Source organism: Lithobates pipiens, unplaced genomic scaffold (assembly GCF_037356315.1).
Source record: "Lithobates pipiens isolate NorthernLeopardFrog02 unplaced genomic scaffold, aLitPip1_a1.2 Scaffold_18, whole genome shotgun sequence".
Classification (NCBI taxonomy): Eukaryota; Metazoa; Chordata; class Amphibia; order Anura; family Ranidae; genus Lithobates; species Lithobates pipiens.
Genome location: NW_027507758.1, coordinates 607,573,678 through 607,645,766, shown reverse-complemented (window position 1 = coordinate 607,645,766; position 72,089 = coordinate 607,573,678). Strand labels below are relative to the sequence as shown.

The 72,089-nt window shown below is 46.6% G+C and overlaps 3 protein-coding genes across 4 annotated transcripts; all 3 read left to right on the top strand.

The window, feature by feature from the left end:
- Nucleotides 1–24,074: 24,074 nt before the first annotated feature.
- LOC143989232 (E3 ubiquitin/ISG15 ligase TRIM25-like) lies at nt 24,075–69,087 on the top strand. 2 transcript variants are annotated; one of them, XM_077489291.1, is made up of 2 exons: nt 24,075–24,492; nt 66,631–69,087. In XM_077489291.1, exons 1-2 carry the CDS (start codon nt 24,229–24,231, stop codon nt 68,290–68,292), a joined length of 1,926 nt encoding a protein of 641 aa, XP_077345417.1. In that variant the 5' UTR covers nt 24,075–24,228; the 3' UTR covers nt 68,293–69,087. The 2 variants fall into 2 exon arrangements, with proteins under 2 accessions (XP_077345417.1, XP_077345418.1); XM_077489292.1 differs by lacking the exon at nt 24,075–24,492 and adding an exon at nt 49,770–49,882 and having other exon boundaries at nt 66,631–69,073.
- LOC143989968 (tripartite motif-containing protein 29-like) lies at nt 35,972–36,589 on the top strand (the record flags this gene model as incomplete). The annotated part of the gene is made up of 1 exon (XM_077490215.1): nt 35,972–36,589. A coding segment is annotated over one exon (618 nt), but the record flags the coding sequence as incomplete, so codon positions are not given.
- On the top strand, nt 44,651–45,313 carry LOC143989967 (E3 ubiquitin-protein ligase TRIM39-like; the record flags this gene model as incomplete). Its single annotated transcript, XM_077490214.1, has 1 exon — nt 44,651–45,313. A coding segment is annotated over one exon (663 nt), but the record flags the coding sequence as incomplete, so codon positions are not given.
- Nucleotides 69,088–72,089: the final 3,002 nt, after the last annotated feature.

Below are 72,089 nucleotides of genomic sequence, written 5' to 3'. Positions count from 1 at the left end.
TGATCATGGGTGTACAGTAAGTAGAAGCCCGTTATTGGAATTCCTTTCCTGATGCTGACGGCGTGAGAAAGGGAGAAGAGAGGTGATAACTGGCTTCTCTAAAAGGGACATATACACTAATTATATGTACAGTCCCAACAGTGCCCACCAGTGCTACCAATCTGTGCCCACCAGTGCTGCCAATAAGTGCCCACCAGTGCTACCAATCTGTGCCCACCACTGCTGCCAATAACACCAGTGCTGCCAATCTGTGAACAAAAGCAGAGAAGCAGAGAAGACCCATCCCCTTTCACAGTTATGCCGCGTACACACGATCAAACAATCTGGTGGAAAAGTCCGGCGGACTCGAGTCAATCCCCCCGTGTGTGGGCCCCGGCTGACTTTTTTTTTACCCAAAAGTCCCCCTCTTCGGGGGTCTTGTCCCCCTCTTCGGTTCTTCTTTCCGGGCCTCTGCACCTTCTTCTAGCTCTTTTACAAGCGATGGCCTTCTGTTCTTCTGTTCTTCTCTTCTGTTTTTCTCTTCTTCTCTTCATGAGCTGTTGCCCCATTGCTGTCTCTGGACACAATGACAGGCACGCGGCGTGCGGCTACATATATAGTGACATCGCCAGATGATGCCCCCGCCCATTATGATGTCACAGTCCCAGCATCCAGAACCGAAGAGGGGGACAAGACCCCCGAAGAGGGGGACAAGACCCCTGAAGTTGGAAGAAGAGGGCGGCGGCGAAGAAGAAAGCCGGGCTCCTTCGCTAGCAAAAGAGCTAGCAAAAGAGCAGAAGATATCGTAGGAGTCCGGCGAGAAGACTCCCGGAGCTGTGCAATAAACTATTTTAACCCTTGTGTGTTGTGTTTTTTTATTTTTTTATTTCACAGGTGAATGGGTAGGGGTAAATTGTACCCCATGCTCATTCACATAGGGTGGGGGGCCGGTATCCGGGGGCCCCCTTATTCCGCCCGCAGACCCCGACAACCAACGGCCAGGGTTGTAGGGAAGAGGCCCTTGTCCTCATCAACATGGGGACAAGGTGCTTTGGGGTGGGGAGGCCACGCGCCCCCCCTTCCCCAAAGCCCCCCCATGTTGAGGGCATGCGGCCTGGTACGGCTCAGGAGGGGGGGGGGGGGCGCTCGCTCGCCCCCATCCCTTTTCCTGACCGGCCGGGTAGCGTGCTCGGATAAGGGTCTAATATGGGCCTAGAGGGGGATCCCCACGCCATTTTTTCGGCGTAGGGCTTCCCCTTTAACTCCATACCAGGTGACAGGGCCAGCGACGCTTCCTTCGCTAGTCCCGGCTACCTGGAGCCATGTTTAAAATGAACGGACTTTCCTCCGTGTGTATGGGCGAGTCCGTTCATTTCAAAAGTACGGCAGATAGTCCGGGCGGACTAAGTCCGCCAGACCTAGTCCACCGCAAAAGTACCATGTGTGGGCAGGTAGCTCGTTCGGAAAGTCCAGTGGACAGTCCGGCGGTTTGTCCGCCAGACTAAGTCCGCCGGATAGTCTGATACATGTGTGCGCGGCATTAGAGATGTCTGGAAGCTGGGCTACTATTATAATCATGGGGGACTTTAACTATCTTAATATTGATTGGGCAAAGGGAAGGGCTCACTCATGTAAGGCTCATTGTTTTTTGAATGCCATGCAGGACAAATACATCAACTAGAGATTTGCTCTACTGGACCTACTAATTACAGACAACACAGAGCTGATTATATATGTGAAAGGGATGGATGTTTTAGGCAAGAAAAATCACAGAGTAATTATATTTGTTGTAAATTATAGTAAAGGGAGACACAAGGGAAGGATAAGTACACTTAATTTCCATGTTATATACTACTAATTGGGATCAAATTCTTGATACTAAGAACACTGAAGAAAAGTAGGTTTTCAGGACATATTAACCAAGGACATTTGTTGGTAAATTTTACTGGGCAAAAAATATAAAAGAACAAAAGTCAAACCCGGGTGACTAAATAATAAGGTAAAAAGGCACTTTAACAAGGAAAACTGTCCTTTAAAAATATATGACTGACGGGTCACCAACGGCATTCCAAAACAACAAAGAATGGAATAGGAAATGCAAGAGTGTTATCAGGGCAGCTAAATAGATTATAAGAGGCCTAAAGGCGATTCAGTTCACATTGTGCGCTATACAAGTATTTCATTCATTCATTCATTCATAAGAGACACATTGTTAAGGAGAGTAAAAAAACAACAACAAAAAACAATTTAAAAAAATATATTAATAGTAAGAAATCTAGGTCAGAACATAATGGCCCTATAAAAGAGGATATGGGGAAGTGGGTGACAACAGACAGGGAGAAGGCAACTGTATTGAATACTGTGATCAAGGCTTGTAAGCTGGAACGAGTGAGTCCCTGTATGTTTTTACTACCTTTTTTTATGCACCAATAAATAACCAACAAGGACGTTTGGAGTTGCCATCTCTATTCTTTGTATTTATGTATTGAATTCATTCTTCTACTTAGTTTATACGAATGAAAAAGAGGGGTATGATGAACAAGACAACAATGGTAATAACAATATATTAAATGTAACTTTGTGGCTGACAGAAACCAGTCTAGTAAAATGTATTGTGAAAATATTACCAGGACCAGGTGGCTTACACCCAAGAGTTCCCAAAAAACGTAGTCCTATTAAAATCAGACCATTATTTCAAATTTTTAAGGACAATTTTCTGACTGGACTTGTACCAGGTGATTGGAGGCACTGATAGGCGGCACTGATATGCATTACTGATGGGAACTGATAGGCAGCACTGATGGACACTGATAGGCAGCACTGATGGGCACTGATAGGTGGCACTGATATTCATCACTGATGGGCGCTGATAGGCGGCACTGATGGGCACTAATAGGTGGAACTAATAGACAGCATTGATGAGGAGGCACTGACATTTATTACTGATGGGCACTGATTGGCATCTGTGATGGGCACTGACAGGTGTTACTGATGGGCCTATGTCATAGGCTCTTTAGCACGATTGGAGATGCAGTGTGTCAGAGCGACACACAACACCACCGATCACCGCTCTGCGCACCCCCAGGGGAGCGTACAAGTGGCTTATACTGCTGGACATCATATGACTTCCAGTTAGGATAACGGAGCCACATTGCGGATGTCAGGTGGTTAAAGGATTTTTTTCATTTTTATTGTTGAACTTCAAGCATAATTAAAATCGCTGCTCCTGAAAAGGCGACTTTAATTTAATTGTTGGGAGCTGCAGCACAGAGGATTATTCCACCTGCTCCCAAAAATGAGTAAATGGTCCCCTCTCTGTCCTTGCTGCTAAACTGATGCGGACCACGGGACTTTTATTTAATTGCTGGGAGCCAGGGCTGGCAGGATTACTGTGCATGTGCCCAAAGGTATTTAAAGAGTCTGCCCTCAGCCCCTCGCTGAACTGGTGGGGTCTGGCCCTGAACAGAAGGGCCGGCTCTACCCCATCGGTGGGTTCAAATAAACATTTAATATTGATTGTAGTGATGAGAAAATTTGAAGGATGGAAATTTTTTTTCTCTTTGCCCTTGTACACACGGTCGGACATTCTGACAACCAAATTAGTCCGACGGATTTTGTCCGAAACTGTTGCATACACACAGTCGGACAAAGTTGTCAGAAAATCCGATCGTACTTAACGGGATGACGTTATTTCGTTAGGACGGGACTGCGTTCAGGCTAGTAGCCAATATCTTTGGTCTAGGAATTTGATCTGAGCATGCGTGGCACTTTGTCCGATCGGAATTCTCTACACATGATCAGACAAAGTCCAATCGGATCATGTTGTCGGAAAATTTTATAGCCCAGCTGGAAAACTTGGTCCGTCAGATACTCCGACGGAAACAGTCCGATGGAGCCCACACACTGTCCGATTATCCGACAACACGGTCCTATCGGACATTGTCCATCGGAATGTCTGACCGTGTGTACAAGGGCTAAGAGAATGAATGTGGTTTTTATTTGGGAAAGGACATTCATACCAAATTCAAATGTTGAATCAAACAAAATTTGGAAGTACATTTGAACTATCTTGGCCAATTCTGTTGATGTTTTCGAATGTACTGATGAATTTTCTTTGTATGAACATTTGTTCAATGATCTACCAGTGTAAGGCAAGCTTTAAGTGGAGACTTTCTCACCCAACTGTAACTCCTCCATGGCTAGTAGAAAAGTTGTAGAAAGCTCTTGGAGTGTCCATGTCCAAGAGGAGAGGCATGGCAATGGAAGGCTTTGATCTAGGTGGGCTTACCTTACCTTCAACCTTAACTGATGGAGCAATGTTAACAGTGACCATACTGTGCAAAAAGATCGGGTCTAATGAGGTGCATAAAACCTACATACAAGATATAAAAAATACATGCACGTGGGGCAGAACAAGTATTTAATATTTGATTGAATAAATACATTCGGGTCCTTTGTTGTGGCACTCTTACGCATCTACTTCTCCGGTCCTGTATGTGGATCTATTGTTGGGGTGTCATCCTCATCCTCATCAGGTGTACTCTTCCTGCTTTAACAATGTGAAGAAGAAATAACATTATTTTCACTATCTTCCATGTCTGGGAACTTCTCTGCCATGTGAGAGAAAAGTTTTATATTCATAGAATATAATTATAGTGGCGTCCCTTCATTATTAATGTCATAAGAGGTAAAGGGTATATTAAAAATCAAAATATCCTACTAGGCTATAATTTATATGATGAAACTCTGGATAAAATACTATCTTCTTCTCTAACATTCCGCCTCCTCCCTGATCTCCTCCCGTACTGAGTCCTATATAACATGCCGTGTATATCCCGAATCTCATAGACTCTATAGACTCCATCATGTCTCCTTACACCGGCGTCTTCCTCCTCCTCCTGAGCTGTGCAGCCATCTATGCTGACAACCAGCCCCATTATCCAGATCCTCCACCCCACAATCCACCTCTTCCACATATTCAACCACACCGTCCACCTCCTCTACCTCCTCCACATATTCAACCACACCATCCACCTCCTCCACCTCCTCCACATTTTCAACCCTACCATCCACCTCCACCACCTCCTCCACGTCCTAACAACATAGGTGAGTCAACCAACAAGATTGGCAGAACTTGGGGGGGGGCAACTTTACTTATTATTAGTTTGTTGTGCTATTTTATTTGGTTGTGTAATTTTAACTTTAAATTTGATCCCCAGCCTTCTCTTCAGTCTTGCACAGTTGCACAGGCTCCCCTCCTGTTCTGAATTGGCTTACTCCTATTTCACTGCACACTGTGAGCTTCTCAGAATGTGCATTAGAAGTTGCAGTAAGTCAGGTAGAGCCCGCCTCATTTCTTGGCTGGAGGATGTCCAGCATCATCTAGACTTTCCTCCTCAGCCAGACTGTTCCTGACTTGTCCTTTTTATTCATATGATATGCTCAGAATTGGGGATTGTGTAAGATAATTGATTACATTTAGAGCTGATTTACATTAGCAGTGGGAAGGAGCATAAAAATAGGAATTTGTATCCCTGTTTTACCTCCCCTGATCGCCCCACTGAAGCTGCAAAGTTTGCTGGATGGGGTTGTACACATACCGCAGCTTTGATGCTTTGCTTTCCAGGTGCGTCCAAAATTCTACCCCCTGTGACTGCCTGACATATACAACCCATTGAAATGAATAGGGCCGCACTGCAGCCACCCTGCTTCCCAGTGGTGCAGCTTTAAAGGGTTAAAGAAGGCATTGAGGAGGCAACATATCATTTCCCAGTCACCTACCAACCTTCTTTTGATATCGATCCACCATAGATCCAACTGTAGGGGGAGTTTGGGTTGCAACTCATGGCAGTCAAAGAGGAAAGGCTTCCCTACTGCGTTCTGATTGGGCAAAGGGCAAGGCTGACGGAAGATAAATAATCCCCATCCTATGATTACTCCAATTAAATATATTAATATTTGGCATGACACCCTCAGTTCATGACTTGTACGCCATTAAAACAATTTGAAATACATGAATAAAATGTATTAAAGACAAGATTCCACTTAACAGAAGCTTGGATATCTCTCACTTTCCAAGACAATTAAAAATGCTTTGGCCCTAGCGAAAATCTAATACTGCCTGACGTTTTACCCTCTTTGATGAAATAAGCAATATTACCACTTATAACAATATTAGTGGATTTGCCCCTTTCTGAGTACCATTACAGTTTGGTGTACCCAGCCCAGAATAGGGTGATGTTTAGATGTTCTAGTTTTTAGTTTAAAAAATGGGGACTGCGGTGTAGATAAAAGATTCAGGTGATTCAATCTGTCTTTATCTAAAAGTGAAATATCCAACTTGGGAAATGTATTAATTGGGGAAATTTTTTCACATCCAGTTCTTATGACTTAATCTCCTATGTTGCCTTGTGTTTTTTTATTCTTTGTTATATTCATTTATTATTGTTATTTATTATTAATAAAAAATGTATTATTATGTTTTGGTAAGATGCAATATAATTTTTTTTTTTCTTTAGATATGTTTTAAGTTAGACACAAGGTTTAAAAATATACATTCTCCTTATTATTATTATTTATTTACTTATTTACCTATTCATGTATTTATTTTGTAAAATGCAATTGTGTTTCTTTTTAATTCTTTGTTTTATTAATTTATTATTGTTATTTATTATTAATAAAAAATGTATTATTATTTTTTGTAAAATGCAATATTATAAATGTTTTATTTAGATATATGTTTTAAGTTAGTAACCAAGGTTTAAAAACATATGTTCTCCTTATTATTTATTATGATCATTATTATTTATTTACTCGTTTACCTATATCTGAAATTATTTCGTAAGATGCAATACTATATTTTTTGCTTTAGATACATTGTAAGTTAGTCACTCAGGTTTAACAACATACATATATTGTTTTATTATTATTATTATTATTAGTAGTAGTAGTAGTAGTAGTAGTAGTAGTAGTAGTAGTAGTAGTATTGTTCATGTATCTCCAAGAAAAAGGCCAAGAAGTACATAAAGATAAGAACAGGGGGTGAGCTCACAAGGGGCAACCTTAAAGATATGATCTATGGAGTTTTCATTCAGTAGAGCCAGATATGAGGCTCGGTGTCTACAAGAAAACGGTAAAGTATATAAAGATAAGAAGGGGTGACCTCACAAGGGGCAACCTTCTGGCAACAGTAAAGAAGTTTTTAAAAGCTAAGAAGAGGGGGTGACCTCAGATGAGGCAAACTCAAGTGTATGACTCATGGAATCTCCCTCCGGTAGAGCCAGGGACAAAATTCAAGTGTTTCCAATAAAAAGGTCAAGAAGTAGATAAAGATAAGAACAGGGGTGAGCTCACAGGAGGCAACCTCAGGGATATGCTCTATGGAGCTTTCAACCAGCAGAGCCAGATTTGATGTTCTGGTTTCTACCAGAAAACGATTAAGAAGTATATAGAGTTAAGAAGAGGGGGTAACCTCACATGGGGCAACCTCAAGGGTATGACCCATGAAGCTTCCCTCCAGTAGAACCGGGGATAAGGTTCACATGTCTTCAGGAAAATGGTCAAGAAGTATATAAAGATAAGAAGAGCAGTAAACTCACATTTGCAACCTTGAGTGTATGACTCATGAAGCTTTCCTTCAGTAGAGCCAGGGATGAGGTTCACATGTCTCCAGAAAAACAGTCAAGAAGTATATAAGGATAAGAAGAGCTGGTGACCTCACATGGGCCAACCTCGAGTCTGTGACCCATGGAGCCTCCCTCCAATAGAGCCGGGGACAAGGTTCATATGTCTCCAATAAAAAGGTCAACAAGTATATAAAGATAAGAACAGGGGCAACCTGGGGGATATGAGTTATGGAGCTTGCCTCCAGTAGAGGCAGGTATGAGGTCTCTAAAAAAAAAAAAAACAGTTAAGAAGTATATAGAGATAAGATCAAGAGGAGAGTAAAATATGGGGAGATGTTTGGAGGAAGAGAGGCTGTAGGCCGGGTGTCTTGTTTTGCTTAATAGAAAAGAGAAAAAAGAGTGAAAGAGAGAGAGAAAGAGATAGTGAGAGCTCCTCTCCTTTTCACTTCATTAACATCATTGTTGAGTCATCACAGCAATGACTTCTCCCTTATCAGACGGTTTACGATGAGGTTTCAATCAGACAAAGGTAGATGCAAAGCAAGCTTCCTCTGCTGTGTTGTGTTTTTTGCTAATCTGTAGTGCTCTGGAAATCCTTTGTCAAGTAATACGTTTTTGTTTGTTTTTTATGTTGATTTGCAAAACAATAATTAGATATATACAGAAATTGAAACATGTATACACTTAAAAAAGGACTCAAATAAACTCAAAATTACTACAGTTTCTGGAAGGAGAGAAGTAAGATGATGCCATGCTCCATCTTTAAGACACTTTAGATAAAACAAAGAAAGTTAAGGCTGGAGATAATTAGTCATTTATACGTCCTGATAGGCGAGGGAAAGATATGGGCAAATCAAGCGTTTCCTGTGTATTATATGGTGATAAAGGAACCAAACTCTTTATAAGATAAACACCAGTGCTAAGAACAGGGAAATGCATTCTGCTAGGCTGGGTAAAACCAATTAAAGTTCTTCTATATTTGTATTGCAGCTCAGAAAGCTTGTCCACCGGTTCCCAGGATAGCATGTCGGACCCCGTGGCTTAAACCAGGGTGCACCTTCGACCATGAGTGCCGCCGGGACCAAAAATGCTGCAAAACCCCCTGCAATAGAGCCTGCAAGAATGTCTAAGGTAACAATACTAAGTTAGGAGCACAGCAAGGAAATTGAGGGCTCAATTCACTAATAGATAAATATCACATGAATTTTTCTGTTTAAAATATCTTATGCAGTATTTATCTCAGGAACAGGCAAATCACTAAAAAACATGCATTTAATAGCACATGCATTCAGTTTTTTGTTTTGTGGTGTTTACCACATTGTTTTACATCTTATTTTAACGCAGGCCGGAGATCGGGCTGAAGCAGAAAGTGAAATGTTTGTCAGTGGTATTCCTACAATTGTAACATGAGACAATTCCAGCTCAGAGCTGCTGGTTGTCAGGGAGCTGGTACCCGCCAGTGTCCTAACAACCAGAGACTCATCCCTGCCCTGATGAGATCATAGGCTTCAATGTACAGAATGCTCTTCCCACCTGTTCCCTATTAGATGATAGGCTCTTATGTACAGGACCCTCTTATCTCCTGTCCCCTATTAGATAATAGGATCTAATGTACATGACCCTTATATCTCCTGTTCCCTATTAGATGATAGGCTCTAATGTACAGGACCCTCTTATCTTCTGTTCCCTATTAGATGATAGACTCTAATGTACAGGACCCTCATATCTCCTGTTCTCTATTAGATGATACACTCTAATATACAGGACCCTCATAAATCCTGTTTCGTATTAGATGATAGGCTCTAATGTACAGGACCCTCATATCTCCTGTTCCCTATTAGATGATAGGATCTAATGTACAGGTCCCTCATATCTCTTGTCCCCTATTAGATGATAGGCTCTAATGTACAGGACCCTCATATCTCCTGTTCCCTATTAGATGATAGGATGTAATGTACAAGATTGATACAATCTGTGATAAAATCTCCACTCTACAGGTATCTCCCCCATTTACCCTACCCTACCAATCGTAACAGCCTACGCCCTATCTCCTTGCTCCCCTTTTCCTCTAAACTCCTTGAACGCCTGGTTTAAAACCAACTGAGTGACCACCTCATTATCTTCTTGATCCTCTTCAATCTGGATTTCGCCCTCAACACTCCACAGAAACGGCTCTTTTAAAACTCACAAATGACCTACTAACTGCAAAAACCAACGGACACTATTCTGTACTCCTTCTTCTGAACCTTTCAGCTGCCTTTGATACGGTTGACCACCCCCTACTCCTCAAAAAACTTTACTCCCTTGGTCTGCGTGACTGCGCTCTTCAGTGGCTCCTACCTATCCCAATGCACCTTCAGTCTCACTTACAATTCTCCTTCCTTCACTCCTCTTCCCTTCTCTATCGGGGTCCCCCAAGGTTCTGTTCTTGGACCTCTTTTATTTTCAATCTACACCTCTTCCCTGGGTCAGCTGATAGCCTCTCACGGCTTTCAATATCATTTCTACGCTGACGACACACAAATCTATCTCTCCCCCCCTCAACTCACTCCATCAGTCTCCTCACACATCACTAACTTACTAACAGACATATCTGTATGGATGTCACAACACTTCCTCAAACTCAACTTGTCCAAAACCGAACTTATAATATTTCCTCCCCCACATGCCTCTTCCCCTGACTTATCTGTCAAGAGCAATGGCACAACCATCCACCCATCCCCACATGTCAGGGTGCTAGGTGTTATCCTGGACTCTGAACTCTCCTTTTGGCCCCACATCCAATCCCTTTCCAAAGCTTGCCGCCTCAACCTCCGAAACATCTCTAAACTACGTCCCTTTCTAACCAATGAAACCACAAAGCTCCTGATTCACTCTCTGGTTATCTCTCGTCTTGACTACTGCAACTCCATCCTCATTGGCCTACCTTTAAATAGACTATCCCCCCTTCAGTCCATTATGAATGCTGCTGCCAGACTCATCCACCTTACAAACCGCACAGTGTCTGCTACCCCTCTCTGCCAATCCCTCCATTGGCTGCCACTCGCTCAACGAATTAAGTTCAAAATACTAACAATAAGTTACAAAGCCATCCACAACTCTGCCCCCAGCTACATCACTAGCCTAGTCTCAAAATACCAACCTACTCGCCCTCTTCGTTTTTCTCCCAAGACATCCTGCTCTCTAGCTCTCTCATCACCTCCTCCCATATCCGCCTCCAGGACTTCTCCCGAGCCTTGCCCAATCTCTGGAACTCCCTACCCCAATCTGTCAGACTGTCTCCAAATGTATCCACTTTTAGGCGATCCCTGAAAACTTTTCTATTCAGAGAACCCTATCCTGCCCCCATCTAAGAACTGTACTATTTTCTCCATTAGCTCATCCCCCACAGCTATTACCCTTTTGTATAACCTGACCCTCCCTCCTAGATTGTAAGCTCTAACGAGCAGGGCTCTCTGATTCCAAGAAAAAAAAAAACAGGAAGAACCCAAAAGATATACTTCAGAAAGGATATACCGGATACAACAAGATTTTATTAATAAACATCCACATCACAGAATAAATCTATTTAGAAAAATACATATAAGTATAAAGTACCCCCTCTAAGCCAAACTGTTTAAAATTAAGACAAGGTCTTAATGAGACACCGGTGTCTACCGTAAACACTCATCCGCACCTTTCATTCATTCCATACACACCAATCTATTTGAAATTGATTCAAAAATTAAAGCCATAGGCGATACTTGAAAAATTGAAAATCAGTACCGAAATTAGATAGTCTTGACAAAAGTTAATTAGATTGAGTGTCAATTAACTCCAAAAACGAAAATAAGGAACGTTGCAGCACTTATCCTATTGGTTTTCACTGTAGGATTGAAAGGGCTCTCTGATTCCTCCTGTATTGAATTCTAATTGTACTGTCTGCCCAAATGTTGTAAAGTGCTGCGTAAACTGTTGGCACTATATAAATCCTGTATAATAATAATAATGTACAGGACCCTCATACCGCCTGTTCCCTACTAGATGATAGGCTCTTATGTACAGGATACTCATTCCACCTGTTCCCTATTAGATGATAGGCTCCATACAGGACCCTCATATCTCCTGTTCCCTATTAGATGATAGGCTCTAATGTATGGGACCCTCATATCTCCTGTTCTCTATTAGATGATAGGCTCTAATGTACAGGACCCTCATATCTCCTGTTCTCTATTAGATGATAGGCTCTAATGTACAGGACCCTCATATCTCCTGTTCTCTATTAGATGATAGGCTCTAATATACAGGGCCCTCATATCTCCTGCTCCCTATTAGATGATAGGCTCTAATGTACAGGACCCACATATCTCCTGTTCTCTATTAGATGATAGGCTCCATACAGGACCCTCATATCTCCTGTTCCCTATTAGATGATAGGCTCTAATGTATGGGACCCTCATATCTCCTGTTCTCTATTAGATGATAGTCTCTAATGTACAGGACCCTCATATCTCCTGTTCTCTATTAGATGATAGGCTCTAATGTATGGGACCCTCATATCTCCTGTTCCTTATTAGATGATAGGCTCTAATGTACAGGACCCAGATATCTCCTGTTCTCTATTAGATGATAGGTTCTAATGTATGGGACCCTCATATCTCCTCTTCTCTATTAGATGATAGGCTCTAATATACAGGACCCTCATATCTCCTGTTTTCTATTAGATGATAGGCTCTAATATACAGGACCCTCATATCTCCTGTTCCCTATTAGATGATAGGCTCTAATATACAGGACCCACATATCTCCTGTTCTCTATTAGATGATAGGCTCTAATGTACAGGATCCACTTATCTCCTGTTCTCTATTAGATGATAGGCTCTAATGTACAGGATCCACTTATCTCCTGTTCTCTATTAGATGATAGGCTCTAATGTACAGTACCCTCATACCTCTTGTTCCCTATTAGATGATAGGCTTCTATGGCGTAGGGCTTGGGACCCAATGAGGTTCCTTACTCTATACAAAAACAGATGGCTAGACTGAGATGGTGTCATCAGTCTGCTGCAAGCAGGAGGAGGCATTTACTCAATCTCCCCTCTCCCAGTGATCAAGCCACTACATTATAACTTGGTAGAAATTTACAAGATGAGAGGCTGGAGCAGGGGTGGATTTGTGTCAGACATTTGTGGACACAAGCACCAGAGTTCTGTGTCATCTCTGAGCTGACATCTCAGTCCCGGAAGTAGATGATGACCCTGGATGATGCCTGAACAAAGATGGCCCTGTACTTCTGGAGAGAAATCAGATGGAGGCACTGTCACTGTACTGAGCATGCTGCACTGTACATGAAAATGTATTTTTTTTCCAAAAGTTTTTATTAAGGCTTATAAAAGGCTGTACAATTCAGTAATAATATCTGTAAGAAAATTGTACAGAGTAAATTTGATACAACAAGGGATTGTAGACACGATTTACAGAGAGAGATAACTCAATCAGATAAGCTATGGGATACATCAGACTAGGCAGAAAATATCTAAACAGGAGTAGACTGGATGAATCCGTCTACATAGTTCCCAGCAGATAAACAAAGGGGGGGGGGTACAACTGAGGGCAGCAGAAGTGGGGGGGGGGGGGGGTAACTGAGTAGGTGGGGAAAGGAATAAAGAATGTGGTACTGTTCCTTGTAGATGTGTGTGTGGGGGGGGGGGGGGGGCAACACGGTTGATTAATTAAATTTGGGCCCTTTCATGGTATACCTCGTCCCAAAGTTGGCAGACAGAAAAGAGATCCGTAGTGGTAGAGTTTGTGGGAGGGTCTGAGCAATAGCTGTGACCAGTTGAGGTTGGAGTTAAGAGTCATTGGTTGTAAATCCACCAGAAGGGGAGGAGCCTGTGTTTAAAGTTGGTGTTAAGTCATTCCTACAATAATAGGAGAAGGAGCTCTTTCTTGACTTGACCAATAGGGTGGCCTTGAGTCGATGTCCAGTGTTGAAGAATAGTCCTCCGGGCGACGAGTAGACAGATCAGGACCCACTCCTTATTGGGAAAGTTTCTGTCGAAAGTTCCGGCAGTGGTTGCTTTTGTAGTTGGGGACAGTGGTAGCAGTTGGGGGGCCGAAGATAAGGAGCAGCGGGTCTTTGGGTAGTTTTAGAAGAGTGACTTCAAAGATGAAGGACAGGACCTGATCCCAAAAGGTGGAGATGGAAGGGCAAGTCCAAAAGCGATGGGTCAGGGGCAGCCTAGGTAGGTGACACAGCGGGCAGGAAGCTTTGCTCTGATCCATTTTGGAAGAAAAGAAGGGTATGTGGGCTCGGTGAACGATCTTCAGTTGGGATTCTCTCCATATTTCATTAGGAGTTAGTAGCATTACTTTTTTGAGACCTTGCAGACAGATTAGGACCCACTCCTTATTGGGGACGAGTAGACAGATCAGGACCCACTCCTTATTGGGGACGAGTAGACAGATCAGGACCCACTCCTTATTGGGGAAGTTTCTGTCGAAAGTTCCGGCAGTGGTTGCTTTTGTAGTTGGGGACCATGGTAGCAGTTGGGGGGCCAAAGATAAGGAGCAGCGGATCTTTGGGTAGTTTTAGAAGAGTGACTTCAAAGATGAAGGACAGGACCTGATCCCAAAAGGTGGAGATGGAAGGGCAAGTCCAATAGCGATGGGTCAGGGGCAGCCTAGGTAGGTGACACAGCAGGCAGGAAGCTTTGCTCTGATCCATTTTGGAAGAAAAGAAGGGTATGTGGGCTCGGTGAACGATCTTCAGTTGGGATTCTCTCCATATTTCATTAGGAGTTAGTAGCATTACTTTTTTGAGACCTTGCAGACAGATCAGGACCCACTCCTTATTGGGGACGAGTAGACAGATCAGGACCCACTCCTTATTGGGGAAGTTTCTGTCGAAAGTTCCGGCAGTGGTTGCTTTTGTAGTTGGGGACCATGGTAGCAGTTGGGGGGCCAAAGATAAGGAGCAGCGGATCTTTGGGTAGTTTTAGAAGAGTGACTTCAAAGATGAAGGACAGGACCTGATCCCAAAAGGTGGAGATGGAAGGGCAAGTCCAAAAGCGATGGGTCAGGGGCAGCCTAGGTAGGTGACACAGCGGGCAGGAAGCTTTGCTCTGATCCATTTTGGAAGAAAAGAAGGGTATGTGGGCTCGGTAAACGATCTTCAGTTGGGATTCTCTCCATATTTCATTAGGAGTTAGTAGCATTACTTTTTTGAGACCTTGCAAAATCTTGGTCACGAGGTCAGGGTCCGAAAAGTCTTTACCCCAGTTAGCCACGGATGAGGATGACAGCGATGGAGTAGATTCACATAGGAGAGGTTTATAAATATCTGATATTTTGTATGAGCCATCTTGGATCAAATGTATTTGATGCAAGGCCCTCTTGTAAACGCTTAATGTTTCCATCTGCTTATTATATATTTCTGTTTTTGCAGATTTGGCTGCAGACCAATACGGAAAGATTTGGTTGCTCCAGATAATACCCGGCTGAGTGTATAACATGAAATTTGGGTGTCTTGGGTCTAATTTCCGTTGTGTATTGTGCGCTTTGATCATTAAAATACATGACAAAGATTGGAGTGTACTGAGATTTTTGTTGGTTAAGCTGGTGTATTCTTTAAAACTGTTTAATCTGCTTATATTTTCCCTTCCTGGGTTCCTCCCTTCCCCTCTCATTAGACATGTGCAAATTGTTTATTTCCAAATTCGTTTTTTAATGAATTTTGATAAATTTGTTAATTCCGAATTTTTCAATTTCCGAAATTCAAAATTTCGGAAATATGAAAATTCGGAAATTTGAAAAATCCGAACATAAGAATGAAAATCTGAAAATGCAAAAGAATGAAAATCCGAGAATTCAAAAACTCGAAAATTTGAAATAACTAACTAATAATCACTATTAAATTATAGGTATTAGAATTTCCTCTCAAATTTGGCTGTTAGTGAATGTAAAGAGTTACAAATTATCTGAAATAACAAATGCTGTATCTAAAAGAATGGAACGTAACGATCTAATAATAATAAATAACAAGAATATTAATAAAACTTTTTTATTATTATTATTTATTATGAATTTATTCCATTACTTTTGTTTAGATGCGGCATTCGTTATTTCGGATAATTCGTAACTTCAGATAAATTTGTATTTGTTCACAAAGCTAAAATTTTAAAGGAAAATCCAATACCTATAATTTAATAGTTAGTTATTATTAGTTAGTTATTATTTCAAATTTTACTGATTTTCTTTCTTTTTTTTAGATTTTCAAATTTTCTAAATTCAAAATTGAATTTCCGATTTTCTAATTCCAAAAATTCGGAAATTTCAGAATTAGAAAATTTTGAATTAGAAAATTGGGAAATGTGAAAATTTGGAAAAATTAAAATTCGGAATTCGAAAAATTTGGAAATTTGAAAATCCGAATTTCAAATTTCTGAATTTCCGAAAAAAGCAAAAAAAAACGAATGAAACGAAAAAAATAAATTTTTGGTCAGTGCGCACATCTACCTCTCATGAACATGCTAATGAAAGTTTTAAAAAACCTTTCCATTGTCATTACATACCTTGTTTTACCCAACGCTGTCATGACTGGGCCTCTATGCTTCTCTATACAATCCAGGCAGATCATGGCTGGTAGGAGATGCTGTACAGAGCTTCCTGAAAACATCACAGTCCCCTGTCTCAGCACTCCTCTCAAGGGCCTCAGCCCCGATGCAAGCAGTGGGCTAGCAAATATCTATATCTTAATGGATGGATGTCAGTCTAAAGAAATGAGTGTTCCTGTGCAGGCTGTTTAACTGGTTTCTGACTGTCCTACATTCATTTAGTGTGATGGGGCAGTCGCTCTGCTCAAGAATCACGTACTGGTACATGATCCTGCACTTCTGGGTCTGGGACACGCATGCGCGCCGCCGGCTCCCTGCTCCCGCTGTGATCATTCGGGACCCGCCGAGCATTCGGGACACAAGCAAAATGTCAGGCACACAGTTAACCTTTTGATCGCCCCTGATGTTAACTCCTTCCCAGCCAGTGTCATAAGTACAGTGAGAGTGCATATTTTTAGCACTGATCACTGTATTAGTGTCACCGGTCCCCAAAAAGTGTCAAAAGTGTCAGTTAGGTGTCCGAATGTCCACTGTGATATTTTAAAAATCTAACCCGCCGCCATTACTAGTGAAAAAATGAATAAATAAAAATTCCATAAAAATATCCCATAGATTTTAGACACCATAACTTTTGTGCAAACCAATCAATATAGGCTTATAGGCTTATAATATTTTTTAATTAAAAATATTCAGCGGAATACATTTTGGCATAAATCGATGAAGAAATTCGATTTTTAAATTTTTTTTCTTGAATTTGTTTTATAGCAGAAAGTAAAAAAAAAATATATATATATATATATATATATATATATATATATATAATTTTCAATATTGTCATTTTTTTTGTTTATAGCACAAAAAATAAAAACAGCAGGCGTGATCAAATACCACCAAACGAAAGCTCTATTTGTGCGGTAAAAAGGACATAAATGTTATTTGGGTACAGCATTGCACAGCCGCGCAATTGCAAGTTAAAGTAACGCAGTGCCGTATCCCAAAATATGGCCTGGTCATGAAGGGGGGTAAATCTTCCGGAGATGAAGTGGATATACATGCAGACCACCCTAGATAACACCCTTGTGGGATGCTGAGCCTCTATGATTGAAAGACCTATAGTCCAACATATGAAAGGGGTGGGTCAGTGACAGCCATGCTGAGGAGGAAAGATGATGCTGGAGGCCCTTCGGCCAGGAAAGGAGACAGGCTCCACTATATGGACTGGAGAAGATCTGGAGGCTGTTACTGAAGAAGATTTCTGTGCAGGCAATGCAATGTAATTTTCTGGGCAGAGATTGGTTCCTCCAACCAGGGGCGGACTGACAACTCATGGGGCCCCAGGGCAATAGATTATGGGGCCCCTGGGCAATAGGAGATTATGGGGCCACACAGTATACACACACAGACAAAAAAACACAGATTTTTACATACTGTCCCTGTTTTTTTGAGGCTGGCAACCCTGATGGGGCCCCCTAGTGGCATGGGGCCCTCGGGCAGTGCCCCAATGGTCAGTCCGCCCCTGCCTCCAACCAGGATGTGTTAGTTCTCTGGACTCCCTGCAAGTTGGTGGTCCAAGTCCAGTCCCTCTGCCACATACCCTTGGTTTTCTTCTCACCATCTTCTCGTCATCTTCAAGATATCCGGGAAGCATAGGACCACCAAGTCACCAATTCCTATTATCCATCAATTCTTTTGGTGGGTAGGGATGTTTCGGCTCTAGTCCCACACAGAGACAGCTGGTGTAAGGCCGGGTCAGTACCAGGGTCTGTTGAAGAACCAATGTTGGAAGAAGTCCAGGATCTTCTCCTGGTTGTACTGGTAGTGCTTTAAATAACCTTGAGGACAGTAGAGAAGAAATTATTTGGTGACCAACAGTTGTTTGTGTTCTTCACTCTCACGGTAAAGCGTTAAATCTTTTTATAAAGAAAAAATCGACTCCTTCCCTGTGATTGGCCCCTCTGCTTGGTCGAGTTTCTGGCTGTAAACCCCCAAAAAACTAAATAAAAATAATATATCACAATGACATGAGATAACACTACAGGGTACACTGGATTTCTGGTAGGATCAACAGATGCGTCAGACCTTCCTACCCCCCTAGGGCGTAAGACCCGAGTTGAAGAGATGCCAGGGCTGGGCAAAAGGGGCTTAAAGGGTGCGTACATCTTTTCATGAAAAATAAAAAGGTGAACAAACTCAGAATATCCCAGCCACCCCTCTGTATCCAGCTGAACATGGTCGGAACTTTCAGTGTAGCACCCTCTACCATAGGTAGGTGCTAGCATAAGATTTTTGCTTGGAAATCTGTCAGTACAGATAAATTTAGTCAGGCCTATGCTTCAGGCTAGGCCTGTCTGTTTTGATCTGGGGGGCAGAGAGTGGTTAGTGTAGCAGTGGGTGTGGCCACCTGTGCTTTGGTTCTGAGGCGCCTCAGCTGCTTCCAGGGAGAATGTTCTGGAAGAGAGGCAGGGCCTAGAACTGGAGTGGCAGGCAGCTCGTGTGGGAGCCCTGGCCAATCCCCAACTGGAATTTGCAGGGGGCGGGCCTCCTATATAAGCTGAAGTAGCAGGCCACTGGGAGGAGTTGTCAGCTGAGTGAAGTGGAGAATGGAGTACTAGACAGCAGCCGGAGGGCCACCCCATCGGGGGGTGGCGGTGCGCCGATCGCAGGTGGAGGCTCGGGGAAAACTATGAGGGAGCTTCACCTTTACACGGTCATTGGTGAAGTCCTCATCATTACATGTTGAGGACTTTGAAGGGATTGTCCGTTGCAATATCACAGTCCCGCTAAACGCCGCTGATCGCCACCATTACTTGTATAATAAATAAGAAATTCCACTATATATACCATGATTTATAGACGCTATAACTTTTGTGCAAATCAATATACGCTTATTGTTTTTTTTTTGTTTTTTTTTTACCAAAAACTTGTAGCAGAGTATATATTGGCATGCATTTATTAAGAATTTAGTTTTTTTTACATTCTTTTATTGGATATGTTTTATAGCAGAAAATAAAAAATATTGTTTTTTTTTGGTCGGTATTTTTATGTTTATAGCGCAAAAAATTAAAACCGCAGAGGTGATTAAATACCACCAAAAGAAAGCTCTATTGGGGGGGGAATGACAACAATTTTTTTGGGGTACAGTGTTGCATGACTGTGCAATTATCACTTAAAATAACGCAATGCCTTATCGCAAAAAAAAAACGGCCCGGTCATGGTCATGTAATTCTTCCGGAAGTCAAGTGGTTAATATGTTAGGACTTTCTCAGGGCTGCTAAAGATACATGGAGTTCTACTGCCATCTTGTGGTGATTTGTCAGTAGTGCACCGTGCAGCAAAGGAGTGTGGAATCTTGAACAAGTTGATGTCCCTCTGATTGAAGCAGGTACAGAGCACCATCAAACAGCAGCAGTAATATAATAGAAAGACTCTATAGGGCTACATGGGAAATTAATCTTTGCTTCTATTGAAAGAATTAACAAGTTGCTGACAATTATCTCATTAGTAGGACATGGATTTCAGAGGTTAAAGCCCAACTCCAGGCTCCAAACTTTTTTTTGTATAATTACATTTCCAGTCATCTTCAGGCTTTTGATGTGAGGCGCAGGGTGGCCTGTTGATCTCTGCAGCCAGCCGCACCCATGGATAGACCTTGTCAATCGTGCTTATTTGTGTCTCTGCTGACCTTCTGATCTCTCCGTGCTTCCCCAATCTTAACTTCTGGGTCTGACCACCATTGGCTTACACAAGCTGGGCTGTTTTTCAATCATTCAAGAACGATACTGCAACATCCTTTCACCTATGTGCCTGGGGGCCAAAGATTTACTCCACAATATGCTCCAAAGCCGTCATCAAGGAAAGTAGGTGTCCTTGGGCTGCTCCTGTTATTCTTGTTAGAAAGAAAGAAGTCTTCATTTCTGGGTTGACTACCATAAGTTGAATGTTTGTATGCATAGCGATGCTAAAACATTGCCAAGATTAAAATAGTCTTCAATGGCCTTGGGGCAAACTTACATGTTCCCCACTTTGGATCTGGACAGGACCAGTAAAATGGAGGATAGGGAAAATATTGCTTTTATTTCCCCAATTGGGTTGTACAAAGTCAAAAGCATGCCTTTTGGCTTAACCAACGACCCCAGTGCATTTCAAAGATTGATGGAAAGATGTCTGGGAGATCTCAACTTTAAGCCCTTGTACACACGGTCGGAGATTCCGTCGGAATGTGTCCTATCGGACCGTTTTGTCGGATATTCCGACTGTGTGTGGTCTGCATCGGACTGTTTCCGTCGGAATATCCGATGGACCAAGTTTTCCAACTTGCCGGTAAAATTTTCGGACAAAATGCTCCGATCGGACATACTCCGATCATGTGTAGCCTACTCCGATGGACAAAGTGCCACGCATGCTGAGATCAAATTCATAGACCAAAGCTATTGGCTACTAGCCTGAACGTAGTCCCGTCGTAACAAAATAACGTCATTACGTTATGTACAATCGGATTTTCCGACAACTTAGTCCGACCGTGTGTATGCAACATCACTTCCGGACCTCTTCCTGAAATAATCCGTCGGAATTACTCCAACGGATTTGGTTGCCGGAATCTCCAACCGTGTGTACAAGGGCTAAGACAGTTCTTATCTACCTGGATGACATTACAATCTTTTCCAATATCTTCTGTAGTGGTTCCCCCCGTAGAAGCGGGCTGAGATTACACAGGTTCTTTCCCAAAACAGCGCAGAAGCAACCAGGCGCGCAGCAACAGTCCATTCATTCCAGCTCATTGAATATTCTAGGGGTTGTCTTTTTTTCAATGTTTATTTGCTGTTAGAAACTTGGGAGAGGATTTGGGGTGATGTGGGATATTCCAAAATAGAATGTATTGCTACCAGAGGACACTTCTTACTTAGCAACTGTACAGATAGGCTTGCACAGTCCACGGTTCATGCCTGGGGACCATGAAGTAGTATGAGCACAAATAGAGGCAGACTGGAACAGTCCATTGTTCCCTGTTGGAGACCGAGAAATAGTATAAGCACGGTCATGGCTGGGGACCATGAAGTAGTATGAGCACAAATAGAGGCAGACTGGAACAGTCCATTGTTCCCTGCTGGAGACCATGAACTAGTATAAGCACGGTCACGGCTGGGGACCATGAAGTAGTATGAGCACAAATAGAGGCAGACTGGAACAGTCCATTGTTCCCTGCTGGAGACCATGAACTAGTATAAGCAGGGTCACGGCTGGGGACCATGAAGTAGTATGAGCACAAATAGAGACAGACTGGAACAGTCCACAGTTTACGGCTGGGGACCATGAAGTAGCATGGGCACAGGTAAAGGCAGACTGGAACAGTCCAGAGTTTACGGTTGGGGACCATGAAGTAGTATGAGCACAAGTAAAGGCAGACTGGAACAGTCCACAATTTACGGCTGGGGAACTTTCAGTAGTGTGAGCACAAGTAAAGGCAGACTGGAACAGTCCACAGTTCATGCCACCACAAAGCAGTATGAGCAAAAATAGCACAAATAGAGGCAGACTGAAACAGTCCATGGTTCAGGGATGGGAACCATGAAGCAGTATCAGTACAAGTAGAGGCAGACTAGAATGGTTCATGGCTGGGGACCATGAACTAGTATAAGCACAAATAGAGGCAGACTGGAACAGTCCCGGGTCATGGCTGGGGTCCATGAAATAGTATGAGCACAAATAGGGGCAGACTGGAATAGTCCACGGTTCCCTGCTGGAGACCAGGAAGTAGTAGGAGCACGGGTCATGGCTGGGGACCATCAAGTAGTATGCTCACAAATAGAGACAGACAGAAACAGTCCATAGTTCATGGCTGGGGACCATGAGGAAGTATGAGCACAGGTAAAGGCAGACTAGAACAGTGTACGATTCATGGCTGAGGACCTTTCAGTAGAATAAGCACAAGTAAAGGCAGAGTGCTACCTGCAAAGCTAAAGGCATAATGAGCTAGTATGCACCGCATACTAGCTCATTATGAAATACTTACCTTAGAACGAGGCCTCAACATCTGGCCCGATCCACACCGAGGGAGCTGACATGCTCCCTCTGCGTTTCTTCCGGGTATCACGTGCACGGGAGATTTCATCCCGGCCGGGTCCGGCCACTGCCAGACTTTCCGCCAAGAATCCCCTTGTGCGCATGCGCCGCTGCAGTCAGCGGCGCATACCGAGGGGAATATCTCCTAAACCGTACAGGTTTAGGAGATATTTTTTTTACCTACAGGTAAGCCTTACTATAGGCTTTCCTGTAGGTAAAAGTAAAAAAAATGAGTATACAACCGCTTTAACACAAGCCAGTTATCGGCTTTCTTCTTCTCTACTCACACTGTCAGCGTGAGGAGAGAAAAGCTGATAACCGGCTTGTGTTTACATCTCATGATCAGCTGTGATTGGCACTTTACCCCGATTTGAAGAACTCAGCGCAGTGCGATCACGGAAGGATGTTCATGAACACCTTCCTGGCATTGTAAGCCCGTGCTGTACTTTATTTCAACTATAGTGCAGACGGGAAGCAATTAACGCGGTAGTAAACCTGTTAAAAAAAAATCTTCTCTCTGCAAGGTAAAATAACTTATCCGAGGATCTGACCTTGGGCCCAGGTGAAGAGAAAGTGGAAGACACATCCAATCCATTGCCACCTGAGGCCCCTGGGCCACTATCTACAGATGATCCTGTGGCAAGTGAATCTACAGAGAATCAAGAGAGCTGTTACGGTCTAAGACCCCTTATACACTGAGGCGTTTTTCAGACGCTAAAGGGCTAAAAATAGCGCCTGAAAACGCCTCTCAATGCTCCCTAGTGTGAAAGCCCATGTGCTTTCACACTGGAGCGGTGCGCTGGCAGGACGTTAAAAAAGCCCTGCAAGCAGCATCTTTGGAGCGTTGGAGGAGCAGTGTATACATCGCTTCTCCAATGCCCCCACCCATGTTGGTATTGTTGTTTTCATGTTGCGATGCCAAGGACAACATCTGTTAAAGAGGGGGGTAGTGTAGACAGGTGTAGTCTACTTACTTTACTGTAGGTGGCATTTGTCCACAGTAGCAGTGCAATTGAAGAGGAAGTCAAGAGGAACATGGTTCCTCTATGGTTTCCTAGGTCACTGGGGAAGCTATTCTATTGGATGTTGCTGCCCCATGTGACTCTGGCAACCATCTTGTGTCAGGCAAAGCCTATTTAAGACCCTGGCTACCAGGCTTGGTGCATTTGCGAGTGGGTAGAGTAGGGACAGGTACCCCGTCTCTTAGGGACAGAACTAGCGATTAGGAAAGGTTCCTGACAAAGGGGAAAGCATAGGGATTACAACTTCTCTGGACATCTTCCCACTTGGACATGAGACAGCCAGGCCGCATCCTGCCCCTTCTAACAGGTGAACTCAGTTCGGCTGGGAGCTGCTCTCTACATGCTGTTAGATTCCATGAGAGGCCCTGGTTGGGCTGTCTTCTATCTGTGTTTACTATGAACTCTTTTTGCACAACTTATCACAATACAAGTTCTTTGCAATGTATTGTGTGTTATTGCTACCGCACCATGCTGCACCCCACCTACACACTGCTATACAATATTCCTGTTCTCCTGCCTGCCTGTAAGCCCAGCATCCCTGTGCTTCACAAAATTCCTGGCATTCCTGTAAGTCCTGTACTCCATGTTTTTCCAGATCTTTGCCTCCAGTGCTTTCCTGTACTTGGTCAGACTGCACCCTGCATGGGTGCAATCTCTAAGCACACCTCTATTAAGCATGCACGCTGCACAGAGGGTTCATTATTCCAACCATTTAGAATATCCCTATGCATGACAAAGAAATGAGCAGGAAAGCTGTATATCTGTAAAATCTTGGACAGTGTGATCAGCAGCTCTCTCCCCTCCTTTCACTCCCTTTTGTTCTGAACACAGAGCTATATCAATAAATCCTCCTCTGACCCCCTCCTTCTGACTCCCTCTCAGAAGACCCCCTCCCCCTCCCTCTGACACACATCTACTTAGCTTTGTTTCTCTCTTCCGCAGTCAGCGATGGCGTTCTCTGATGCGAGGAAGGAGCTGGACTGTTCCATCTGTCTGAACATTTATACCAATCCTGTGACTCTGAAATGTGGACACAACTTCTGCCAGGGCTGTATAAATGGTGTTCTGGATAGACAGGGGAGATCTGGAGTTTATCGCTGTCCTGAATGCAGAGATGAGTCCCGGGAGCGACCTGAACTCGTCAGAAACACAACACTGCGCAACATAGTGGAGAGCGTCCAATCTACCGAGCCAGAGAAGAACCAACAACAGGTCTGTACGTACTGTATTCACTCTCCTGTACCCGCTGTTTAGGGATGAGCTTGATGTTCGACTCGAACATACGTTCGACTCGAACATAGGTTGTTCGCACGTTCGGCGAATACAGAACGTTATGGGCCGTTGGCGCCAAATTCGTGTGGCACTCACGGCCCACAATGCACTGCGCCATCCCAGTGCATTGCTGGCTCATGATTGGCCAAGCATGCACTGTGACCCCCGCATGCTTGGCCAATCACAGCGCCAATCAAAGCGCCGGGGAGAGCCATGATTGGCCACAGGCAGGATGCCTGTGGCCAATCATAGCTCAGGCTGTGTAGTACATGCCACACACTATATAAGGCCACCAGCGCAGCAGCCTTGTGTAGCGTGTTGGCGTCTGTAGGAGTTAGTGGGTGTTCTCTGTGTACCTTCAACACAGTATACATCATTCGTTATCGGCCGATTTAGCGTTCTTGCTCTTCTGTAATTGAGCTTTTAGCAATCTGCAGGAGTTTGTGGGTGTTGTCTGCTTTCCCTGAGCACAGTATACACCATTATATCCACCTATATAGCTAGCTATATTGCTCTTCTGTAATAGAGCTTGCAGTCAGTTGTAGGAGATTGTGCGTGTTGTCTGCGTGCCCTGACCGCAGTATACACCATTATGTCCACCTATATAGCTAGCTATATTGCTCTTCTGTAATAGAGCTTGCAGTCAGTTGTAGGAGATTGTGTGTGTTGTCTGCGTGCCCTGACCGCAGTATACACCATTATATCCACCTAGATAGCTAGCTTTATTGCTCTTCTGTAATAGAGCTTGCAGTCAGTTGTAGGAGATTGTGTGTGTTGTCTGCGTGCCCTGAGCGCACTATAAACCATTATATCCACCTATATAGCTAGCTATTTTGCTCTTCTGTAATAGAGCTTGCAGTCAGTTGTAGGGGATTGTGCGTGTTGTCTGCGTGCCCTGACCGCACTATACACCATTATATCCACCTATCTAGCTAGCTATATTGCTTTTCTGTAATAGAGCTTTCAGTCAGCTGTAGGAGATTGTGGGTGTTGTCTGCGTGCCCTGACCGCAGTATACACCATTATCCACCTATATAGCTCTTCTCTAATTGAGCCATCTGCCATCTGCAGGAGTTAGTTGGTGGTGTATGCCTCCAGCACAGCACAGTATACACCAGTATCTACCCTTTAATTCCTGTTCTATAATAAAGGCATCTGCAGGAGTTAGTGGGTGTTGTGTGCCTCCAGCACAATATACACTACCCAATTGCTGGTTTCAGGCCATTACCACGTCTGGAAGGCCAGCAAGGAGAGGCAGACAGGCGCGAGCCGATAAAAGAGGGCAAGCAGGCTCTGTGTCTAGAGACAACAGTGCTGGTCGTGGACGCGGTGCATCGTCATCATCAGCACGTGGCCATGGGACACGCTTGTCCTTCTTTTCGGCAGCTGGACGTGTTGAGCCGCATCATGCCGAAGACTTGGTAGAGTGGATGACCAAGCCCTCTTCATCCTCCTCATCCCCTCTCACCCAGGCTCAGGGTACTAGCAAAGCAGCTGCCAACGCATCGTCTTCCCTCATCTCAATGTCATCATCAGTGACTCCTTCCCTAGACCCACCACGTCCTCCTGAGGAGTCCCCTGAACTCTTTGAGCACAGTGTTGGGTACATGCTCCAGGAGGATGCCCAGTGTTTTGTAGGCTCTGATGATGATACTCAGCTAGAGGAAGGCAGTAGCGTGAGCGCAGAGAGAGGGGATGCTCAAGAAGGACAGCAATCTGGCAGTCATGTTCCACAAGCTGCAGCATACTGCCAGGTTTGCTCCAGTGATGAAGAGGGAGGGGATGATGAGGGCACTGACTCCACGTGGGTGCCTGGTAGGAGAGAGGAGGAGGAGGAGGCACATGTCCAATGAGGCAGGATGCCCTCCGGGGGCCAGCTTAGGGGCAGCACACCGACTGAATCACACCGCAGAGCTCCGCCTGTGCAGGGCGCTGCCTCTGCGCGCTATTCTAAAAGTTCTTTGGTGTGGGCCTTTTTTGAGACGAGGGCATCAGATTGCACCGCTGCTATTTGCAACATATGTCTCAAGCGTATCTCGCGTGGCCAAAACATCAGCCGCTTGGGCACCACATGCTTGACCAGACATATGTTGACCTGCCATGCAGCTCGTTGGCAAGCGTACCTCAAAGACCCACACCAAAGAACAAAGCGGACCTCTCCTTGCTCCTCATCAGCTGGGATCTCCAACCTCACTAGACCTTCAGTCCTCTCTGAAACCTGCTCTGAGAGGAATGAAGGTGTAGAATTAGGTGTGTCACAGCCATGTGCTTCCGGGCACTCTGCTAGCAGTACTCCCACGTCCGATTATAGCAGGCAAATTTCCCTGCCCCAGCTGCTGGACCGTCGAAAGAAGTTCACTCCCAGCCATCCACATGCCCAGTGGTTGAATGCTAGCTTGACTAAATTGCTAGTACTTCAACTGCTGCCTTTTCAGTTGGTAGACTGAAGAGCAGTGGCAGTGCATGCATCACTGACACTGTACCTCTTGTCCACCTGTTGGAGCATACGCTGCGTGGAATAATGGACAGGGCACTGGAGGCAGAACAGAGGCAGGAAGAGGAGGACTTCCTTGCCTCTCAAGGCCCCCTTTATCCAGACAATGTTCCTGCTGTCCCACCCATCACACAGGAAAAGGATGAGGAGGAGGAGGAGGAGGATGATTGTGTCAGCATGGAGGTGGAGGCTGGCACTCGGCATCAGCAGCAGCCTTGTATATATGATTTACAGTCCCAAGAAACCCGTGGACTTGTACGTGGCTGGGAGGAGGTAGCTGCGGATCATGTTGTCCTTAGTGACCCAGAGGACTCCGGACCGAATGCCTCAACTAACCTACGCTGCATGGCCTCCCTGATCCTGCAAAGCCTGTGGAAGGATCCTCGTATTTTTCGGATCAAGGAGAGGGACCATTACTGGCTGGCCACTCTCCTTGATCCACGGTACAAGGGTAAGGTTGCCGACCTTATCTTGCCATCGCAGAGGGAGCAGAGGATGAGACATCTCCGGGAGGCCTTGCAGAAAGGTCTGTGCAATGCGTTCCCAGAGACTGGGAGGTTACAAACTCCTGGTCCTGGACAACGTGTTGCTGAGGCATCGGTCAGAAAGAGCGGTGGAGAAGGTGGCCGTCTGACCGATGCGTTCAGACAATTTTTTAGTCCGCAGCCCCAAGGTATGATGGGTTCCAGCAACCATCGCCAGCTTCTGATTTACATGGTGCAGGAATACCTAGGGGCAAGGTCAGACTTGGACACCTTTCCCACCGAAAATCCTTTGGCTTACTGGGTCTTGAGGATGGATCACTGGCCAGAGCTTGCACAGTATGCAATTGAGCTACTGGCCTGTCCTGCATCCAGCGTTCTTTCGGAACGCACCTTCAGTGCTGCTGGTGGCTTTTTTACCGATCACAGGGTGCGCCTGTCCACCGTCTCGGTTGATTGCCTGACCTTCATAAAGATGAATCAGTCTTGGATCACCCACAGCTACCAAGCACCTGAAGCTGATGTAACTGAATAATTGTTTTTGGAAATATCACATCCCTTCAAGACTGCCTATGCTGATGCTGAGTGACTGTCCTGTTATGTTGACTGATGTTTTCCTCTTCCTCCTCCGCTGATATGTTGGAAGAACATTTTTGGTTCTGGGTGATGCCACCAGCCCAATTTTTCAGCCCTTGTTTAACAGGAGCGTTTAATTACAATTTTTGATGCAATGCTTTGCGGAAGGGCTCATTCCTGCGCCACAACTAGAGTATAGGGGAGAGGTTGCAGTGTCGTGGCACCAGTGCCTAAGGCCCAATTTTTCTGCCCCTGTTTAACAGGGGCATGTAATAAAATTTTTGATGCAATGCTTTGCAGCAGGGCTCATTCCTGCACCACAACTAGAGTATATGGGATAGGTTGCAGTGTCGTGGCACCAGCACCAGTGCCTAAGGCCCAATTTTTCAGCCCCTGTTTAACAGGGGCGTTTAATTACAATTTTTTATGCAATGCTTTGCAGCAGGGCTCATTCCTGCACTACAATTAGCGTATATGGGAGAGGTTGCAGTGTCGTGGCACCAGCACCAGTGCCTAAGGCCCAATTTTTCAGCCCCTGTTTAACAGGGGCCTTTAATTACAATTTTTGATGCAATGCTTTGCAGCAGGGCTCATTCCTGCACTACAGCTAGAGTATATAGGAGAGGTTGCAGTGTCGTGGCACCAGCACCAGTGCCTAAGGCCCAATTTTTCAGCCCCTGTTTAACAGGGGCATGTAATTACAATTCTTGATATAATATTTCACAGCAAGGCCCATCCCTGTGCCCACCGAGAGTAACTGTGAGGACTTATAGTGTTGTGGCACCAGCACCAGCACCACAACCACCAAAGGCCCAATTTTTCTACCACTGTTTAACAATGGCATGTAATTACAATTCTTTTTTTTTAAATATAATTTTTATTAAATTTCACAGTTACAAGTAGAGTGTTGAACAGGATCACTTGAATAATACATTGTAACATTCAAAGTAAAATAAAATGAAATAAAATAGAATATATTGAACTCGAATGAGAACATTATTATTGAAACATACATGTGATGTTTGTAATGAACAGTGTACCGCGGTCACTCCAACTGGAATTTACGGCTAAGGGACATGCCCGAACCTCTCTAGCGCCCCAATTGGGATCACACTGCGCCAGAGGAGGTCCCTCGTTTGAGGTTGAATAAACATATATTCCAGCTGGAAGATCGCCTATAAGATGATTAACGAATAATTGACTTCCTAAACGAACAATTTGCTTCCACTACCTAGTAATGACGTGGACAATATGTTTTTAGGGACATCAACGGCCATACCATTCTTTCCAACAATTCCAGTTTTTGTCAAAAGTCAAGCAAGAATTATTTCTAATCGATAATAACCTTTCATAATGATAGTTAATATTTACTTGAGCCGTTACCTCAGAGGGATTCGGAGAGAGGATATTTTTCCAGTGCCTGGCAATTATCAGTTTTGCTGTGGTTAAAACATGCGTCACAACCGTCCGGTATTGATAAGGGTAGTTATGTAAACCTAAATGGAGAATGGCCAGAGCTGGGTTTGGTTTCTGTAATATGCCGGTAATTTCGGCCAAGACCGTGAATATTTTTCTCCAGAAACTAGTTAGATTTTTACACTGCCAGAAAATGTGTAGGATTGTTCCGGTTGACTCACAATTTCTCCAGCATAATTGGGAATGCGTAGGGAATATTCTAGCTAATTGAAAGGGTGTCCTGTACCATTTAGTGAGGATTTTTTGGGTCAGTTCCCAGTGATTGATGCAGTGTGTGGCTTTATAATTGTAATGCAAGGCAACCCGCCAATGGTCGGGGTCGGGTGTTATGTCCAGATCTTTTTCCCAGGACAGTATGTTTGGAGTTTTGAGGAACTCTAGTTTGGATTGTAATAGATTGTAGATAAGAGATATGCCTCTTCGTTTACTGTGTTGTGACGTCAGAAACTGCCATACCTGGGTGTTTATTTGTATAACCGGAATGGAATGTTTAGTTAAGAATGATGAGACTTGCTTATACAGCATAATATGAGAGGTAGGTAGATTATATTTACTCTGTAAAATGTTAAATGGCATCAAAGTGCCATTGTCAAGAAGATCCTCCACTGTTTCTATTCCTAAATCTATCCATTTGTGAATATGACTATAGGGAAGAAGTATACTTAGTGTCTGCAGTGGAATTTTTAAGGTGGTGAGTTTATCTGCATGATTAGGTTGGGACATAAGGTACCTCCACGCAAGAAGTGTGGCCTTAGTGGTTGGAGACAGGGATGTAAGCGACAACTGTTTCCAGGAATCTGCTATCAGTAGTAAACTTAAAGGATACGCCTTATTGACAAACGCTTCTATATTCACCCATAATGGGGGAGAAGATTCCTGGAACCAGCTTTTGGACTGTGCAAGAAGAGAAGCCCAGTAATAATCTTTTAGATCCGGGAGCCCCATCCCCCCTCCTTTCTTATGCCTAGTAAGAATAGCATGTGAGCAGCGAGCTCTTTTCCCTTGCCAGATATACAACTTGAGGGATCTGTTCAGTTCGTTGAAATAGGAGGCTTTAAATGGAATGGGAAGTGTTCTGAACACGTACAATATTTTGGGGAGAATGATCATTTTATAGGATGCAATTCTGCCCGCCCAGGAGAGTTCAGTTTTGGCCATATTGTCCAGTGATTTCCGAATTTCCGAAGTCAACAGTTTAATATTAATCTCGGCTATCCGTGAGGTATTGGCCGCAAGCTGAACCCCCAGGTATGGAATAGATTTCTCTGCCCACATATATGGGAAGGCAGATTTTAAACTAGTTTTAGTAAGATGATGAACGCCTAAATCTAATATTAGGGACTTATTGAAATTTACTTTATAGTAAGATAATTTACCAAATTCATTGAGAATGTTGTGGGCGAATTGGAGTGAGAGAGAGGGGTTGGTGAGCAATAGTATAACGTCATCCGCAAAGAGACTTATGACATGGTTAACCCTATTGAACTTAAAGCCTGATATATGGGGATGGGCACGAATGGTCTCCGCCAAGGGCTCCATCATTAGATTAAAAATTGATGGCGATAATGGGCACCCCTGGCGGGTTCCATTCGTAATTTTAAATTCCTTTGATAATAGTCCTGAAGTGTAGACCTGCGCTATTGGGTTTGAATAAAGGGCCATAATAGCTGATAGAGATTCTCCTTGAAAACCGAATTTCCGCAAGACTGCTTCCATATAGCCCCAGTGGACCCTATCGAACGCCTTCTCTGCGTCCACTGACAGGAGCAGAGAAGGCGTTCCCCGGGTCTCAGCTTGATCAATGATATTCAAAAGGCGTCTTGTGGCATCTGATGCCTGACGGCCTTTGGTGAAGCCCGTCTGGTCTGGCTTCACCAGGTCTGGGATAAGATCATATAATCTGTTAGCGAGCATCTTTGCGTACATTTTTACATCTCCATTGAGAAGGGAGATGGGGCGGAAATTTGCAGGCGTGTCGGGGGTTTTGCCTGGCTTTGGTAGTGTGATCACATAAGCTTTTAACATTTCAGGTGGGAAGGAACCTTTTTTCCTGGCTTCGTTGAATAATGATATGAGGTTTGGGGTCAAAATCTTGATAAAGGTTTTGTAATATCCATTGGATAAGCCGTCTGGGCCAGGAGCTTTATTAAGGGGGAGGGATTCTTTGGCTTTTTCTAATTCTGGAATTGAGAAAGGGTCGTTCAAAGTTTGAAACTGGGACTCTGATAGTGAGGGTAGATTGATAGTAGCTAAAAATTTGGCTATATCCTCTCTATTAGGTTGGGTGACATTGGGGTCGTTTCTTAAGTTATATAGTGACGAGTAGTAGTCCGCGAATGCATTAGCGATTTTCTGTGGGTTTTCTATTTTCTTGGATACGTCTGGGTAGTACAAATGGGGGATTACCGTTTTGGATCTTCTTTGTTTTAGTCTATTCGCTAGAAGTTTACCTGCCTTGTTGTTATTAGCATAGTAGTTTAATTTTAGCTTGTTCATATATTGGTCGTGTTGAGTGCAAAATAGTTCCCTGAGTTGTGAGCGAGTGTTGGCTAGGTTCGAGGCAGTGGCAGTTGTAGGAGTGAGTTGGTTCTCTTTTTCAAGCTTACGTAGTGCGGCTGTGAGTTCTGTAATCTTAGCCGAGCGGGCCTTGTGGGCTATTGTGTTCAATTTGATAAGGATTCCCCGGATATAAGCCTTGTGGGCATTCCAATTTGTAAAGGGGTTCGTGTCAGCGGGGGTATTAAAGTGAAAGAATTCTTTCAACTGGTTGGCGATATCTTTTTGTAGTTTAGGATCCTGTATAATATAGTCATTGCAACGCCATAAGCGAGCTGCGGCAAAAGCACTCCCACCCTCTATCTGGAGAAGCACTGGGGCGTGGTCTGACCACGTGATATCATAAATTGCAGAGTGGGAGATTCTCTGCAACAGCAACTTATCTACTAAGAACATATCCAACCTGGAATATGAGTTGTGTCGGGGAGAGTAATAAGTATACATTCTATCGTTTGCATTTAAACAGCGCCACGCATCATACAAATCTTCTTTGATAAGAAGGTCCCGAAAATTTGGGTTACGATTTGTGGTGCGGGAGGAAGAGTCTAGATTATCATCTACTACCATATTGAAGTCACCACAAATTAATATACTCCCAACTCGCATCTCTGATATTTTTTTGGTGACACGTTTTACAAATTGGAGTTGATGCGAGTTGGGAGCATATATACACGATAATGTGATAGGGAGCTTATTTATGGTACAAACCAGAATAATGTATCGACCATCTGGGTCGCAAAAGGAGTCTTTCAGTTCAAATACCACCGTATCTCTCACTGCGAGCATCACTCCTCTCTTCTTCGCCGAAGCAGATGACAGGAACACATGCGGGAAGTTCGGGTGAGAACATCTAGGCGTAGCTGCAATATTAAAGTGAGTCTCTTGGACTGCTAGAATGTCTGCTTTGTGCTGGATAGCCTCTCTCCATAGGGATCTTCTTTTAGCCGGGTGGTTGAGGCCCCGTGCGTTGATCGTCAAGATCTTAACTGACATTCAAATTTGTGGGGCGATAAGGCAGTCGATGGTGACCTTGGTCGTGGGTAGTTGGCATAATAGTTTCGTAGTTGGAAAGGGTTCAGATGTAACAGTCAGTATGTCCTCCAATAAATGTTTAGTTAGGCATGGAGCAAAATCAAAGCATAGGTAGAACTTCGTGACAGTCAATATCCAGGATGACTGCCAAGAGTAGCGGTGAGGAAGGCAAACAATCAGAAACAGGGTAATGTCCAGAACTGTCTTCGGAGATGTTGGGAAATTGACAGCTGCGAGCATAGTAGCCAAGTATAATCTCCAAAATGTCAAGAAAAAACAAAAAGAAAACAAACGGAAAACTTTCAAAAACATACAAATAAGTCCAGACGGACCAGACAGACTGGCCGCCCAACTGTAGGGAGCTGTGGTACGGTGTACGGTACCTTAGGCCTTCGGGGAGCCCTACTGTGCGTAGTAGGTCGCGTTATGCTGGGTTAATCAGGTACGCCTCGAATTGGGTCTTCTGCGCTGTTGTAATTGCCATTCTTGGTGTACTTTACCAGGTGGGGTCTTGTGCAGCGGAGGTGAATCTTCACTTGTGTCAGGCGGTAGGATTTGCCACTGGCGGATAAGGCGTATGCCATCTTCCAATGAGGTAATCAAGTGAGTGGTGCCCTGATGAGAAACGATCAATTTAGCCGGATATTTCCATTTATACATTATTTTGTGGTTTCTAAGCGCTTTGGTGACTGTCGCCATGTTACGTCGCAGTTGCAGTGTGTATTGCGAAAGGTCCGGGAGCACTTGTAAGTTTGCAGCTTGTTCTGGAATGTTCTCCGCTTTGCGGAAGGCATCCAAAAGTAGTTCCTTAGTCTGGAAGAAATGGATTCGCAGGAGTACATCTCTCGGGACTTCTTGCGGCAAGAAGGAGGGTTTGGGAACTCTGTGAATCCTATCTATCTTCAGATCTAATGGGGACAATGATGGTGCTACAGCATGGAATAGGTCTGTGGCATAGGACTGAAGCTGTTGCGTCGTGACAGTTTCCGGTATGCCCCTTATTTTCAAATTGTTCCTGCGGGAACGGTCCTCGAGGTCTGCTAATTTCGCTTGTATTTTAGAAATAGAGTCCTGCTGGGACATATGGGAGTCAACAAGTGCATTGAAAGATACCGTAACATCACTCATCTGTGTTTCAACTTGATGCACCCTGCCTCCCAATTCAGTGATTTCAGCTCTACATTGTTGGAGGCACGACAACATATCAGACTGTAGCGATGATCTAAGCGACATGAGCATTTCTTTGAGTGTAATATCCGATATCGATTGCCCTGTAGTTGGAAACATGGCGATTGGATCCACTGGGGAGTTTGAGCCTGGGTCCTTGTAGTGGGCACCACTCACCTCCATGTCCAGGGCCGAGTACTTATTGCGATGTGCGGGGATATCTGGATCCAGCCTGGGCTTGGATTTCGCCGGGCTTCTCGTTGTGGGAGAGTCACATGGAGAGGAACTGCCACTGCTCCGTGTGGCTTGCATAGTTTGTTCGACATCCGCGTTCCTCTCCTTCTCCTTCCGCAGCACTTCCGGTCCAGAAGGTGGCACTGGAGCGCTTGAGGCTGGCCTGTGATTATGTCTCTCGCCGCCATTTTCCTGTGGTCCGCGGGAGACAGCCGGAAAAAAGTCCGGTAATTTAAGCATTTTCTCCGCCGCGCGGAGCTTCTTCTTCATGTCCCCGGGACCCCTCGCTTCTACGGCAGATTGTCAAGCCGAGGCGGCGATTCCGGCGTGCGACCGAGCGTCGATATTTCGATGGTTCCCCGTCAGCCGAGCGGAGCTCTAAGCACTTGCGGCCATCATGTTCGGCGGTCGCCACGCCCCCCCGTAATTACAATTCTTGATATAATCGTTCACAGCAGGGCGCTACAGCGTGCACCAAGAGTCACTTTGAAGACTTACAATGTTGTGGTAACACCAACACCTTGTTCCACCATTTCTGCAGAGCATATAGGGCAGGTCCCTACTTTCAAACATCCAACTTACAAACGTCTCCTACTTGCAAATGGAAGGAGACAACAGGAAGTGAGATGAAAAAAGACGGACGGCAAAAACAAATTATACAGGGGTGATAACCCTTCCCTATGTTTTCCAAAAAGCTTAAAAATAGATTTTTTTGACTGCAGCTACACTTTAAAAATGTACCGGTTCAAAATTACAAACAGATTCAACTTAACACAACAAACCTACACAGTCCCTGTCTTGTTTGCACCGCCTGTATACTGCTGTTCTGAGTATATAGGGCCTGGGAGCCCCACATCTTTCCTTTTTTTAATATCCCTTAATATCCGTACAAGACCCAAAGGGGCTGGTAATGGGCAGGGGGCTACCCATGCCATTTTTCTCAATGATTTTCATCCATATTGTCGGAACCAGATATTACATTAAAAACGCAAGCAGTTTTAAATGACTTTTTTCCCCTTAAATGTAATTTTGTGCAGGGACTGTTCTAAACACGGGAAACACGTGGCACTTCACAGGCATACTATAGACACCCCCCAGGCACGATATTTAAAGGAATATTTCCCTTTTTTTTCACTTTAATCGTCATTAAAATCAGTGCTCCCGCCAAAATGGCCATTTTTAAAAACATTTTAGGCATTGACCCATGTCCACTGGGGCAGGAGCCAGGTCCCCAAACCCTTTTTAGGACAGTATCTTGCATATTAGCCATTAAAATTAGCACTTTTTATTTCAACATTGGAGTCCCATAGACTTCAATGGGGTTCTAAAGTTCGTCCGAATTTGCGGTCCGTTCGAAAGTTCGATGTGAACCGAACGGGGGGGGGTTCGGCTCATCCCTACCGCTGTTAAATCTTGTCTGCTCTGTGAAGCTTCTCTGTGTGATGACCATCTGAGAGTCCACAGAAAGTCATCCCAACATGTCCTATCTGACCTCACCACTCCCCAGAAGAACAGAAAATGCTCCATTCATGAGAAGATCCTGGAGTATTACTGCACTGAGGACTCGGCCTGTCTCTGTGGGTCCTGCAGGCTGCATGGAGACCATCAAGAACACCAGGTGGAGGCACTGGAGGAGGCCTTTGAAAAGAGGAAGAAGAACCTGACCAATGCTTTGCAGAGGTTGGTGAAAAAGAGAGAGGAAATGGAGGAAAGCATCAAGAGTCTGCAGAAATACAAGAGAAAAGTGCAAGACGGTTCAGGCGGTGTAACCAAGAGAGTCGCCACCATATTCAGAGACATGAGGAGACAACTGAACATCCTGGAGAGGAGAATTCTTAATAAGATCTCTAGGCAGCCAGAGAAAGTCTCATTCCCAGCCTCTGATTTAATTAAGGATCTGGAAAGAAAGAAGGACGAGCTGTCCCGGAAGATACATCACATCGAGGAGATATGTAACATGACGGATCCACTGAATGTTTTACAGGAATCAGACAAAGTTGACTTGTGTGATACTGAGTAGTGATGGACGAACTTCCGACGGGACGTTTCGCGAACGCGAAATGCGAACGGACCCAAACGTTCGCGAAACCGAACGTTCGCCGCGGGCCCCATTGACTTCAATGGGAGGCGAACTTTGCAAACCTTCATGTCGAATTTGCGGCCACGTGGTAATTATTAGGGGGTAAAACGTAGTCCCACCATCTGGACAATGACATAATACATGTATGAGGTGAATTTGGGATCGATAACTACAAGCATTTTTATTTTATTTGGGAAATTGTTCTAACAATTCAGGACTATGGAGCTAATGAAGGCAATGGAGGAGAGGGAAGGTCAGGGACCAGGGTAGGCAAAGAAGAGGGTGCAGGAGATGATCACCAGCAGCGTGACATACCGGAATGACACATGCACCGTGATAGAGGCATCTGACAGCAGCACCGTAATACAGAGCACTGACAGCAGCACCGTGACATACAGCGCTGACAGCAGCACCGTGACATACAGCGCTGACAGCAGCACCGTGACATACAGCGCTGACAGCAGCACCGTGACATACAGCGCTGACAGCAGCACCGTGACATACAGCGCTGACAGCAGCACCGTGACATACAGCGCTGACAGCAGCACCGTGACATACAGCGCTGACAGCAGCACCGTGACATACAGCGCTGACAGCAGCACCGTGACATACAGCGCTGACAGCAGCACCGTGACATACAGCGCTGACAGCAGCACCGTGACATACAGCACTGACAGCAGCACCGTAAGCAGCCCCAGGAGGAAGTCAGCACAGCACAGGGATGGTGTGATCCCCTCATAATAAGAACCCCCAGGAGGAAGTCAGCACAGCACAGGGATAGTGTGATCCCTTCATAATAAGAACCCCCAGGAGGAAGTCAGCACAGCACAGGGATATCATAAGCAGCCCCAGTAGAAATATGACACCGCTCAACCTCTTCAAAGAGGAGGGTAGGGGCATATAGTACGGTGTGCTTTTTTGGGTCAAGGAAGTGAGCCAAATGAATTAAGAAGGTCTGTGTGCTTGATTAAAAAAATAGTTTATAGACATATACATGGTCTACTGGTCACATGTGTTGAATTCCTCCGAGATCCATGCCTCATTCATTTTTAGAAATGTGAGGTAGTTAACACTGTGGTGAGCTAGGCGAGTACGCTTATCGGTCACAATCCCCCCTGCTGCGCTGAACGTCCTTTCGGACAGGACACTGGATGAGGGGCAAGCCAACAGTTCGATTGCAAATTGGGCAAGCTCTGGCCAGAGGTCAAGCCTGCCCACCCAGTAGTCTAGGGGTTCATCACTCCTCAGAGCGTCCACATCGGCCGTTAACCCAATGTAGTCGGACACCTGACGGTCTAGGCGTTCCCTGATGCTGGATCCGGATGACACCTGTCGATGGGTCGGCTGAAAGAATGACCTCATATCCGAAGTCACCAACACATCTTCAAACCGGCCTCTTCTTGCAGGCGCTGTTGGATTGGTACCCGCAAATCCTTCTCTGGGAGTGGGAATTGCTCCTCTGCCAGCGCACGCAAAAGCAGAATGCAGCATTTCTCGAAGCAAGGCCTGGAAGTGCTGCATTCTGACAGCCCTCTGCGACGGCGGTAACATTTCCGCCATTTTGTGTTTGTACCGGGGGTCTAAGTACGTTGCCACCCAGTACTGGTCCTTGACCCTCATGCTTTTTATACGGGGGTCCCTATTAAAACACTGGAGCATGAAGGCCCCCATTTGCACTAAAGTGGAAGCGGTGTGGTGGCCTGGCTCCTGCTCATCATCCAGGATAATGTCGTCCTCTTCATTCTCCTCTCCCCATCCTCGCACAACAGGGATCCCAGAAAGGTTTAAAGCATGCTCTTCTTGCTCCTGCTCATCCGCCCCGGCACCATCCTCCTCTGACTCCTCATCAGACTCCTGTTGTTGACTTGTCTCAGATAGAGTAGCCCCCCCTGGGAATTCATCCAGCATTGCGACTTCCTCATCTTCCCGCTCCTGCTCCTCCACAGCCTGATCAATGACACGACGCAATGCACGCTCCAGAAAGAAGGCATAAGGTACCATGTCACTGATGGCGCCATGGCTGCGACTGACCAGTTTGGTGATCTCCTCAAATGGCCGCAGAAGTCTGCATGTGTCGCGCATGAGCAGCCACTGGCGCGGTGAAAAAAAACCCAGCTCCCCAGAACCGTTTCTTTCGCAGAGTTCATACAGGTAGACGTTAACTGCACGTTTCTGCTGGAGCAGCCTATCAAGCATATAGAAGGTTGAGTTCCATCGCGTCGGGCAATCGCAAATAAGACGTCTGACCGGCAGATGGTGTCGCCGCTGAATGTCAGCAAGGCGAGCCATGGCCGTGTAAGATCTTCTGAAATGGGCCGAGATTTTCCTTGCCTGCCGCAAGATGTCCTGGACCCCAGGGTATTTGACAAGGAATCGCTGCACGACCAAGTTTAAGACGTGTGCCATGCACGGCACGTGCGTGATTTTGCCCTGTTTCAATGCGCTAAGCAGATTGGCACCGTTGTCACACACCACTTTACCAACTGTCAAATTGAGCGGTGTTAGCCACTCATCTGCCTGTGAACGCAAAGCTGAAAGGAGTGCCGGGCCAGTGTGGCTCTTTGCTTCCAGGCACAACAGACGCAGCACGGCATGGCAACGTCTCACCTGGCATGTGGAATAGGTTCTGGGGAGCTTGGGCGGTGCAGTGGAAGAGACGCTAGCAGCGGAAAAGGAGGAGGCAGCTGAGGAGGAGAGGGAGGAGGATGGAGTAGGAGGAGGAGAAGAAGAGTCAGGCCTGCATGCAATCCGTGGCGGTAAAACCAAATCTACACGGGTGCCACGGGTTACATGCTTGACGGCCGTCAGAAGGTTCACCCAGTGGGCAGTAAAACTGATATACCTTCCCTGCCCGTGTTTGCTAGACCACGTGTCTGTGGTCAGATGTATCTTGGCACCGACACTGTGTGCCAGAGATACATTCACTTGCCGCTGAACATGGCCATATAGCTCTGGGATGCCCTTCTCTGAGAAATACTTCCTTCCTGGGACCTTCCATTGTGGTGTTCCAATGGCCACAAATTTGCGAAAGGCCTCCGAGTCCACCAGTTTATATGGCAGTAGTTGGCGGGCTATGAGTTCTGACAAGCCAGCCGCCAACCGTTGGGCAAGAGGGTTATCCGGCGTCATCATTTTTTTACGCTCAAACATTAGGCCCACGGAAGCCTGCCTTTTTGCAGAAAAATGTGAGCTTGGCGTGATGGAAGGTGGAGTGGAGGACAATTGTGAGGAGAGAGGAGAAGGAGAAGTAGAAGACGAGGCTGGACGGTGAGAGCCTGCAGTGTGGCTTTGTGTGTTCCGTTGCTCCCACTGGGCTCGGTGATGGCTGCTCATGTGCCTTCTTAAGGCGGTCGTCCCTAGGTGAGTATTGGGCTTACCGCGACTAACGCGTTGACTGCAAAGATTGCAGATGGCAACGCTATTGTCAGCAGCGGACACGTTAAAAAAAGCCCACACTGCGGAGCCATGTGCCGGTGTCCTGGGAGCGCCAGATGTGACCGTACATGGTCGATGACTCGCTCCTGATACATTTGCAGTCTGCTTTGTCCCTGCTGTGCAATGTAAGTCATTGCTGCTTCTCCTCCCTATCTGCTGGTCCATATCTCCCTCTGAACTCCCCTCCTCTTCCTCTCTTGTGGGCACCCACGTGACATCACTAGACACGTCATCATCAACGTCACCTTCCCCACCGCTATAAGTAGAGATCTCGGAGTAGGCAGCAACACCGGGGACCAACCTCCTCCTTGGGCTGATCTGGGTACTGGCGTCAGACTGCTGAGTAGCGCTTGTTGCTACCTCCTCTTCCTGATCCAATACCAAGAGTGGCTGCGCATCAGAAATGTCCTCTTGATATGGATCGGAAAATAATTCCAGTGACTCAAGCGGAAGGTATGTGGTGGTGGTGGTGGTGGTCGTGTTGTTGGTGGTAGTGTCTTTGGGGGTGCACATAGCAGAGAGTGAAGAAGAGGGTGCAGATCGAGAGGATGAGGAGGGTGCAGAAGAGTAAGGCTGAGCGAGCCACTCAACCAAGTCTGGTGCATCCTTTAAAGTAATTGAACGCACCTTCTGCAACTTCCCACTTTGGCTCAAGCCTGTTGCTCCTGCCCTACCCCTACCACCCCTGCGGAAGGGCCTGCCTCTTCCTCTGCCTGTCATTTTTTAAATGACCCTGTGACAAAACTCTTAGTCCCTATACCGATGAAGGACTGCTGCAGTATAGGGCAGCGGTCAGCAGTGGTGCACGTCAACCCTATCTATTGTGGACCGATAGCGGTCCTTACAGAACAGCAGACTGTACCGCACTCAAGCCTATGTACCGTAGCACCCTATACCAAGTTACCAGTCCTTATAAGAACTTTTGTGGACCAAGCAGGTTGTGTATTAGTGTTTAGCAGACTGTACGTCAGTCCCTATACCGCTGAAGGACTGCTGCAGTATAGGGCAGCGGTCAGCAGTGGTGCACGTCAACCCTATCTATTGTGGACCGATAGCGGTCCTTACAGAACAGCAGACTGTACCGCACTCAAGCCTATGTACCGTAGCACCCTATACCAAGTTACCAGTCCTTATAAGAACTTTTGTGGAACAAGCAGGTTGTGTGTTAGTGATTAGCAGACTGTACGTCAGTCCCTATACCGCTGAAGGACTGCTGCAGTATAGGTGAGCGGTCAGCAGTGGTGCACGTCAACCCTATCTATTGTGGACCGATAGCGGTCCTTACAGAACAGCAGACTGTACCGCACTCAAGCCTATGTACCGTAGCACCCTATACCAAGTTACCAGTCCTTATAAGAACTTTTGTGGACCAAGCAGGTTGTGTATTAGTGTTTAGCAGACTGTACGTCAGTCCCTATACCGCTGAAGGACTGCTGCAGTATAGGGCAGCGGTCAGCAGTGGTGCACGTCAACCCTATCTATTGTGGACCGATAGCGGTCCTTACAGAACAGCAGACTGTACCGCACTCAAGCCTATGTACCGTAGCACCCTATACCAAGTTACCAGTCCTTATAAGAACTTTTGTGGACCAAGCAGGTTGTGTATTAGTGTTTAGCAGACTGTATGTCAGTCCCTATACCGCTGAAGGACTGCTGCAGTATAGGGCAGCGGTCAGCAGTGGTGCACGTCAACCCTATCTATTGTGGACCGATAGCGGTCCTTACAGAACAGCAGACTGTACCGCACTCAAGCCTATGTACCGTAGCACCCTATACCAAGTTACCAGTCCTTATAAGAACTTTTGTGGACCAAGCAGGTTGTGTATTAGTGTTTAGCAGACTGTACGTCAGTCCCTATACCGCTGAAGGACTGCTGCAGTATAGGGCAGCGGTCAGCAGTGGTGCACGTCAACCCTATCTATTGTGGACCGATAGCGGTCCTTACAGAACAGCAGACTGTACCGCACTCAAGCCTATGTACCGTAGCACCCTATACCAAGTTACCAGTCCTTATAAGAACTTTTGTGGAACAAGCAGGTTGTGTGTTAGTGATTAGCAGACTGTACGTCAGTCCCTATACCGCTGAAGGACTGCTGCAGTATAGGTGAGCGGTCAGCAGTGGTGCACGTCAACCCTATCTATTGTGGACCGATAGCGGTCCTTACAGAACAGCAGACTGTACCGCACTCAAGCCTATGTACCGTAGCACCCTATACCAAGTTACCAGTCCTTATAAGAACTTTTGTGGACCAAGCAGGTTGTGTATTAGTGTTTAGCAGACTGTACGTCAGTCCCTATACCGCTGAAGGACTGCTGCAGTATAGGGCAGCGGTCAGCAGTGGTGCACGTCAACCCTATCTATTGTGGACCGATAGCGGTCCTTACAGAACAGCAGACTGTACCGCACTCAAGCCTATGTACCGTAGCACCCTATACCAAGTTACCAGTCCTTATAAGAACTTTTGTGGAACAAGCAGGTTGTGTGTTAGTGATTAGCAGACTGTACGTCAGTCCCTATACCGCTGAAGGACTGCTGCAGTATAGGGCAGCGGTCAGCAGTGGTGCACGTCAACCCTATCTATTGTGGACCGATAGCGGTCCTTACAGAACAGCAGACTGTACCGCACTCAAGCCTATGTACCGTAGCACCCTATACCAAGTTACCAGTCCTTATAAGAACTTTTGTGGACCAAGCAGGTTGTGTATTAGTGTTTAGCAGACTGTACGTCAGTCCCTATACCGCTGAAGGACTGCTGCAGTATAGGGCAGCGGTCAGCAGTGGTGCACGTCAACCCTATCTATTGTGGACCGATAGCGGTCCTTACAGAACAGCAGACTGTACCGCACTCAAGCCTATGTACCGTAGCACCCTATACCAAGTTACCAGTCCTTATAAGAACTTTTGTGGACCAAGCAGGTTGTGTATTAGTGTTTAGCAGACTGTACGTCAGTCCCTATACCGCTGAAGGACTGCTGCAGTATAGGGCAGCGGTCAGCAGTGGTGCACGTCAACCCTATCTATTGTGGACCGATAGCGGTCCTTACAGAACAGCAGACTGTACCGCACTCAAGCCTATGTACCGTAGCACCCTATACCAAGTTACCAGTCCTTATAAGAACTTTTGTGGAACAAGCAGGTTGTGTGTTAGTGATTAGCAGACTGTACGTCAGTCCCTATACCGCTGAAGGACTGCTGCAGTATAGGTGAGCGGTCAGCAGTGGTGCACGTCAACCCTATCTATTGTGGACCGATAGCGGTCCTTACAGAACAGCAGACTGTACCGCACTCAAGCCTATGTACCGTAGCACCCTATACCAAGTTACCAGTCCTTATAAGAACTTTTGTGGACCAAGCAGGTTGTGTATTAGTGTTTAGCAGACTGTACGTCAGTCCCTATACCGCTGAAGGACTGCTGCAGTATAGGGCAGCGGTCAGCAGTGGTGCACGTCAACCCTATCTATTGTGGACCGATAGCGGTCCTTACAGAACAGCAGACTGTACCGCACTCAAGCCTATGTACCGTAGCACCCTATACCAAGTTACCAGTCCTTATAAGAACTTTTGTGGAACAAGCAGGTTGTGTGTTAGTGATTAGCAGACTGTACGTCAGTCCCTATACCGCTGAAGGACTGCTGCAGTATAGGGCAGCGGTCAGCAGTGGTGCACGTCAACCCTATCTATTGTGGACCGATAGCGGTCCTTACAGAACAGCAGACTGTACCGCACTCAAGCCTATGTACCGTAGCACCCTATACCAAGTTACCAGTCCTTATAAGAACTTTTGTGGAACAAGTGAGTTGTGAATGTTTAGCAGACTGCAGCAGAAGGGCAGCAGTCAAGTATAATATCCTTTCTATATTTGGAAGAAAGAATATTATACATGTACAAGCCTATTACTGTACCACTGATACCAGTCCTGAAAAGAACCTTTGTGGAACTAATAATAACAGCAAGTCTTTAAAATTACCCTCACTGCCTGACAACACTGCTTCCTTCCTGTCCCTATACAAATTGGCAAAAAAAGAGAACGATTAGTGGTTACTGGAACAGCTCTTTTGTGGACCTTGATAGTAACAGCTAATGATGATGATGATGATGATGATGATGAAAGACTAATCTGGCTGTCCCTGTAGCATACACCGTCCTTTCCCTTTCTCTAAACTAACAAAAGACACTCAGGCTGCTGCAAGAATCAGCAGCACAGCAAACCTATCAACACCTAACACCTATACCAGTCCTGAAAAGAACTTTTGTGTACCAAATAGCTAGTGGTTTATCTCTCCCTACTCCACACAGGAACCTGTCCCTATCGTAACAGAAGAAAGAATGTAAAATGGCCACCGGATCGGGTGTATTTATAGGTTAGGGGGAATGTACAAGTGTCCATGTGCTGTCATGTCTCAATTGGCTGTCCTGTATCACATGATAAACGTGTCACCAAAGGTTAAAGTTCTTGTATACATTAAACACGTAAGTCCGCCGCGGCGAACGACGGAAAAAGGCGTTCGAACGTGCGGACCGCGAATGTCGGAAATTCGCCGCGAAACGACCGCCGGGCGAACCGTTCGGCCATCACTAATACTGAGGATGGAGATGAGGAGGACAAAATAAGACGTGATCAAGTCCTTCGTGATGGGAGGGAACTGGATATGGTTGGGATTTCACGCCTATTATATACAGAATTATCTGCTATAATAAAATGGGTATACGGGGGGATCTACATACCAGAACCTACAGATATATTACTGAATGCAGACACGGCTCATAATTACCTATATATCTCAGATGATAAGAAGACCGCACACATGATGAATAGAAATTTGAATCGCCCTAATACACCGGAGAGATTTCAGGTCTACCAAGTAGAAAGTAGTAGTTGTTATGATCATAATCTATGCAGGAGAATTCCAGAATGCACGGATGTGATATCTCCTCAGGTGATGAGCAGTCAGAGTTTCTCCTCAGGGAGACATTACTGGGATGTGGATGTTGGGGGATCATCACACTGGAGAGTCGGGATGTGTTACCTCAGTATGGAGAGGACAGGAGAAGCGTCAGAGGTTGGAAGTAATGAGAAGTCCTGGTGTCTGGAAAGGACCCGTGATACATTTTTATTGAAACAAAACATGCACGCGTTCTATATAGTGGAAAACCTCCCGATACACAGAGTCCGGGTGCGTCTGGATTATAAGGCAGGGTTGGCGGACAAAAAGATCCAGCAGCCCTAATAATATGAACATTATAGTTAGAGCCAGCTCTTTATACCTAAATACTCAGCAGTAAAGCCCAGCTTGTAAACAGCAGCAAGAGTCATATTAGGTCAAGTTCCTTGGTCGCCCTGTGCCATCTAAAAGGAAAGAGGAGCAAAAGAGATAAAGAATTAAAAGCATATGATACACTTTATACACAATACATGACATAAATGAACATGCATGGTATTCATAGTAGTGAGCTCATGTGCGTCAACACGTTTTGCTCTCTCTCTTCATCATGATACACTCAGGGATTGTTGGAGAAAACAGATCTCACTGTCTAAAATGAAAAAACATGAATAAGACTTTGTATAATAGAAACATATATAAAAAATGGATCGTCAGCATATCTGAGCAAAATATAAGATAATAGATTTGGACAAAAAGAGCCAGCAGACCTAATCATATGATCATATATTTAAAGGCAGCTCCATACTTTGGAGGCGTGATTGGGCAAGAGTTTGTGCGCAACTAACAATCTGTGATCGATTGTCTGGTTCTGTGCTGGAATTTACAACCGGGGCCAGAATAGATATATCAGAGGAAACACCTGGTGCCTTAGTGCCGAAAACATAGAGCACCCCTTATCTTGTTATGTGGACGGTCTAAACATTTATCATCGGTTGGTGTGTTGGGGTCATCTACTAACTGTTTTTTATCCATGCCCGTTTGGTACCCACCACCAGTCTGATGTCTTTTCCTAGATGTGTAACCTCTCTGCCGTCCTCGATCTGAAGTACGTGAATTCTGGGAGACCCACGAGGGGGACACTTTGATCAAAGGGTGTTACGGAAAGAAACCCAATGGGTAAACACTCTACATCATTCCCTGGCCTAAATGACATGTTGAGCTTCAGACCTTTTCTATAGGGGGAATTCCATATGTCTATTTTCCTTTCATATATTTTCAAATATCTATTTCATATGGATATATGTGTCACGTACCTGGTGGCTGAGCCCACGGATGCTGGGAGCGGCAACTTGTATTCCTCTGGCTCAAGAACTCCTGGTAGAGAGGACAGATGTTCAAGAGCGCAGAAGGGGCACAAGCGCCTAGCAGGTCACTGATGCAAGGGCTAGTCCGGCTCCAGGAACAGAGGGGAACCAGATGCAGGCAGGAACTGAGGTCAGCAAGAAACAGGAGCTGCAGGAACACATACGCTGGATAGAAGGGGAAGGTGTCTTGTAGTACAGCACACTCTGCGGACCTTCAAGCAGATGGAGTAGGATGCTGGAAGGCAGGAACACAGCGGGCGGCAGGCTAGGCGTAGTCGTAGACAGGCCGGGTCAAACACAGGCAGATGGGTATGGCACCGAATCAGCAGGCAGGAGAATCGTCAGACAAGCCGGGGTCGTAGGTAGGCAGCAAGCAAGGGATCGTTAGGAGTAAGCCGGTAACAAGAGTAAGCAGAAGTCAGACAGGTACAGGGGGGTCTCTCAGGAACACTGTAGACCGGACAGCAAGGAGGCAAAGTAACAGGTCCCTTTAAATAACCCCTTTGGCACCAAGAACTGTCACGCTGCGCACGCGCGCGCGCACGCGCACCAACCGCTCCACGCACCCGCGTGCGCCCAACATCACTAGCGCGCACCTGCGTGCGCCCGGCAGCAACATCGCGCACCCGTGTGCACCCACCAGCGTTAATACAAACCCGCGTGCGCCCATCAGAGCAAACGTGCACCCGCGTGCACCCACCCGCGTTAGAGCGCACCCGCGTGCGCCGACTGGCACTTTTACCAAGGACTTCATGGATAGAGCTTCCGGGGACAGCCGGACGATCGGAACGACCTTCTTGACAATATGTTTTAGGATTTGTTTGACCACTGTTGAATCTTTTCCCATTTGTTGTCTTTTATAGCCTAAACGCCGAGATATTGATTCATAATAGGGGTATTGTCTCTCTTTTTTGTTTAAAGTTTATCGATATATGTAATATTGGGCTTACTAAGCTTTATGATATGTTTACAGTATATATCTTTGGACAGTGATTTATGTATTCATCGATTACACAATTATGATGGTATTTGAGCAATATAGCCTTTTTTCTTTGTGCATTATCTTTTGCATACCTTTGTGGCATGTCTGGCACACTTTTTTATCTTGTATATGTGTAGCACTGACCCCCGAAGGAGTGGCTGATTCAATTGGGCCTACCATTACCTTCTTGACCTTGTGTATGTCTAGGGGTTTCCCGAGGTAGATGGCCCAAGAACTGCAGAGACTTACGCCAAATCCGCTTATGGGATTTTTATTTGCAAAAAAAGAATAAACGAACACAGTCTCTCAAAGTAGGGTTAGAGGGTTTAGGTAGAAAAGTCCAGGTACTCTTGAACTAAATCAAACAGACAAAAGAGTCTCTCACATTAGGAAATCCAGAGAATAGCCATTCACAGCTGGATCCTCACCCTTATTGTATAGTCCTTCTCTCACCAGGCCTAGCAGACAACAGGGTGTTTAAATCAGACAAAGTCTCTGCCACAGACTTGTTATAGAACATTTGAATAAAGTCTCTGCCACAGACTTGTTGTAGGACACTTGAATAAAGCTGAAGTGATGTAGACAACTTAGAGAACCCTGGTACGGTACCAGTATCTTGCAGCCGGTCCGGCGATACTACATGAGATTAGATTCGCTTGGGGTCTTTCAACTTAGCCTCCAGGCTCCTGCTGAGAAGCCAACCTTTACGTGGCCTTCTCCTGAAGAGTCCTCCCCTGGATGCTTTCACAGTTGCTGACCGAGATGGCACCGGACCACCTTAGAATCCTTCTTTCAGTTATTTTGCTTAGGGCCAGCCAGCCCCCAGACTTGGAGTCGGGTGGATCCGCACCCCAGGCCATGAGAGCCCTGGGGGCTGGTCAGGAGGACCAGGACCAAACAGTCAGAAAGAACTTCTGGACCGAAACCCCGAAGCAGGTGGCGTCAGCACCTTAAGTACCCTCTCCCAGAATGCACAGCAAGAGTGACACTCCCACTGGGCTGGTTCAGAGAGAGAACTGACACTTAATTCACCCAACTGAATTACGTTCTAGCACCTGCCAGGGATGACAACACCACCTATGGACAAGCAGAACACAGTGCAATCCAGCCAGACTGATACTGAGGCCAAATTTTAGAGTAATTAAACCCAAAACCTAACTGCGGTTCCAGGAAGATTAAATGCCAAAAAAACACATAGCGCATGCTCTTCAGGAGCCGGCGCTACATATGGATGCCACCTAATTGTACTGTAGCCTATAGACCCTGTCCAAAAACCCCCCTACTCCCCCTTCCCCCTCCTCACCACCCAAATTATACTTCTTTGGGCAGAGTAGATGGTGGTTATATGCTTGTGCAGTTTCATGTCTGTGTGTGCCCTTTAGTTGTCTGTGTGTCGTGAATATTCGCTGATTGTGTAGGGATTTTACTATGAATGGGCTGGATTTTGGGTCTGTTTCTGTGTCTGCATATGCTCCTCTGGGAGGATGTAGGTTTGGGTTTCCTCCCTATTGTTGTATTGTATCCATCTATCACTCTCAATGGGCGGCTCTGTCTCTTTCCTTTGTTTGTTGATGTCAGGTGGGGGGTATGACGACCGCCGCATCACTAGATGACGCCACTCGGTGGTGCCGTTGCCCGGTGTATGACCGTGCCACGTGCACTGTAATGTGGCCGGGTCTTGAGCGTACTTAGAGGGCTTTAAATAGCTCTCTGTATCTCATCCCAGTGTGGTGAATAGGGATGAGCTTTGAGTTCGAGTCGAACTCATGTTCGACTCGAACATTACCTGTTCGCCTGTTCAGCGAACAGTGAACAATTTGGGGTGTTCATGGCAAATTCGAAAAGCCGCAAAACACCCTGTACAAGTCTATGGGAGAAATCTAAAGTGCTAATTTTAAAGGCTAATATGCAAGTTACTGTCCTAAAAAGTGTTTGGGGACCTGGCTCCTGCCCCAGGTGACATGTATCAATGCAAAAAAAAGCCCCCGAGGGCTTTCACACGAGAGCGGTGCGCTGGCAGGACGTCAGGAAAAGTCCTGCCAGCAGCTTCTTTGGAGTGGTGTGTTTACCGCTCCTCCACCACTGCTCCCCATTGAAATAAATGGGGCAGCGCTGCATTACCGCCGGCAAAAAGCCGCTATTGCGGCGTATTGCGGGCAGTTTTAACCCTCTCTCGGCTACTAGCGGGGGGTAAAAGCTCCGCGGTAGCGACCGAAATGCGCTGCAAACCTGACGGTAAAACGCCGCTAAAAATAGCAGCGTTTTACTTCCGACACTATGGGCGGCTTGGTGTGAAAGCCGTTTAAGTTTTCAAGCAAAAAATACAAATTAAAACAAAAAGTTTCAGAAAAGGCCTGGCCAGCAAGTGGTTTTAATTGAACAAGCTGAAGTTAGAAGCCGATTGGTTACCATGCACAGCTGCACCAGATTATGAGCGCTCCAGATTTATCAAATCTCCCCCTGTGTGGCTTCCTGCCTCCAATCTTTATCCTTGCACCTTGTGAATAGTCTGTGTATCTCTGGTAGCTTTCAGCCTTCCTTATAGCTCCACGATACCCGGTGACGGCGGTGAGTGTCAGTCTGCCTCTCATTACTAGTTCCTATGTCTTCCTAGTTAGTTTCCTGCTCTGAGTCTCCGTTCACTTCTGTCTGCTCCCGGACATTCCTGTTTATCTCTGAATTATGACTTCTTCCATGTGATCCTTTGTATCTTCTTGCTCTACTACCCAATCCCAGTGTCCTTGTGTGCACCCCTGCCAGTTTTGCTTGTGTTACCTATGGACCTGTGCTTTCCTCGCGCCCCCCCCCCCCCCCCAATCTGTACCAATAGGTATCCTTCTTTGCTAGACCCTCTGTGCACCCCAACTGTATTCTGTATTCCTGGGACCCCCTGTGCACCACCATGTACTCCTTATACATTGTTACCCCTGTTTACCTGGAAGGCCAGTATTCCAATGCTTTATGATACCCCTGTACTCTTGTCTCAGTGAACCCAGGTATTGTAAGTCTCTTACTAGTATTCCTGCTTCTAAGCCCAGCACCCCAATGCTGCAAGGGGCTCTTACTGGTTTACCTGTACTTTTTTCCTAATGGCTGTCTGGGTGAGTCAGAGCGGTGGTTTTCAACCTCAGTCCTCAAGTACCCCCAACAGGCCATATTTTTGGAATTTCTTTTAGATAAAATGGCTGTCCAAAATACCAAGCCATTGACACTGATTTAAAGCACGTGTGCAAGATAAAGGAAAAGCTGCAATCATGGCCTGTTTGGGGTACTTGAGGACCGTGATTGAGAACCACTGATTCAGAGGACCACAAACTGGGTCGTTTTTCAGCACAACTCTACCTTCAAGAGCTCTGGAGATGATTAGGCAGTTCCTTGGTTCCTCTGCCCTTTGAGGGTCCCTTGCCTCTACCATAGGTGGGGCAGGCTGGGTTCTAACCCCCCCATCTGTACCAATGGGTATCCCCAACTGTATCCTGTGTTCCAGGGACCCCTGTGCACCACCATGTTCAACCTTATACATTGTTACCCCTGTGTACCTGGAAGCCCAATACTTTAACCACTTCAGCCCCGGACCATTTTGCTGACCAGAGCACTTTTTTTCAATTTTGACACTGTCGCTTTAACTGACAATTGTGCGATGTGGCTCCCAAACAAAAGTGAAGTGTGGGGTCCCCCCCCCAGAAATAGCTTTCTTTTGGTGTTGTTTGATCACCTCTGCTTTTTTTTATTTTTTGCGCTATAAACAAATTTGAGAAAAAAACGCATTTTGCTATAAGAAATATCCCCTAAAAATATATAAACATGTTTTGTTTCCTCTGTTTAGGCCGATACATATATTTGGTAAAAAAAAAAAAATAAATCGCAATAAGCAGCGTTGATTGGTTTGCGCAAAAGTTAAAGCATTTACAAAATAGGAGATTGTAATTGTTCCAATCATGGGCTTAAATCAGGTAGTGAAGAAGGAAACCTATCCCCTCCTCCACCACCTGTGTAAAAAAAAAAAAAAAAAAAAAAATGCACTTGGATCACTTTTCAGAGGAGCAGCAGTAAATGGACCCTTGGTTGCATTAGACAGCAGCATCCTTTGGGCTCATTCATGCATAAAGTTGGGAGTTGGTAAAACCCGGCAGTTGAGTCGTGGTTTTATCACCCCCGACCCCTACCTCCTTTAGGAAGCACTTTCAGAAAGTGCACCAAGCTGCAGGATATAATGGATGTCTGACTAAAGGTACACTGCACCCGCAGTCTGGGTAAACCACAGCAAATCTGTGTGAGAGCAGCCCTATACTATTGTGTCCGGTACAATGGCGGCTGGTGGTGAAGTTTTAGGATGGGGGGGGGGGTGCAAGACCCTGCCCCTCCCACTTCTCACAAGCCACACCCCTTATCGAATCAACATCATTAGTGATGGACGAAATTCCGACGGGACGTTTCGCGAACGCGGCCGATAGTTCGCGAACCGGGAACATTCGCGGCGGGCCCCATTGACTTCAATGGGAGGCGAGCTTCTCAAACCTACAGGTCAAATTTGCAGCCACAAAATAATAGCTGTGCAAACATAGTCCCACCACATGGCCAATGACATAACACATGTATGAGGTGAATCTGGGATCGACAACTACAAGCATTCTTTTTTTATATGGGAAATTGTTGTGACAATTCAGGACTGTGGAGCGCATGAAGGCAATGGAGGAGAGGGAAGGTCAGGGTAGGCAAAGATGGTGCAGGAGATGATCACCAGCAGCGTGACATACAGCAATGGCACCTGCACTGTGATAGTCATCTGACAACAGCACCGTGATAGAGAGCACTCACATCAGCAGTAGTGATGGACGAACTTCCGACGGGACGTTTCGCGAACGCGAAACGCGAACGGACACAAACGTTCGCGAAAACGACCGTTCGCCGCGGGCTCCATTGACTTCAATGGGAGGCGAATTTCGCAAACCTTTAGGTCGAATTTGCGGCCACGGGGTAATTATTAGGGGGTAGCACGTAGTCCCACCACCTGGACAATAGCATAATACATGTATGAGGTGAATTTGGGATCGATAACTACAAGCATTTTTTTTTTATTTGGGAAATTGTTCTGACAATTCAGGACTATGGAGCTAATGAAGGCAATGGAGGAGAGGGAAGGTCAGGGACCAGGGTAGGCAAACAAGAGGGTGCAGGAGATACAGAGCACTGACAGCAGCACCGTAATACAGAGCACTGACATCAGCACCGTGACATACAGCGCTGACAGCAGCTCCGTGACATACAGCGCTGACAGCAGCTCCGTGACATACAGCGCTGACAGCAGCTCCGTGACATACAGCGCTGACAGCAGCTCCGTGACATACAGCGCTGACAGCAGCTCCGTGACATACAGCGCTGACAGCAGCACCGTCACATACAGCGCTGACAGCAGCTCCGTGACATACAGCGCTGACAGCAGCTCCGTGACATACAGCGCTGACAGCAGCTCCGTGACATACAGCGCTGACAGCAGCTCCGTGACATACAGCGCTGACAGCAGCTCCGTGACATACAGCGCTGACAGCAGCACCGTGACATACAGCGCTGACAGCAGCTCCGTGACATACAGCGCTGACAGCAGCTCCGTGACATACAGCGCTGACAGCAGCTCCGTGACATACAGCGCTGACAGCAGCTCCGTGACATACAGCGCTGACAGCAGCTCCGTGACATACAGCGCTGACAGCAGCTCCGTGACATACAGCGCTGACAGCAGCTCCGTGACATACAGCGCTGACAGCAGCTCCGTGACATACAGCGCTGACAGCAGCTCCGTGACATACAGCGCTGACAGCAGCTCCGTGACATACAGCGCTGACAGCAGCTCCGTGACATACAGCGCTGACAGCAGCACCGTAAGCAGCCCCAGGAGGAAGTCAGCACAGCACAGGGATGGTGTGATCCCCTCATAATAAGAACCCCCAGGAGGAAGTCAGCACAGCACAGGGATGGTGGGAGCCCCTCATAATAAGAACACCCAGGAGGAAGTCAGCACAGCACAGGGATGGTGGGAACCCCTCATAATAAGCAGCCCCAGTAGAAATATGACACCGCTCAACCTCTTCAAAGAGGAGGGTAGGGGCATATAGTACGGTGTGCTTTTTTGGGTCAGGGAAGTGAGCCAAATGAATTAAGAAGGTCTGTGTGCTTGATTCCAAAAATTGTTTATAGACATATACATGGTCTACTGATCACATGTGTTGAATTCCTCCGAGATCCATGCCTCATTCATTTTTAGAAATGTGAGGTAGTTAACACTGTGGTGAGCTAGGCGAGTACGCTTATCGGTCACAATCCCCCCTGCTGCGCTGAACGTCCTTTCGGACAGGACACTGGATGAGGGGCAAGCCAACAGTTCGATTGCAAATTGGGCAAGCTCTGGCCAGAGGTCAAGCCTGCCCACCCAGTAGTCTAGGGGTTCATCACTCCTCAGAGCGTCCACATCGGCCGTTAACCCAATGTAGTCGGACACCTGACGGTCTAGGCGTTCCCTGATGCTGGATCCGGATGACACCTGTCGATGGGTCGGCTGAAAGAATGACCTCATATCCGAAGTCACCAACACATCTTCAAACCGGCCTCTTCTTGCAGGCGCTGTTGGATTGGTACCCGCAAATCCTTCTCTGGGAGTGGGAATTGCTCCTCTGCCAGCGCACGCAAAAGCAGAATGCAGCATTTCTCGAAGCAAGGCCTGGAAGTGCTGCATTCTGACAGCCCTCTGCGACGGCGGTAACATTTCCGCCATTTTGTGTTTGTACCGGGGGTCTAAGTACGTTGCCACCCAGTACTGGTCCTTGACCCTCATGCTTTTTATACGGGGGTCCCTATTAAAACACTGGAGCATGAAGGCCCCCATTTGCACTAAAGTGGAAGCGGTGTGGTGGCCTGGCTCCTGCTCATCATCCAGGATAATGTCGTCCTCTTCATTCTCCTCTCCCCATCCTCGCACAACAGGGATCCCAGAAAGGTTTAAAGCATGCTCTTCTTGCTCCTGCTCATCCGCCCCGGCACCATCCTCCTCTGACTCCTCATCAGACTCCTGTTGTTGACTTGTCTCAGATAGAGTAGCCCCCCCTGGGAATTCATCCAGCATTGCGACTTCCTCATCTTCCCGCTCCTGCTCCTCCACAGCCTGATCAATGACACGACGCAATGCACGCTCCAGAAAGAAGGCATAAGGTACCATGTCACTGATGGCGCCATGGCTGCGACTGACCAGTTTGGTGATCTCCTCAAATGGCCGCAGAAGTCTGCATGTGTCGCGCATGAGCAGCCACTGGCGCGGTGAAAAAAAACCCAGCTCCCCAGAACCGTTTCTTTCGCAGAGTTCATACAGGTAGACGTTAACTGCACGTTTCTGCTGGAGCAGCCTATCAAGCATATAGAAGGTTGAGTTCCATCGCGTCGGGCAATCGCAAATAAGACGTCTGACCGGCAGATGGTGTCGCCGCTGAATGTCAGCAAGGCGAGCCATGGCCGTGTAAGATCTTCTGAAATGGGCCGAGATTTTCCTTGCCTGCCGCAAGATGTCCTGGACCCCAGGGTATTTGACAAGGAATCGCTGCACGACCAAGTTTAAGACGTGTGCCATGCACGGCACGTGCGTGATTTTGCCCTGTTTCAATGCGCTAAGCAGATTGGCACCGTTGTCACACACCACTTTACCAACTGTCAAATTGAGCGGTGTTAGCCACTCATCTGCCTGTGAACGCAAAGCTGAAAGGAGTGCCGGGCCAGTGTGGCTCTTTGCTTCCAGGCACAACAGACGCAGCACGGCATGGCAACGTCTCACCTGGCATGTGGAATAGGTTCTGGGGAGCTTGGGCGGTGCAGTGGAAGAGACGCTAGCAGCGGAAAAGGAGGAGGCAGCTGAGGAGGAGAGGGAGGAGGATGGAGTAGGAGGAGGAGAAGAAGAGTCAGGCCTGCATGCAATCCGTGGCGGTAAAACCAAATCTACACGGGTGCCACGGGTTACATGCTTGACGGCCGTCAGAAGGTTCACCCAGTGGGCAGTAAAACTGATATACCTTCCCTGCCCGTGTTTGCTAGACCACGTGTCTGTGGTCAGATGTATCTTGGCACCGACACTGTGTGCCAGAGATACATTCACTTGCCGCTGAACATGGCCATATAGCTCTGGGATGCCCTTCTCTGAGAAATACTTCCTTCCTGGGACCTTCCATTGTGGTGTTCCAATGGCCACAAATTTGCGAAAGGCCTCCGAGTCCACCAGTTTATATGGCAGTAGTTGGCGGGCTATGAGTTCTGACAAGCCAGCCGCCAACCGTTGGGCAAGAGGGTTATCCGGCGTCATCATTTTTTTACGCTCAAACATTAGGCCCACGGAAGCCTGCCTTTTTGCAGAAAAATGTGAGCTTGGCGTGATGGAAGGTGGAGTGGAGGACAATTGTGAGGAGAGAGGAGAAGGAGAAGTAGAAGACGAGGCTGGACGGTGAGAGCCTGCAGTGTGGCTTTGTGTGTTCCGTTGCTCCCACTGGGCTCGGTGATGGCTGCTCATGTGCCTTCTTAAGGCGGTCGTCCCTAGGTGAGTATTGGGCTTACCGCGACTAACGCGTTGACTGCAAAGATTGCAGATGGCAACGCTATTGTCAGCAGCGGACACGTTAAAAAAAGCCCACACTGCGGAGCCATGTGCCGGTGTCCTGGGAGCGCCAGATGTGACCGTACATGGTCGATGACTCGCTCCTGATACATTTGCAGTCTGCTTTGTCCCTGCTGTGCAATGTAAGTCATTGCTGCTTCTCCTCCCTATCTGCTGGTCCATATCTCCCTCTGAACTCCCCTCCTCTTCCTCTCTTGTGGGCACCCACGTGACATCACTAGACACGTCATCATCAACGTCACCTTCCCCACCGCTATAAGTAGAGTAGGCAGCAACACCGGGGACCAACCTCCTCCTTGGGCTGATCTGGGTACTGGCGTCAGACTGCTGAGTAGCGCTTGTTGCTACCTCCTCTTCCTGATCCAATACCAAGAGTGGCTGCGCATCAGAAATGTCCTCTTGATATGGATCGGAAAATAATTCCAGTGACTCAAGCGGAAGGTATGTGGTGGTGGTGGTGGTGGTCGTGTTGTTGGTGGTAGTGTCTTTGGGGGTGCACATAGCAGAGAGTGAAGAAGAGGGTGCAGATCGAGAGGATGAGGAGGGTGCAGAAGAGTAAGGCTGAGCGAGCCACTCAACCAAGTCTGGTGCATCCTTTAAAGTAATTGAACGCACCTTCTGCAACTTCCCACTTTGGCTCAAGCCTGTTGCTCCTGCCCTACCCCTACCACCCCTGCGGAAGGGCCTGCCTCTTCCTCTGCATGTCATTTTTTAAATGACCCTGTGACAAAACTCTTAGTCCCTATACCGCTGAAGGACTGCTGCAGTATAGGTGAGCGGTCAGCAGTGGTGCACGTCAACCCTATCTATTGTGGACCTATAGCGGTCCTTACAGAACAGCAGACTGTACCGCACTCAAGCCTATGTACCGTAGCACCCTATACCAAGTTACCAGTCCTTATAAGAACTTTTGTGGACCAAGCAGGTTGTGTATTAGTGTTTAGCAGACTGTACGTCAGTCCCTATACCGCTGAAGGACTGCTGCAGTATAGGGCAGCGGTCAGCAGTGGTGCACGTCAACCCTATCTATTGTGGACCGATAGCGGTCCTTACAGAACAGCAGACTGTACCGCACTCAAGCCTATGTACCGTAGCACCCTATACCAAGTTACCAGTCCTTATAAGAACTTTTGTGGACCAAGCAGGTTGTGTATTAGTGTTTAGCAGACTGTACGTCAGTCCCTATACCGCTGAAGGACTGCTGCAGTATAGGGCAGCGGTCAGCAGTGGTGCACGTCAACCCTATCTATTGTGGACCGATAGCGGTCCTTACAGAACAGCAGACTGTATCGCACTCAAGCCTATGTACCGTAGCACCCTATACCAAGTTACCAGTCCTTATAAGAACTTTTGTGGACCAAGCAGGTTGTGTATTAGTGTTTAGCAGACTGTACGTCAGTCCCTATACCGCTGAAGGACTGCTGCAGTATAGGGCAGCGGTCAGCAGTGGTGCACGTCAACCCTATCTATTGTGGACCGATAGCGGTCCTTACAGAACAGCAGACTGTACCGCACTCAAGCCTATGTACCGTAGCACCCTATACCAAGTTACCAGTCCTTATAAGAACTTTTGTGGAACAAGCAGGTTGTGTGTTAGTGATTAGCAGACTGTACGTCAGTCCCTATACCGCTGAAGGACTGCTGCAGTATAGGTGAGCGGTCAGCAGTGGTGCACGTCAACCCTATCTATTGTGGACCGATAGCGGTCCTTACAGAACAGCAGACTGTACCGCACTCAAGCCTATGTACCGTAGCACCCTATACCAAGTTACCAGTCCTTATAAGAACTTTTGTGGACCAAGCAGGTTGTGTATTAGTGTTTAGCAGACTGTACGTCAGTCCCTATACCGCTGAAGGACTGCTGCAGTATAGGGCAGCGGTCAGCAGTGGTGCACGTCAACCCTATCTATTGTGGACCGATAGCGGTCCTTACAGAACAGCAGACTGTACCGCACTCAAGCCTATGTACCGTAGCACCCTATACCAAGTTACCAGTCCTTATAAGAACTTTTGTGGAACAAGCAGGTTGTGTGTTAGTGATTAGCAGACTGTACGTCAGTCCCTATACCGCTGAAGGACTGCTGCAGTATAGGGCAGCGGTCAGCAGTGGTGCACGTCAACCCTATCTATTGTGGACCGATAGCGGTCCTTACAGAACAGCAGACTGTACCGCACTCAAGCCTATGTACCGTAGCACCCTATACCAAGTTACCAGTCCTTATAAGAACTTTTGTGGAACAAGCAGGTTGTGTGTTAGTGATTAGCAGACTGTACGTCAGTCCCTATACCGCTGAAGGACTGCTGCAGTATAGGTGAGCGGTCAGCAGTGGTGCACGTCAACCCTATCTATTGTGGACCGATAGCGGTCCTTACAGAACAGCAGACTGTACCGCACTCAAGCCTATGTACCGTAGCACCCTATACCAAGTTACCAGTCCTTATAAGAACTTTTGTGGACCAAGCAGGTTGTGTATTAGTGTTTAGCAGACTGTACGTCAGTCCCTATACCGCTGAAGGACTGCTGCAGTATAGGGCAGCGGTCAGCAGTGGTGCACGTCAACCCTATCTATTGTGGACCGATAGCGGTCCTTACAGAACAGCAGACTGTACCGCACTCAAGCCTATGTACCGTAGCACCCTATACCAAGTTACCAGTCCTTATAAGAACTTTTGTGGAACAAGCAGGTTGTGTGTTAGTGATTAGCAGACTGTACGTCAGTCCCTATACCGCTGAAGGACTGCTGCAGTATAGGTGAGCGGTCAGCAGTGGTGCACGTCAACCCTATCTATTGTGGACCGATAGCGGTCCTTACAGAACAGCAGACTGTACCGCACTCAAGCCTATGTACCGTAGCACCCTATACCAAGTTACCAGTCCTTATAAGAACTTTTGTGGACCAAGCAGGTTGTGTATTAGTGTTTAGCAGACTGTACGTCAGTCCCTATACCGCTGAAGGACTGCTGCAGTATAGGGCAGCGGTCAGCAGTGGTGCACGTCAACCCTATCTATTGTGGACCGATAGCGGTCCTTACAGAACAGCAGACTGTACCGCACTCAAGCCTATGTACCGTAGCACCCTATACCAAGTTACCAGTCCTTATAAGAACTTTTGTGGAACAAGCAGGTTGTGTGTTAGTGATTAGCAGACTGTACGTCAGTCCCTATACCGCTGAAGGACTGCTGCAGTATAGGGCAGCGGTCAGCAGTGGTGCACGTCAACCCTATCTATTGTGGACCGATAGCGGTCCTTACAGAACAGCAGACTGTACCGCACTCAAGCCTATGTACCGTAGCACCCTATACCAAGTTACCAGTCCTTATAAGAACTTTTGTGGAACAAGCAGGTTGTGTGTTAGTGATTAGCAGACTGTACGTCAGTCCCTATACCGCTGAAGGACTGCTGCAGTATAGGTGAGCGGTCAGCAGTGGTGCACGTCAACCCTATCTATTGTGGACCGATAGCGGTCCTTACAGAACAGCAGACTGTACCGCACTCAAGCCTATGTACCGTAGCACCCTATACCAAGTTACCAGTCCTTATAAGAACTTTTGTGGACCAAGCAGGTTGTGTATTAGTGTTTAGCAGACTGTACGTCAGTCCCTATACCGCTGAAGGACTGCTGCAGTATAGGGCAGCGGTCAGCAGTGGTGCACGTCAACCCTATCTATTGTGGACCGATAGCGGTCCTTACAGAACAGCAGACTGTACCGCACTCAAGCCTATGTACCGTAGCACCCTATACCAAGTTACCAGTCCTTATAAGAACTTTTGTGGACCAAGCAGGTTGTGTATTAGTGTTTAGCAGACTGTACGTCAGTCCCTATACCGCTGAAGGACTGCTGCAGTATAGGGCAGCGGTCAGCAGTGGTGCACGTCAACCCTATCTATTGTGGACCGATAGCGGTCCTTACAGAACAGCAGACTGTACCGCACTCAAGCCTATGTACCGTAGCACCCTATACCAAGTTACCAGTCCTTATAAGAACTTTTGTGGAACAAGCAGGTTGTGTGTTAGTGATTAGCAGACTGTACGTCAGTCCCTATACCGCTGAAGGACTGCTGCAGTATAGGTGAGCGGTCAGCAGTGGTGCACGTCAACCCTATCTATTGTGGACCGATAGCGGTCCTTACAGAACAGCAGACTGTACCGCACTCAAGCCTATGTACCGTAGCACCCTATACCAAGTTACCAGTCCTTATAAGAACTTTTGTGGACCAAGCAGGTTGTGTATTAGTGTTTAGCAGACTGTACGTCAGTCCCTATACCGCTGAAGGACTGCTGCAGTATAGGGCAGCGGTCAGCAGTGGTGCACGTCAACCCTATCTATTGTGGACCGATAGCGGTCCTTACAGAACAGCAGACTGTACCGCACTCAAGCCTATGTACCGTAGCACCCTATACCAAGTTACCAGTCCTTATAAGAACTTTTGTGGAACAAGCAGGTTGTGTGTTAGTGATTAGCAGACTGTACGTCAGTCCCTATACCGCTGAAGGACTGCTGCAGTATAGGGCAGCGGTCAGCAGTGGTGCACGTCAACCCTATCTATTGTGGACCGATAGCGGTCCTTACAGAACAGCAGACTGTACCGCACTCAAGCCTATGTACCGTAGCACCCTATACCAAGTTACCAGTCCTTATAAGAACTTTTGTGGAACAAGCAGGTTGTGTGTTAGTGATTAGCAGACTGTACGTCAGTCCCTATACCGCTGAAGGACTGCTGCAGTATAGGTGAGCGGTCAGCAGTGGTGCACGTCAACCCTATCTATTGTGGACCGATAGCGGTCCTTACAGAACAGCAGACTGTACCGCACTCAAGCCTATGTACCGTAGCACCCTATACCAAGTTACCAGTCCTTATAAGAACTTTTGTGGAACAAGCAGGTTGTGTGTTAGTGATTAGCAGACTGTACGTCAGTCCCTATACCGCTGAAGGACTGCTGCAGTATAGGTGAGCGGTCAGCAGTGGTGCACGTCAACCCTATCTATTGTGGACCGATAGCGGTCCTTACAGAACAGCAGACTGTACCGCACTCAAGCCTATGTACCGTAGCACCCTATACCAAGTTACCAGTCCTTATAAGAACTTTTGTGGACCAAGCAGGTTGTGTATTAGTGTTTAGCAGACTGTACGTCAGTCCCTATACCGCTGAAGGACTGCTGCAGTATAGGGCAGCGGTCAGCAGTGGTGCACGTCAACCCTATCTATTGTGGACCGATAGCGGTCCTTACAGAACAGCAGACTGTACCGCACTCAAGCCTATGTACCGTAGCACCCTATACCAAGTTACCAGTCCTTATAAGAACTTTTGTGGAACAAGCAGGTTGTGTGTTAGTGATTAGCAGACTGTACGTCAGTCCCTATACCGCTGAAGGACTGCTGCAGTATAGGGCAGCGGTCAGCAGTGGTGCACGTCAACCCTATCTATTGTGGACCGATAGCGGTCCTTACAGAACAGCAGACTGTACCGCACTCAAGCCTATGTACCGTAGCACCCTATACCAAGTTACCAGTCCTTATAAGAACTTTTGTGGAACAAGCAGGTTGTGTGTTAGTGATTAGCAGACTGTACGTCAGTCCCTATACCGCTGAAGGACTGCTGCAGTATAGGTGAGCGGTCAGCAGTGGTGCACGTCAACCCTATCTATTGTGGACCGATAGCGGTCCTTACAGAACAGCAGACTGTACCGCACTCAAGCCTATGTACCGTAGCACCCTATACCAAGTTACCAGTCCTTATAAGAACTTTTGTGGACCAAGCAGGTTGTGTATTAGTGTTTAGCAGACTGTACGTCAGTCCCTATACCGCTGAAGGACTGCTGCAGTATAGGGCAGCGGTCAGCAGTGGTGCACGTCAACCCTATCTATTGTGGACCGATAGCGGTCCTTACAGAACAGCAGACTGTACCGCACTCAAGCCTATGTACCGTAGCACCCTATACCAAGTTACCAGTCCTTATAAGAACTTTTGTGGACCAAGCAGGTTGTGTATTAGTGTTTAGCAGACTGTACGTCAGTCCCTATACCGCTGAAGGACTGCTGCAGTATAGGGCAGCGGTCAGCAGTGGTGCACGTCAACCCTATCTATTGTGGACCGATAGCGGTCCTTACAGAACAGCAGACTGTACCGCACTCAAGCCTATGTACCGTAGCACCCTATACCAAGTTACCAGTCCTTATAAGAACTTTTGTGGAACAAGCAGGTTGTGTGTTAGTGATTAGCAGACTGTACGTCAGTCCCTATACCGCTGAAGGACTGCTGCAGTATAGGGCAGCGGTCAGCAGTGGTGCACGTCAACCCTATCTATTGTGGACCGATAGCGGTCCTTACAGAACAGCAGACTGTACCGCACTCAAGCCTATGTACCGTAGCACCCTATACCAAGTTACCAGTCCTTATAAGAACTTTTGTGGAACAAGTGAGTTGTGAATGTTTAGCAGACTGCAGCAGAAGGGCAGCAGTCAAGTATAATATCCTTTCTATATTTGGAAGAAAGAATATTATACATGTACAAGCCTATTACTGTACCACTGATACCAGTCCTGAAAAGAACCTTTGTGGAACTAATAATAACAGCAAGTCTTTAAAATTACCCTCACTGCCTGACACACTGCTTCCTTCCTGTCCCTATACAAATTGGCAAAAAAAGAGAACGATTAGTGGTTACTGGAACAGCTCTTTTGTGGACCTTGATAGTAACAGCTAATGATGATGATGATGATGATGATGATGAAAGACTAATCTGGCTGTCCCTGTAGCATACACCGTCCTTTCCCTTTCTCTAAACTAACAAAAGACACTCAGGCTGCTGCAAGAATCAGCAGCACAGCAAACCTATCAACACCTAACACCTATACCAGTCCTGAAAAGAACTTTTGTGTACCAAATAGCTAGTGGTTTATCTCTCCCTACTCCACACAGGAACCTGTCCCTATCGTAACAGAAGAAAGAATGTAAAATGGCCACCGGATCGGGTGTATTTATAGGTTAGGGGGAATGTACAAGTGTCCATGTGCTGTCATGTCTCAATTGGCTGTCCTGTATCACATGATAAACGTGTCACCAAAGGTTAAAGTTCTTGTATACATTAAACACGTAAGTCCGCCGCGGCGAACGACGGAAAAAGGCGTTCGAACGTGCGGACCGCGAATGTCGGAAATTCGCCGCGAAACGACCGCCGGGCGAACCGTTCGGCCATCACTAATCAGCAGCGTGACATAAAGCACTAACACCAGCACCATGATATACAGCACTGACAGCAGCACCGTGATAGAGAGCACTGACATCAGCAGCGTGAAATACAGCACTGACAGCAGCGCCGTGATAGAAAGCACTGACATCAGCAGCGTGACATAGAGCAATGACACCTGCACCGTGATAGTTTTCTGACAACAGCACCGTGATAGAGAGCACTGACATCAGCAGCGTGACATAAAGCACTAACACCAGCACCGTGATATACAGCACTGACAGCAGCACCGTGATATACATCACTGACACCTGCACCGTAAGCAGCCCCAGGAGGAAGTCAGCATAGCACAGGGATGGTGGTAGCCCCTCATAATGAGCATAGCACAGGGATGGTGGTAGCCCCTCATAATGAGCATAGCACAGGGATGGTGGTAGCCCCTCATAATGAGCATGGCACAGGGATGGTGGGAGCCCCTCATAATGAGCATGGCACAGGGATGGTGGGAGCCCCTCATAATGAGCATGGCACAGGGATGGTGGGAGCCCCTCATAATGAGCATGGCACAGGGATGGTGGGAGCCCCTCATAATGAGCATGGCACAGGGATGGTGGGAGCCCCTCATAATGAGCATGGCACAGGGATGGTGGGAGCCCCTCATAATGAGCATAGCACAGGGATGGTGGGAGCCCCTCATAATAAGCAGCCCCAGGAGGATGTCAGCATAGCACAGGGATGGTGGGAGCCCCTCATAATAAGCAGGCCCAGGAGGAAGTCAGCACAGCACAGGGATGGTGGGAGCCCCTCATAAGCAGCCCCAGTAGAAATATGACCCACCCCTGCGGAAGGGCCTGCCTCTTCCTCTGCCTGTCATTTTTTTAAATGACCCTGTGACAAAACTCTCAGTCCCTATACTGATGGACTGCTGCAGTATAGGGCAGCGGTCAGCAGTAGTGCACCTCAACCCTATGTATTGTGGACCTATACCAGTCCTTATAGAATAGCAGACTGTACCTCACTCAACCCTATGTACTATAGCACCCTACACCAGATTATTACCAGTCCTTATAAAGGACCTTTGTGGAACAAGTAGGTTGTGTGTGACTGATTAGCAGACTGCAGCAGAAGGGCAGCAGTCAAGTATAATATTCTTTCTATATTTGGAAGAAAGAATATTATACGTGTACAAGCCTATTACCATACCACTGATACCAGTCCTGAAAAGAACCTTTGTGGACCTAATATAGTAACAGCTACTGATTAAACTGACCCTCACTGCCTCACACACTGCTTCCTGCCTGTCCCTATATAAACTGACAAAACAGAGGCTACTGGAACAATAACTGGAATAGCACTTTTGTGGACCTGATAGTAACAGCTAATGACTAAACTGACTGTCCCTACAGCAGACACACCGTCCTGTCCCTTTCTCTAAACTGACAAAAGACACTCAGGCTGCTGCAACAATCAGTAGCACAGCAAACCTATATACACCTAACACCTATACCAGTCCTGAAAAGAACTTTTGTGTACCAAATAGCTAGCGATTTGGGTCACTGCAATCTCTCCCTTCTCCACACAGCAACCTCTCCCTATAGTGACAGAAGAAAGAATGTAAAATGGCCGCCGGATCGGGTGTATTTATAAGTTAGGGGGAATGTTCAAGTGTCCATGTGCTGTAATGTCTCAATTGGCTGTCCTGTACCATGATGGATGTCATCAGGTCAAAGTTCTTTTACACAGTAAAAACACGGAAGTCCGCCGGGCGAACGGCGGCAATAGTTCGCCGATCGGGCGAATCACTGACAGCCGAAATTCGCCGCGAAACGACCTCCGGGCGAACCGTTCAGCCATCACTAAACATCATATACCAGGCTGCACATTATACACTGGGCTCTGCACATCATATACCAGGCTGCACATTATACACTGGGCTCTACTAAAGCATGTGAATCATGCCTATCTTGTGTATAACCACATCGGGCACCTTTTCTGCATTCTGCAAATCGCACATATCTGCATTCTGCAAATCGCACAGATCTGCAACCTGCAAATACCCCCCAACAAAATTTTAAAAAAAAGAGGGTTATTATCAGTGGTTGGCAGCATTAAACCCCCCCCCCCCCCCCCCGAAGAAATAAAGTGGCAAGCAGCCATGCCTTATCCTCTCAGGCGGGACAGAACAGAGCAGTGTTGTGCCAACGTCCCTTCCTTGAGTGACGACCGAAGCACGGCCCACCGCTCACTCAAAGTGCAAGTCTATGCACTCGATCGGCCAGTCCATCGCGCCAGAAGCTGTGACGCGATCGGCTGCGCCACAGATCGCTTTTTTTGGCCAAATAAAGTGCCTCGTCTGCAATCTCGTGATTGCATAGACGTGGCGCTTCCTATATTTCCCTGTGCCAGGATACAGTGCACATAGGGAGGGAAATTTAAAAAAAATATATATTTTTATTTTTTTAAAGGGACATGTTTAAAATACTTTTTATTTTTTTTGCCTACATGGGGGTGGAGCCCCCTATGGCCGGGCCTCCACTGGTCCAGTGTATTGCTTCACATGGACCTGAAAATCATCATCTTTCCTGCTGCTGGAACCACTCTGGCGATAACCAGCCGGGATAAGAGTTGGGGTGCAGTTGGTATCGCTCCATATAGGACAGGAGCCGGCACTACAGAGGAGACATTGTCTTATGCTTATGGCCCTTGCTCTCTACTACAGCTTCAACTTTACTTTTAGTAGCCCCTCTGTATTGCACTATGTTTAACCACTTGCTGCCCACACCGTCAAATGACAGCTGGGTGGTGCGGCTCTCATTCTGACAAACTACTGACAAACTAAAACTTTTTTTTTTCACAATTTCCATTTTATTTTTTCCAAAAAAAAAAAAAAGAGAAATCCAGAAGTGATTAAATATCCCCAAAAGAAAGCTATATATATATGTGAAGAAAATGATAAAGTCCCATGGTTACATTGTAGCATGACTGCGTAATTCTCATTCAAAGTGATAGTGCTGAAAAATGACCCAGGCAGGAAGGGGGTGTAAGTGACCTGTATTGAAGTGGTTAATGCTCTGGGATGGGGAGTCAGCAAACCCAGACAGATATCTACCAGTCACCTGTCCATGATCTTCTGGTTGCTGACCTCCGCTCTAGTGCTTCCCTTTGCCCCAATGTGGGGTACAGCTGGCCTGGTAATCTCAACACTGCTATCCAACGTGCAGGCTGCAAGAAGGGTTCTCCATTCCAACCAGTTAAAATGGCCCCATTCATGATGGACAGATCAGCAGGAAAGCTGTAGATCTGGGACAATCCCATCAGTAGAATATTGGACAGTGTGATCAGCAGACCTCTCCCCTCCCTCCCTTGTTCTGCACACAGATATCTCTATAAAGCCTCCTGACTGCCACCTTCTCCTTTTTTTTCCAGTAAATCCTGTTTGTGTGTCTGACTCTTGACTTTTGTTTCTCTCTTCTGCAGTCAGCGATGGCGTTCTCTGATGCGAGGAAGGAGCTGGACTGTTCCATCTGTCTGAACATTTATACCAATCCCGTGACACTGAGATGTGGACATAACTTCTGCCAGCACTGTATAGAAGGTGTTCTGGATACACAGAGGGGGTCTGGAGTTTATCGCTGTCCTTCCTGCAGAGCAGATTTCCAGGAGCGACCTGAACTTATCAGGAACATAACACTGTGCAACATAATGGCGAATTTCCAATCTATGGAACCAGAGGAGGAGCGCCAGGTCTTCTGTACTCACTGTATTCACTCTCCTGTACCCGCTGTTAAATCTTGTCTGCATTGTGAAGCTTCTCTGTGTGATGACCATCTGAGAGTCCACAGCAAGTCATCCCAACATGTCCTATCTGACCTCACCACTCCCCAGAAGAACAGGAAATGCTCCATCCATGAGAAGATCCTGGAGTATTATTGCATTGAGGACTCGGCCTGTCTCTGTGAGTCCTGCAAGTTGCATGGAGACCATCAGGAACACCAGGTGGTGGCACTGGAGGAGGCCTCTGAGAAGAGGAAGGAGAACCTGACCAATGCTTTGCAGATGTTGATGAAAAAGAGAGAAGAGATGGAGGGAAGCATCAAGAGTCTGCAGAAGTATGAAGTGCAAGACAGTGCCGACAATGTAACCAAGAGGGTTGATGTCCTATTCAGAGACATCAGGAGAAAACTGAACATCCTGGAAAGGAGAGTTCTTACAGAGATAATTAGAAGGGCACTGAGAGACTCATTCTCGGCCTCTGATTTAATACAGGTTTTGGAATTAAAGAAGGACGAGCTGTCAAGGAAGATGTATCACATCGAGGAGATATGCAACATGATGGATCCATTGACTTTCCTACAGAAATCAGACAAGGGTGACTTGTTTGATAATGAGGATTCAGATGAGGAGGACAAAGAGAGATGTGATGAACTCCTTCGTGGTTGGGGAGGACTGGATGTGGTTGGGATTTCACAGCTATTATATACAGGATTATCTGATATAATAACAGGGGTATATGGAGGGATCTATATACCAGAACCTGCAGATATATTACTGGATGTAAACACGGCTCATAATTACCTAATTATCTCAGAGGATGGGAAGACTGCACACAAGTCAAATAAAAATTGTAATCGTCCTCATACACTATTGAGATTTCGGGTCTGCCAAACAATAATTTCTACTTGTTATGATGGTTTTAGACACAGGGATATTCCAACCGAATACAAGGAAGTGATCTTTCCTCAGGTGTTGAGCAGTCAGAGTTTCTCCTCGGGAAGACATTACTGGGATGTATATGTTGGGGGATCGTCACACTGGAGAGTCGGGATGTGTTACCCCAGTATAGCCAGGACAGGAGAGGAGTCAGAGATTGGATGTAATGAGAAGTCCTGGTGTCTGGAGTGGAATGGTGATGGGTTATTGGTGAAATATAACAAGCAATCAACCAATATATTGGCCAACATCCCAATACACAGAGTCAGGGTGTACTTGGATTATAAGGCAGGGCGTCTCTCTTTTTACAAATTAGATATTCCAATCAAACGCCTCCACACCTTCACTGCCACCTTCACTGAGCCCCTCCATGCTGTAGTGTATGTGGGGGGAGGTTGTATAAAGATAGGTGGGGGACAGGACATGTGACAAATCTGCTCAGGCTGGTGACCTTACACAATGGAAGATCCCACCAATCAACCATCCTGTGAAGTGGTGGGTTTAGGCTCCTGTTGGGTCACCTATCATTCAAACATCCATAAAATTCCTGATATGGTCAAGACTACATTTTCCAGCATGCATCAGAACACGGCTGTAAGAATTATTGGTTCAAATGTGTTGGTAAAACTACTTGCAACTACAAATGCCACTGGGGTATTTACAGTATATAGTGTTCTCATTCCAGGCATTATTCAGTGGGGAGCTTCTGTCTTACGGAAGAACCTATTTTTCAATTATCGGCAATGTGCTTCATGTGTTATACCCAAATTGTAATGCATTATGGGAATGCTTACAGTTTTAGATTATTTTACTTGTAAGTACTGCCTTTTTGTATCCCAGATATGCTTGAGACGTTATGTCCCCCTCCCTACTATGATGTAATTTCCAACCAGTGGTTCCTTATTTTTAAGCTTGTGATTTTTTTTTTTTTTTTTTTTTTTTTTTTTTATTTCTTTTTGCAATAAAATCTTATGGTGTCTCATGTTGTGCTTGTAAAGTCCAATGTTTTCTGACAAGGAGGTATTTGTTAGTTTTGCATTTCTGGAGATTTTTTGATGTTGCACAGGGGCAAGTCTTGGGTGAGAGGGAGGTTGGAGGTTCTAGTTCACACTCCTGAATGAATGTTCAGCCAAGCTGCAGTGGGAAGTGTTAAACTCCTGATCAGGGCTTTGGTTGTTGTGGAACCTGCAGGTGCCACGACGACCATAACTCGCCTAAGGCCCCTTTCAGAGAGCGCTGTCCGTTTCTAATGGACTCCTTTCTCAGCGGGGGGTCGATATGCTGATCAGATGACGTTTCCTCTCACTGTGCAGAGATGGACCTGTCAGAGCCCTACTGGCCTCTATGGGGAGATCGGATGAAATCTGATCCACCAGACGGATGGATAATGGGGGTTACCATCCGTCTGGATTTAGCGTCGTTCCATAGAGGTAAATTGGGTATGCCTGAAAAACGGACAGGCAGATCTGATCCGTCCACATGTGTGAAAGGGGCCTAACACTCATGACATGGCAAATTCAAATGTCAACCAGTGATTCCGGACTGACAGCTAAATGTCCTCAAATGGATGAGAATGGTGTTTAAAAAACAAAAAAAAAATGGGGGTCCCCCAAAAACTCATACCAGATCTTTCAGGTCTGGTATGAATTTTAGTGTTTACCCTATAGCAGTGATGGCGAGCCTTGGCACTCCAGATGTTTTGGAACTACATTTCCCATGATGCTCTGGCACTCTGCAGTGTAGTGGAGCATCATGGGAAATGTAGGGCCAAAACATCTGGGGTGCCAAGGTTCGCCATCACTGTCCTATAAAAACAAACCAAAAAAAGCAGCATAGGATTCCACCCTAAAAAAAAACAAAAAAAAAAAATCTGATATTTGTGTGTGCTCTCGCAGCAAAGAAAATGCATATGTAAGTCCCGCCCGCAAATGTAAACGTTCAAATCTCACCTATGATAGATTGCCAGAGTGAGAGCAATAATTCTAGCAAAAGACCTCCCTCCTGTAACTCTAACCTGGTGACCGTTCATTTTCTCATATCATCTTTCAGGACAGCAACCTATGAGGGACCTCGGCTCCTCCCTTCTTAGGAAATGCCACCCAGCCTAGATTTAAAAAGCATGCTTCCCCGCCAGCTCCCCAGTTTCTGTGTTTCCTCTGGCAAGGAGACACTGCGAGGAGCCGTGGCTAAAGACGGGGTGTGCCCCTCTCATTGATCCCTGGTTTCTGGTTCCAGCTGCAGATGCTGAAGGTGGGCCTGGCTTTGGCTGATGGGGACCCAGAAAGATCGCACAGGTGGTTGAAGTGCCCAGAGGCAAGACCATCCTTTTACGGCAGGGGCCATCCTGGTGCCTTCTGGCGTTGCCGACATCAGCCATCTTAAGGTAAGGAGGACCAGGGGGTTGCCTCCCTTTACCTGTATATCACCTGTAGCGCCACAGGTGGGGTTCCCTCTTGATGGTCGGAGACACTGGAACCGGGGGCTGGTGGTTCTATGTGCTCTCCTGGGGGTGGTCCCTACGGGTCTGGCTGGTGGAGGGGGAAAAGTCCCAGGGTTTTCTAACAAACAAGGGGCAGGTGGTAAATCCCACAGCCCTAGTCTGTACCTCACCAGCAGTAGTAGGGTACCATACCCTTTTCTTCTGGTCACCCCCTCTGGGGAGAAAGGGGGACCGGAAGTTTCAATTTTTTGTTGCATACAAGTCGGCCCCATTAGTGCGATCGCATAGGTGACATGGCGGCATACTTTTCCCTTCCGACAGCATACCTGGTATGTCTAGGGGAAAGAAGGAAGCCACAGCGCACGAGGGGGCGGAGCTATTGCGCTCCAAGCTGGCTCACAGGAAGCATCCAGCGGGGTCACTTCCGGGGGGTATTAAGTCAGCAGCGGGCACCAGACTCGCTGGTTACAGTCTCTCCATATGGCATAAGCAGGAAGCATGGATGGTAGTCAGAGGCTAAGGGCTCTGATTGTTTTCTGGGACGTGAGTTCAAAAGCCGTTCGTATCCTAGGTACTACACAGCACCTGCACCTTCTGCTGGACATGTGGCAGCTCTGTGGCCTAGAGGTGAGAACTTCGGCTTGGCATCCCTGCTGGTCTGGTTTTCAAAAGGGGGAAGACCCAGCAGTGGCTGCGGACCACCAAATGGGTGGGATGGACTCTTCTGCGACACCTGCACAGGCAGTGGAAGCAGACCCTAGCACCTCACAGATAAGCCTGAAGTGTTTGTAGTTTCCATGTACATCCTTTGAGTGTTTTTTCCCCCTTGTAACCAGTAGGGACTGGGTGAAGGGGAATCCTTTTTTTATTTATTTTTTTCCTTCCTCCTGCATGAGGTATTTGGAGTGGGTATGGCTGAAATCGCACTGTGTGGGAAAACATGAGGCAACTGCTGAAAGGCAAATCATGGCTCGCAATCAGTGCAGCCATGGGAGTCTGCCTGTAGATCTTGTCCTTGTGTCAGCTCCTACTGACCTTTGACAAGTCGCTTTATGAAGTGGCTCAGCGGTTAACATTTCAGCTCTGGGTCACTGATTTGGTGGGGCTGAGAGTCAGTTACCTGAGCAGTTTCCTGGTGACTCGGGCGTGTCTAGCCAGGAGCGAAGGCCTGGGTGGCTGACACTTCTGCTTGGCAACGCTGGGGTGGTTCGTTTAGATTCACCCCCTCCCCCAACATAGTGCTTGCATAAAGTTGTGGGTCCTCCCTGTGTTTGTATCTTACATCCCCCAAACTCAGGCTGGCATTTAATGCATTGGCTGGGGAGATTCCACTCATGACCAGAAGGGTCAGCTCACACAGAGTCTGCACTATAGACACTGCAGTGAAAACTTTGCCTGTGTAGGACCAGCAAACCAGCTTGCCTAAAATTTTCAGCCAGGGGTCTTCAGGTTCTCCTGGTAGACTCACAAACAGTGAGGAAAAAGAGCTTGCATTGAAGGTGTGGCACCTAAACTGTGCCTTAAATCCTGAGGTCATGAGTTTGAATGCCAACCAAGCTAGCACCCTGCATGTTTCACTAGTGTTTTGTTACAGGGTTGATGGCCAGATGGTGCCTGATGGCAACATCAGCTGTATGCACCTTATATAGGAAACTAAACGGGGGATCTCTGGTGTCCAATATCGGGGTGGTCCCCTGTATGGCATCACGGAGGGTTAAAGGCCTTCAGGTGACCAGACCCTAGTAAGATGCACATCTGGTAAGCCTTAGTATAGGCTTACCTGTAG

Bases quoted from the DNA above. Each gene is read 5' to 3' on its own strand.
- LOC143989232 (XM_077489291.1), top strand. From the start codon at position 24,229: ATGGCGTTCTCTGATGCGAGGAAGGAGCTGGACTGTTCCATCTGTCTG. The intron at 24,493-66,630 runs GTCTGTACGTAC...TCTCTTCTGCAG, and splicing joins CAGAGAAGAACCAACAACAG to TCAGCGATGGCGTTCTCTGA.